This window comes from Lepus europaeus, chromosome 8, assembly GCF_033115175.1.
Source record: "Lepus europaeus isolate LE1 chromosome 8, mLepTim1.pri, whole genome shotgun sequence".
NCBI classification, from domain to species: Eukaryota; Metazoa; Chordata; class Mammalia; order Lagomorpha; family Leporidae; genus Lepus; species Lepus europaeus.
In genome coordinates this window covers 24483553-24555641 of record NC_084834.1, presented here as the reverse complement: position 1 = coordinate 24555641, position 72089 = coordinate 24483553, and the positions used below count along the sequence as shown (strand labels likewise).

The 72089-nt window shown below is 38.7% G+C and overlaps 1 protein-coding gene across 2 annotated transcripts; it reads right to left on the bottom strand.

Annotated features, from left to right (window-relative positions):
* Positions 1-14229: 14229 nt before the first annotated feature.
* On the bottom strand, positions 14230-51893 carry RBM46 (RNA binding motif protein 46). Of its 2 annotated transcripts, none has more exons than XM_062199054.1 (4): positions 51743-51893; positions 48989-49456; positions 47831-48613; positions 14230-14429 (listed from the first exon to the last, which is right to left on the bottom strand). In XM_062199054.1, the coding sequence occupies exons 1-4, from the start codon at positions 51891-51893 to the stop codon at positions 14230-14232; spliced, it is 1602 nt and encodes a 533-aa protein (XP_062055038.1). The 2 variants fall into 2 exon arrangements, with proteins under 2 accessions (XP_062055038.1, XP_062055039.1); XM_062199055.1 differs by lacking the exon at positions 14230-14429 and adding an exon at positions 22483-22544.
* Between the last annotated feature and the right edge of the window lie 20196 nt (positions 51894-72089).

Genomic DNA, 72089 nt, shown 5'->3' with positions numbered 1-72089 from the left:
CGCTAGCCTGATAAATCATTCTTAACATTGGTTTTATTCCCTTCACATTGTCCCATCATGTGGTGAGTAGGAATTGCAGAGATGGAAGCTCTGCTTGTTCTTGGTACAAAGATCACTTAGAGACTTCAAAGTCTGTGGAAAAAAATTGCACTAGGGTACAGTTGGGTGCCCAGTGTCCTTTGGTTTTTCTCTCTTTGAGTGCCCCAATTGCCTCCTGTCCCTATTCCTTTTTCCCTTAGCCACCTCTCTCCCTGCCCTCTGCATTTCTCAGAACAGGGGCACCTGAGCACCCACCCAGTGAGCTTCTCCTCTGCCAGAAACACTTCTCTGTTTGCAAGTCTGAATCTCCAGCTCCCAGTCTCTAATGCACTGTGACTTCTTCCAAAAGGGAAGGTAGATTCAGAGCTCAAATGCTGCAGAAAGTGGGACCAGAGGAAGCATGGAGACAAGGCCAATAATATCGTGGCTGAGCAGGTCATTGGCAGTGTGCAGAAAAGTATTTCTGTGAAGTGTGGGAAGAAGCCATATTAGGAAGCTGTATATTATCCATTCGGCCCAAAAGAAACAATGTGCATGGGGCCAGCACTGTGGTGCACTAATCCTCTGCCTGCGGCACCGGCATCCCATATGGATGCTGGTTCTAGTCCTGGTTGCTCCTCTTCCAGTCCACCTGTCTGCTATGGCCTGGGAAATCAGTAGAAGATGACCCAAGTGCTTGGGCCCCTGTACCCATGTGGGAGACCCGGAAGAAGTTCCTGGCTCCTGGCTTTGGATTGGTGCAACTCCGGCCATTGTGGCCATCTGGAGAGTGAACCTGTGGATAGAAGACCTTTCTCTCTGTCTCTCTCTCTCACTATCTGTGGCTCTACCTGTCAAATAAATAAATAAAAATCTTTTAAAAAGAAAAAGAAAGAAACAACGTGCTTAACTTCTAGCCTTTCCATATTTTGACATTAATCTTCTCATTTAACCTGTTTTATCCCCAATCATTAGCACAGAATCTCAGTCCAGTTTGCATTTTTCTTCTTGCTTTCCCTACTGTTACCACTGTGTTTCACCTGTCTTTGTACACTCAGCTCAAATTCACTCTCCCCTACTTCTCTCTCCTTACAACCTTCTGAATTGCTTGATACAGCAAATCCTACTGGAATCCTGCTCCATGGCATTCTCTAGTCTATTCCCTTCTTGTTCTGAACTGAATCTAATTCAAATTGACAGTTCTCAGGGTAGGCGATTTTTGTAGATAATCTTAGTCTCTAAAAACTGGTATGGTTGGATCTGGTGTTGTGGCAGCCATTTGGGTATGAACCAGAGTATGAAGGAGCTCTCTATCTCTACCACTCTCTCCATCACTCCAGCTCTCAAATAAAGAAATGAATAAATATTTCTCTTTAAAAATTGAGATGGGGATTACATCACGTCCGCGGCCTCGGAGCTTCCCAGGGCACCGCGCGGCTCTTGGCCGGGACTGCGGGTCCGGTGCTCACTGCGGCTGGACTTTGCTCCTCGTGGCTGACTCAATCCTTAAACAGCCCGCAGACAGGGCAGCAGGCGCCAGGTGATACGCACCTGCCCCTTGGGGAAGGGCATGAGAGCGCGCAGATTTGTGGGTCTCTTGCCATGGCGGGAGCTTCCAGGATCTCAGAATCTGACCTGAGCCGCCACGAAGTCACTGCCCAGTGATGGACAGTTTCCGTGGAAAAAAAAAATTGAGATGGGTCGTGCCCAAGAATGCAGGAGTCAGAGAAAAGGGGTGGAGGAGGACTGCTTTAGTCAAAAAGGGTTTGGAAGAAGTGGTACTCGAATCACCAGGTTCATAGTAATCAAATGACAACTTTTGTTGATAGATGGATTGAGCTTTCCAGGACTCTGACCCTCATACCCCTGGAGGACTCCTCAGATCAAGTAGGGATGCCCACCTACAGCTCCATGCAGCCCTTCCAGAGTATACTAGAGGTATCTGGACACAGAATTCTCTGTCCAAATAGGGCAGAGCCTTGCTTGAAAGGTCTCAGGGTATGCACCCCTAGGCTGAGGAGAGGCCAAGACTACTTGTTGTGTCCATGAAGATGTGTTCTGGACATTCAAGCTTGTAAGGTCTCTTATAGTGTAGGGGCAGCTGGATTAAAGAGTAGTTGGGCTGCTAGTTGCCAACCAGTTTTCCCTGCACTGCAATACTTTGATGTAGAATTCCAAGGAGTCCCATAATTATAATTGAAATCTAGCTTATATAGGCAAGCAGATAGGATTAAATTGATTCAATTTGTGAACTGGAGACCATGCCTTCATCCCCCCTCCTGTGTGATCTCATGCCCCTACCTGATCTCACCTGTACGCCCACCTGCCAATTAGACTACGTAACCACTCCCTTTGGAGGTGAATAAAAGGCCTGGAGCATGGTGGCCCCCTCCCTTGTTCCTGCAGCTTTCGGCACACAGCCTTTTGCGTGCTCTCTGCCTCTGCTTTCCTGCCCATACATTTTTCTCCACATGGCTCCCGGGCTGCTATCTGCCTGGGATGGACTCAACTTGTGTCTAGACTTCCTTCTACCTTAAATAAAGCCCTCACTTTCCTGTGCATTTCTTTCATTGAATAAATGCTAAAAACTTACAATATCACCTGGTTTATTTTGAGCCAATATTCAGAATTCTTATCTGAATGGATGGCAAGAGCCCACCAAATCATTAATATTTAAAATTATTAATAAGGCTGGCCAATATCATAGCCAGAAAGATCTATGTGACAAGATAGGAGGATAGAACATATCTTCCTTTGCAAAGGTCTGTTAGCCTGATTTATAGACATTCACTCTCTAAACATGGGCTGCTTTTTTTTTTTTTCCCCTCAAACCCTGCATATGTTAGCGGGAGCCTGTCTTTGTTCCCTTTGTCATTGACCAGTATTCACTGATGTGTTCTTATCTACCAGAACCCCCTACTGGGTTTTGTCTGAACCTGGGGTTGGGGATAGTTCTGTGACTGACAAATAGTAAATGCCTAACAATTATTCAGTCACCTGAACAGAACTGAGAGATGAAGCCCAAGACCCAGTTGGAACCACTGAGTCATGGTTGGGAGTGAGGAAGAAGCCAAGAAGGGGTTGGTAGGATGAAAGCTGGGTGCCTTCTGCCCAGAATTCTCTCAAGAATATTTGGGCCAAATAAAAGCAGGATAATAAGTGTTCAGAAAAAATAAACCTTAAAGGCTGACAGAAGATAGTGATAGTTTTTGTTTTCATCCGTACTTCAAAAGTTTTGCACTAAAATCACATGGTAAATAATAGTAAGATCATTTTATAGCAACTGCAGGAACTATACAAGTTAAATCTCTTTGTCTAAAAATAGTAATAAATTAAATACAAAGATAAGAATATGTTAACTAGCTTTCTATACAGGCAGGCACCTTGAAGCTAGAGAGATCTGCTCTCCTAAACTTTCGGTCAACGCTGAAGTCTACTGCAACCCAATCTCCTCGTGACACCAAAGATGGCCCAAAGTAGGGAGAAATGGCAGGAGGCCAAAGAGAGCTACAAGAACATCCCATTCTGGATTGAAAAGGATACCAGACTTTTTCCCTTTCCCCTACCTGCAATGCTAATCACACACATTCAGCTCAAAGTAATTATTTTGCACAAATATTTTAAAAAGCAGCCATAATAACTAAGGCTCTAATCTATGCTCTTAAGAGAATACATTTTAAAAACCAATACAATAGGGCCAGTACTGTGGCAGAGTGGACTAAGCTCCTGCCTGTGGTCCTGGAATCCCATATGGGCACCAGTTCTAGTTCCAGCTGCTCCACTTCTGATCCAGCTCTCAGCTGATGGCCTAGGAAAGCAGTAGAAGATGGCCCAAGTGCTGGGTCCCTACACCCATGTGGGAGACCCGGAAGACTCCTGGCTCCTGGCTTCAGATCAGCTCAGCTCTGGCCGTTGTGGCCATCTTGGGAGTGAACCGATGGATGGAAGACCTTTCTGCCCCTCCCTCTCTGTGTCTGCAATTCTACCTCTCAAGTAATAAATAAAATCTTAAAAAAAAAAAAAAAGCCTGCTTCATGGAGCCAACATGCTAATGGGTGATGATTCTTTGCCTTGGCTACATTATAAAATCACTTGGGAGAGCCTTAAAATGCTGAAATTCTGATACAATAGACTTTAGAGTATACACTGGGACTGAATTTTTTTAAGCCCTGGCAAGTCTTAAGTGCATCCAAGTTTGAGAATCACAATTCTAATCAAAGACACAGATTAGTCATTCGTTTTTTTCAACAATCACAATGGGAAGCAGAGTACTGAGGCGGTAACAAGATGAGCCACTGATTCAACAAATGGGCTTTTCAAAGATGGCTGCTGCCCAATGTGTTCAAACAAGGAAGAGTGTGATCAGAGAGAAAATTGATGGTATAGGAATGAACGGAGAAATTTACAGGTGAGAAATTTAAGAAGCTGAGAGGGGGTGGGATCCAGAACTAGGGGTGGAAGCAGCCTTAAATAAGAGCAGGGACATTTTCACTCATTGAGACAGGAAGGAAGGCAGAGCTAACAGGAAATGTGCAAGAGGGTTGGGAGGTTTGTTGAGTGCAGATCATGGAGCTGCTTTTCTGATGTCCCCTTTTCTAAATGAAATGAGAGGAAAAGCCATCAGCTAAGTATAAACAAGAGTCACATTCACATCTGCCTAGGTTTGGAATATCTGTCAGGTCAGGAATATCTGTCAGGTAGGAAATGATACGAAGGTGTTAAGATTTCTGTTTTGGGGTTGAGCATTTGTCATAGTGGGTGAGACAGCTGCATCCCACATTGGAATGCCTGGTTTGAGTCCCAGCTACGTTGCAACCAGCTTCCTGCTAATGTGCACATGGCAGGCAGCTGGTGATGGCTCAAGTATTTGGGTCCCTGTCACCCATGTGGAAGAAACAGATGGGAGTTTCTGGCTCCTGGCTTTAACCTAGTACAACCCTGGCTGTTGCAGGCATTTGGGGGAGTGAAAGAGTAGATGGAAGATCTATCTATCTATATATCTCCTTCTGTCTACCTTTCAAATAAAATGAAAATACTTTTTTTAAATGTTTCTTTTAATTTTCTCATCTCTAAAGGAGACTCAAAGTTGAATAATACTCAAAGATTTCAAGGTCACATTGACATGAATCTAATTAAAAGAAAAAAATCTCCACTGTGGATCACTAAGATTTGAAAAATAGGCTTGCCACAGAAAGCATTGCCTACAGTGTTTTGTTTTTTTGTTTTTGTTTTTTTTGGTTTTTTTTTTTTTGCTTGTTTGTTTTTTGACAGGCAGAATTAAACAGTGAGAGAGAGAGAGACAGAGAGAAAGGTCTTCCTTCCATTGGTTCACCCCCCAAATGGCCACTACGGCCAGCACGCTGTGCCAATCTGAAGCCAGGAGCCAGGTGCTTCCTCCTGGTCTCCCATGTGGGTGCAGGGCCCAAGCACTTGGGCCATCCTCCACTGCCTTCCTGGGCCACAGCAGAGAGCTGGACTGGAAGAGGAGCAACTGGGACAGAACCGGCACCCCAACCAGGACTAGAACCTGGGATGCCGGCACTGCAGGCATAGGATTAGCCAAGTGAGCCACAGCACTGGCCCCTACACAGATTCTTTTAAAGTCCCTCCCTTTTACTAAACAACTAGAATAGCATCTTTGCCCAAGAACAAAGGAATAGAAACCAAGCACACATGTACTGCAACTTTGACTTTCAAAGGCACTTGGAAATCTCCACCAAGCCAGAGCTGCATAAGGTGGAACATGTTTCCCCCTGCAGGCTGTCAGAAAGAGACCTCCAAAACATGCATCACTCTTGCTGCAGGGGGAAAAGGATTGATGCCACCTGTTTTCAGGGATGTGCGAGAGGGCAAGCTGGGAGGAAGAGGCCACTGAGATCCGTCCTTTTGCATAGTTTTGAGACATCCAGGTGAGGGCAGGATGGTGACTTTCTCCTTCCCCTACACCTCAAGCAGAAAGAAGCACGAAGCATTGACTTTCCCCCTTTTAGTTTGCCCTCGATAATCAGCCCTGGGTTATCTCATTGTATGTATGTGGACTCACAGCGTCTGAGTGTCAAGAAGATGGGTGAGAAGCTAGGCTGGCCTGCAACTGCTTCCAGTAATTCTGTGACACTTCGAGGCTCACTTTATGCCCAGGATTATTCTTCCATCTCAGAGTGAATGTGTTTCACTTGGATTGTCTGTTTTGATGGATCATGCAAGGTAAGAATCTAACAGTACTTATTTTCTAAAGTATTAAGCAATTTTTCTTAATATAACTGACATTTCACCTACATCAACCTCCACAGGTTTCAGTCTGTACTGCTTCACAAGGATTAAAATCTCATATGGCAAGTGAGTGATAAATAAGAAGCAACTTAGTAGAAATGGCTGCTCCATCCCCGAGACAGAAAGGGGTACACAGTCAGCTCTCAGTGCTCGTGGGGGACAAGGTCCTCGGAACCTCAGCAGACACCGAAATCTGTGCTCAGGGTCCTTATAGAAAGTGATGTAGTATTTGCATATCACCTACACAAATATTCTGATAGCTTTTTTTTATTTGCTAGAAAAAGAATCTGATTGCCTGGTTCACTCCCCCAAAAGGTTCACAATGGCTGGAGCTGAGCTGGGGGCCTGAACCAGAAGCTGGGGGTCAAATCCAGACTCTCTAATGTTGGTGCAGGTGTGCTAACTGGCATCTTTTTTTTTTTTTTGACAGGCAGAGTGGACAGTGAGAGAGAGACAGAGAGAAAGGTCTTCCTTTTGCCGTTGGTTCACCCTCCCACTGCACTCCCTGGCCACAGCAGAGAGCTGGCCTGGAAGAGGGGTAACCGGGACAGGATCGGTGCCCCGACCGGGACTAGAACCCGGTGTGCCGGCGCCGCAAGGCGGAGGATTAGCCTAGTGAGCCGCTGCGCCAGCCACTAACTGGCATCTTAAAAGCTATGCTAGAGGACCGGCGCTGTGGTGTAGCGGGTAAAGCCGCTGCCTGCAGTGCCGGCACCCCATATGGGCGCTGGTTTGAGTCCTGGCTGCTCCACTTCCAATCCAGCTCTCTGCTATGGTCTGGGAAAGCAGCAGAAGATGGCCCAAGGCCTTGGGCTCCTGTACCCCTGTGGGAGACCCAGATGAAGCTCCTGGCTCCTGGCTCCAGATGGGCCCAGTTCTGGCTGTTGGGGCCATTTGGGGAGTGAACCAGCAGATGGAAGACCTCTCTCTGCCTCTGCCTCTCTGTAACTCTTTCAAGAATAAATGTTAAAAAAAAAGAAAACCTAGGCCGGCACCGTGGCTTAACAGGCTAATTCTCTGCCTTGCGGCGCTGGCACACCGGGTTCTAGTCCCGGTTGAGGTGCCGGATTCTATCCTGGTTGCCCCTCTTCCAGGCCAGCTCTCTGCTATGGCCTGGGAAGGCAGTGGAGGATGGCCCAAGTCCTTGGGCCCTACACCCGCATGGGAGACCAGGAGAAGCACCTGGCTCCTGGCTTCGGATCAGCGAGATGCGCCGGCCGCAGTGGCCGTTGGAGGGTGAACCAATGGCAAAAAGGAAGACCTTTCTCTCTGTCTCTCTCTCTCACTGTCCACTCTGCCTGTCCAAAAAAAAAAAAAAAAAAAAAGCTAGGTTATATGCCTGCCCACTTCCTATATACTTTATATCAGTCTTACTTACAATATCCAATACAATGCAAATGCTATACAAATAGCTGTTTGTTTTGTTTTTTAGTTAAACAATGATTTTATGGCTTGAGAACATAGACAAATTTATGCCACCAGGGCAGTGGCTGTAGGTGACTCCTATTTCCAAGTGCGGTGGGAGGACTCGCTTGGTTTTGTGGTATGGAGCCAATCCTTGCATTCTGTTATCATAATCGGGCAGAATTTAACACCCGTATCCTCTCTGTTCCTCTCAAGGTGCTTTGAACAGCAGCAGCTTTTTTAATTAAATGATGGAGAACCTCAAGGAGAGCAGGAGCAAGACCTCTGGACTTCAGGATTCTGGAGATTTCCTGGCCTGTCACAATGGCCAGTTTGTGAGTCTGCTCCTTCACGTCGCCAGTGGGGGCGCTGCAGGGACAGCGCAGAGCCCACTGGGACCGGCCCTTCCCAGGAGCCTGCGTGCGGCCCCTGATGGCGGCAGAGCCAGAGGACAGCTGGCTGACTGTAAGTGCAGGGAATGTGCGTGCATGTTCAGCTCAGGCACGAATTTTTTGCAGGTGCTTTCAATCTGCAGTTGGTTGCATCCATGCATTGCAGAACCCAAGGGCGAACCCAGGGCCTGGCTTCAGTGCAGAAAACAGAAGCCATTCTAGACCCACCACACCACAAGAGGTTCTCTCTCACAGGCCATCTTGGATGTATTACTGTTCCACCTGGAACCAGGCCCCCTTCTTTGCTTAGAGAACTGTTTTTCCTAGCTTATACAGAATATTACCTAGAATTACTTACTGACATCCAAGAAAATGAATCCATCTGTACTACTTCAGGGATTGCATTGGAAAGTTAAAAAGCCAGGGAGCAGGTAGCACCATCAGCATAAGATAGAATAGGCACCTAGGTTAAGGATCAAAGATCCTAGTGGTTGACAGTTTGGTTGGCCTTCATCTCCCTAATGTTCTCCAAAAGCATTACCTAGTGTTGAAAAGCTTTCTCAAGACTCTTTCGTAATGGGTAGTTACACAATCAGAGCTGAGTTATTTTACCTTCACGTTTATGTTATACAGACTTTCATGCACTCTTCATGGGCACCTTATTTATTGTTGTGCACATTTATAGCTTTTAGTAATATCTGTAACCAAGGAATACAAGGATGCTTTGAAACATTTGTGGGAAATGGGAAGAAAAGATGATTTCATTTTAGCCAAAAAATCTTGAACTCCAAGCAATACTTTTTCAGAATATGCATTTTCCATGAACACTTTCAAATTCTTTTGTATTCATTGTTTCGAGCATTTTGGCACCAAAATAAACTTACCTTTTGATTTTATTTTTCATGAACCTTTTGAAGCACTCTTGAACAGAAGTTTTAATCTGGTGGGGGTTTTACACACTGACTGGTTAGGCCTGATCCCCAAGAGAAGAGGAGCAGTGTATGCCCACCACTGTATATCCAACACTCTCACCAGGCTGAGAGTAGGCATAATTCTATTTTAGGCATGAAAATATGCAAAATGCAGACTGAATCCATGCAATTTCCAAGGATGAAACTTTCCAAATTAGTGGTAAGTGGTGATCTTGCAGCCTGCTGTTCCTATCTTTTCTGATAATTTCTCCTATCACCCACTTTGGAATGTCAGTATCTTTATATTAAAGAAAATTGTGGGGCCGGTGTTGTAGCAAACTGGATTAAGCCACTGCCCACTGTGCCAGCATCCCATATCAGTGCAGGCTGCTCCACTTTCAATCCAGCTCCCTGCTAATGCGCCTGGGAAAGCAGCAACAGATGGCCCAAGTGTTTAAGTCCCTGCCAGCTATGTGAGACCCAGATGAAGTTCCTAGCTTTGGCCTGGCCCAGCCCTGGTTGTTGCAGCCATCTAGGGAGTGAACCAGTGGGTGGAAGATCTTTCTGTCATCTGCCTTTCAAATAAATAATAATAAAGTTAAAATATAATTAGGAATTACACTCCATCATGACTTTATTTGATGTTAAAATGCCCCAAATTGGCCAGAGAGTCCTTTGAGCTAGCTCTGGTATAATTTACACTTATCTCCATCATTTTTAAACATTTTGTGACTAGCATAAAAGATGTTCCGGTTCATGCTAATTTCCCTACTCCAGATCTAGAATCATCTAGAATCCCTGGCTTGTCTTATTCAGAAATGGTATTGAGAACCCAACATATGGGTAAAAGGGATGCATATTGCTACTATAGTATCATTGTCTCAATCTCTGGTCAGCAGACACAGCTGGGAAATCTCATGTTTTTAAAAGAAACATAGCTACATACCCATAACTAGATTTCTGTTAAGAAATGTAAGTTCAAACTGGTACTTACAAGGAAAATCAAACATCACAAAATTCTTTCTAGCCTTCCAACTCCCTTCTCCAGCATGAAAACCTGATTCCTCACATCCCATATCCTCAATATACTTACACATTCGATCACTCCTATAATACACAGAAACTCATAGCACTGTGTAAGACAAACCTAATAGTTCACTGTGTTTAGCCACTCTGGTATTTACACTCAAATTATACTGTCAAAGTACTGGATTCAAAAGTTTGTTGTGTTAGTTATTTTCCTTTCCTTTTCTTCCCTTCCCTTCTCTTTAGGGTGGCTAATTCTTTGGTACACAGTCAGATTCATTTTTTTGTGCTCCAGGATTTTTCTTTTTAAGTAGTTCCATAATTCAAAACCATACAGAAAAGATACTTAAAGATCTATTGCTGTCCTGCCCCAGTCCCTTTCCAACCTATTCCTGCCCACCTCCTGTAGGTAACCAATGTTGTCTGTTTCTGCCTCACCATTCCTATCTACCCCACCTCCTTTTTAAAATATAAAGTACATTTATGTCTTTCTTCATCTACAAAAGGTACTACATATTATCCTCTCCTCTTCTTTCATTCACACTATATCCTGAAAACCAGCTCACATGTCTCTCATTCTAGAGTGACACAGTACCCCAATTTCCCATGTATGAACATTTAGATTGGGATTTTCCTGCCAGAAGTGGAACATGCTTCACACCCACACCCACATGACAGGTATTTCAAGAGCCTTGGGCCCAGTCAAAAGCCGTGAGGTGCAACTGCTTTCAGTGCTGCTTATCCCCTGGAGAACTTGCAATATGAATTTCCACTCAAAACCCATCATCTTGTGATCAGTAAATAGATCAGCGCAGCTCCTCCCAGCCTGGCAACGTGTTTTTGTTCAGGTAACAGAGAGCCCCATTTCCTTCTGTGAACAATATATATAATCTTTTTGCTTAAATTACTGCGTTGTCACGTAAAACTGACTTCTATGGTGTGACTTAATCTGCTTCACTCATAACCACTTGTTTGTGTTTACTTCTAGAATTTCATGTGCAAATAGGAGTTGAAGTCCATGCAAGGGTTCTCTTTACCAAAACAAGTACACCGTATTGCACATACATTATTGAACTTTGCTTTCACTGAACATTCTCTTTGTATTAGAACTAAAGGTCTTCATTCTGCTTTGTACAGCTTCTTAGCATTCACGATAAAATGTATCATTTCATCAGTCTCTTGTGATGAGTAAGTAGCCTTATCCAGACATATCCCACAAGTGGGACTGCAGGATTACAACGTTTTAAGTGTACTGTTGGATGACATAAGCCAAGCTACTGGCCATTTGAATTATACCAATTTATAACCTCACCAGCAATGCAAAGACTATGTTTATCTACTTATGAATTTCTGTCAATCTGAACTTTTAATCCATTTTCATTTTACTTGGGAATCAGAGAGAGATCTTTCATCCACTACTAGTTCACACCTAAGTTCCTGCGAGAGAGAGAGATGGGACAAGCCAAAATCAGGAGCTGGGAACAACGCGGGTCTCTCACGTGAATGGCATTACACCTGCTGCTGCCTGGGGTGCAATTAGCAGGGAGGTAGATGAGAAGAGGAGCTGGGACGCCGTCCAGTCTCTCCCATGTGGGATGTGGGCATCCCAAGCAGTGTCTTCACCATCGCATCAAACTCCTACCCCCAATCTGAACTTCTAATTTGCACTTCTCTTATTATGAGAGTACTTTTCTATGTGCTCAGTGACTGTCATCTATTTCTACGTTTTACCCACTTAACAAAATTTGAATCATTCAGTCTATCATTTCTCCTTTGACATAACCTATGGCATTTTCTTACCATAAAGGCTTGTTAACATGGATTTATTAACCTTTCCTATAGATTCAGAATCACAGATAACTATTTCCCACTAACATTATAAAACAAACTAGAGGAAAGAGGTAAAATTAAATTTACTCTCATCCTTACGCTTACAGGGGATTTACAGCAAGATATATCCTGATCATAGCTCCCACATTACTTCTGTTTCTTTGAAAAAAGTTACAGTTGATGAAAGTTGTCTCGAACTGTTTCCCTTCCCAGTGGGCTTATCATGGCTAAGATCAGTATCTTGTCTTCAGATGACAAGGGAAACCCTCTTTTGGAGCAGAGGCCTTCCAGGGGCTACTACATAAGAATTCAAGCACCAAATCAGTACTATGTCCACAGTCAAATGAAACTATGCAGTAAGAACAGAAACTGCCCATCCATAACATTACAGAAAGGGACAGTGTTTGCCATGATTGTACTTCTTTCTGGTTGAAGTGAGAATGAATGAAAACTGTACAAAGAAGTACTACTATGCTCTTCCTATAATTATACTCAATATCAGCTACCACTTGAGTTAGCTGTTTTGGCTTTTAATTCTTTAAGAAATTTAACAACAACAACAAAAACAACTTGAAAAGCAGGGTTCAGAGAGGTAAGAACTATATACAAGGGAACAGCAGTGATGATGCAACGAAGTTCCTGCTGTCCATGTGACAGACCTAGATTGCATCCCTACCTGCTGGCTCTGACCCTGGGCAAGCTCCAGTAACTGCAGGCATTTGGGGAGTGAACCAGTGGGTGGGAATTCTCTCTCAAATAAATATAATAAATTTTAAAGGAAAATTGTGTCCAAGTTTAAATAGCTATTACCTGGCACTATTATAAAGCTTAGGCAATTCTTGTCATATTACCAAGATGGTCCAAATAAATTATGTGGCTGGTAAGCTATCTAGATTGTTTGAAATTTTTCAAAATAAAAAAGCTACATGATGATTTGGGTCATTCCACATATTTCCATAAAAAACTAAAAGGGTCTGTTTGTTTTTCTTCTGGCTTAGAGTCTGAGTCAACTCAGTATCCCATGGGTACTATCACATAGCTAACAAAACACACACTCATTGTGCGTTTGCTGAATGAGTGATATGCAACTGAGAGCCACTTGCCTAGCATGTCAGTTACATAATCCATGCACTTCAGTTACGTTAGGAGGAAAAAGGATGCCAGTCAGGTATTGAGTCTATGAAACCTAAAGCAGTGGGCTGGACAGGTAAGTATTAAGTTGTAAGAAAAATATCTGCAATCATTTCAAATCTGTACGCAAATCCTGTTACAAAAAAGGTACACACTGATTTGATCAATAAAGGTTAATTTCTGGTATGTCAAAGATTTTTGTCTCTGATACCAATTATGAAACTCATTATTAGACTTCATAACTGTTGAAATGACTTGGATTCATTAATTATTCATTAGTAAAACAGGGACTCTTCAGTGTGCCTATCAGAATATTTGATTTTTATTAACCATTTTACAAAACTAACAATTTTTGGTCTACAATTTCATTTGCTTTGGTCTCATGAAGACATTGAGCCTCTGACTGTATATCTAGTGAGAGAAACTTCTCAGAAAAGGTAAGTGACTGTGAGAGCCAAATTTTTGTGCATTCTATTAAAAAATGAAATGCGCATATTAGAAGCATCACATATTTAATGTCAGAATTTGAATTCAAGTACAAAAATTAACACATGATTTCAACATTTAAAAACTGTAACATTTCTTATTCAAACAATACAGTGAATATCAAAAACACAAATGAAGCACAACTATAAAAACCTTAAATACATTAACAGCAAAATTATAATTTATTCTTGTAACAAATAATTATTAACCAAAGTATTTATAGTTATTTACAAGGACCACAATGGCAGGCTGTATTTTCTTTAGTACTGCATAGAATTTGCATCTTATCTTTTGCCTCATTAATTCTTTCTACATAATAGTCAGATGCTTCCCATTAAATAACTGTTCTAATCTCCAATACAGATAGTGATCCTTGCTGATCAAATCTGGTATAATCATTTTCTTCCAGTGCTGTAGTATGTGTGAAATGCTACCTTGTGAAGTTATTATGCAAGAAATTAACATAAACCACTTTGGGCCCAACTTCCCACTCAGGAATTAGAAGCAAATCCCAAAAGTTTAAAAAGAACAGCAGTTTGCTGTAGCTTTATTAAGGGAAACCACTGAATAACTTTTTAAACTTTGCATTTTTATAAATGCTATAATTCTGTCATTGAGAGTTATAGCTGATGTTTAGTATGTTGGAATAAATATTACCTTTGTAAAACCAAATGTGCAAACCCGATTCTAAAGTAAAACAGTATTTTAATTTGCATGCTTTATACAGAGATATTTTCATACTAATGTTTACAATATTTTCTTCAGAAGAATGAGGCCTGATTGGAGATAAATAGTCGCTGTCCAACATGGCTGCCATTAGCAAGTGATACTGTTGGTGACAAGGGATAGCTTGGATAAGAATAAGGCCTTGAAGTATAAGGAAGCACGCTGGGAGTCCCAGAAGAGAGGGTAGCACTAACAGGGGAAAGACTATTTATTGAGCTGCGACGGAAATTGTAGTCTGTAAATAAATACATGAACAATTATGGTGCACATCTTCATGGACACAAATTTAATTCAAAGACACAAAGCATTAAAACTATAATCACATTTAACATAATGTTCAAACATTCAAAATACTGATATATACTGGTGGTAAGATTATTTCAGCATTCACTGCAAGGCAAATCCTGATAGTTTGGTCAGTATCATGTTTCCTTCACTCACACAATGCTTCAGAGATCATAGTAGAATGAATTCTGGGATATTATTATTTTGATCACAGAAAAGAAGCTTATTTTAAATTTGGTACTGACACTAAGGGGTAGTCCACGAAGGAATGATAAAAATCAGCGAATTCATGTTTGCTTCTTTTTTGTTTTGAAACTGTTAGGCATCAAACCAGCAAAAAACATTTATCCCTTTACTGCAGAAAACATCTGGTAAACCAACTGCCTAATATTTCATTATTTAAATACTAACATAGACATATATTTGTAACTCAACACATCAATTTAACATTAGATTCCTACTGGTACCACAAAACAGTAAAATGAATCATCTCCATAAAATAAACTTTAAGAAACCATTATCAACTTACAGTATAGAAAAATATCCAAAAATTAAACCAAATTTTTTAAAAATTATATCTCAAATATTACTGTTCCACAATAAACATTCATCTAATGCAATAATAATTTTCTGCTTCATTAATTAAGAATTTTATATGTGTTGGTATAAAGACCAAATCTTTAAGTCCTGTACTTCCAAAAACTCAACTATGTTCTTTAGTGTAGAATAAACCCAGGGTATAACAAGGACTATAAAATGATTATTTATAAAAGTTATGGTGTTTTGGGGAATAGAAGAAAAGAAATTAGGTCATCTAATATACAGGTGAAACGTTTCTTCTTCTGTAACACTGTCCTGGTACTATAAATGAGGCCTAAAACACAGAGCACTAACTTAATGTTGTCATGGGACTTAATGTTTAGCCAACAGGAATGAGATCAACTGCAGGAGAGTAAGCTCAAGCAACATCAGAAAGGACCTAGTTAAGAAAAACAAATGAAAAAAAATAAAAATCAGTTAAATATAGGTTTCATTTCTAGCATCGCAAAACTCTTCATTAAAATATTCACCTTTTTAATTTTTATCCATGACACCATAAAATCAATAAAGCAGTTTATTTTTAAAGTATCTGGTTCAAGTTATTTTCAGTATTTTAGAACTGGATGAGAACTTACTTTGATATTTGATACCATTTGCTTTTCTAACATACAATGCAGAATGCCTCCAAATATCACATATTTTTTTTCTTCTTTGAAAAGATGCACTTTGCTTAAAGGGTACAGTACTGAGAATACACTGAAACATTAGTGCTTCTTTGTATTCCCAAATAACTACTTTAAAGGAAGTTCTTTCCTTTTCAAGAGTATTATGCAAACATAGTCAATTCCATATTAGCCACATGTACTTACAGTAAATCTATGCTCTTTGAATTTTAATGTGATCATTGATAAGATGATTTAGAATAGAACATTTTGGCAGGCAGAGAAATACAGTTTTAAAAGAGAAATTATTTTTGCTTTGAGTTGATATCCATTCGAGAGGTAATAAGGTGATACAGCTTGTTCATAAAATGTACAGACAAGAAGTGTCTTCAGAAGATTTTTAAAAGTGAGCTAAACAATTTGAGTATTAGCACAGTATTTAGTAAACCTTCATTTCTCATAGGCCTCTGCTATAAACCTTTAAGTTTTTAATTTAAATATACATTAATGAAGTTTTGTCTTCCTATATCTTTAAGGGGACTAAATTACTCATAATAATTAAAAGCTGACTCTGATGACTTGGTTCATGTAGTATATTGACAAGACAAAAGAATTTCCTCCTAAAACTGCAAGATTAAAAACAAGCTGTATTTAGATGCTCACAAAATTTCATAACCATTTCAAAATAAATTTTAGCACAAAGACAATCTACATTCAGAAAATATTTAAGGGGTTAGAAACACAAAAATACCAAACTTAAGAGAGATAAACTGCAAATACTTAACTAATGGGCTAAACCTAAAAGCAGAATGTTTTCCTTAGATCTAACAGAATTTATATATGATAGAAAATGAAAAACAGAAATTCTCATTAATTTTTAGCAAATAATAAATTAATGAGTAAGTTACAACTCCTAGCATGCACTCACTTGCCTACCCCTGGTTTTGCTTCTCAATCTTCACTCCCGAGGTTTATGTCTCGGACTGGTTCTGAACTGCCCTGTTCCCTTCTTAAGGAATGACACAGAGCCAGGTTCAGAATTTAAGTTTTACAGTAGGTGTTAAATCAGCTGTCTTCATGGTTTAAAAACTGAAGTATAATTTACCTACCAAAAATGATTATTTCCTATTGTGTTCATCTCAATGAGTTTTGACAACTGTACAAATCCATGTAACCTGCACCTGAACAAAGTGTAAAACACATCCACCAATACAGAAGATTCTGCTGCTCTCTCCAGTCAACCTTTCTTTTGCAGGCAACTAGTATCTACTACTGCCAGAGGTTAGTTCTGCTCCCTCTCGGCATTCACAGAATGCATTTTTAAGTTATGTGTTATTTTTATGTCTGATTTCTCAATATAATTTCTAAATTTGTTATGTTTTTTGTTTCAGTAGTTGTTCCTTTTTTATTATTCTATTGTATGATTATGCCAAAATCTATCTACCTATCTAATAATGAATATTTGAGCTCCACAATTTTGACTATTATGAATTAGGAACATTCTTACATGAGTATTTTGTGGATTCATGCCTTCATTTATTTTAGGTCAAGATTTGGGAATGGGACTGCTGGGTTGTAGGGTAGATAGATACTGCTTAAGACTCCTCCACTGTGATCATTTTATAGTCCCACCAGTAAAATAAAAGAGATCAACAGTGTTCTACATCCTCACCAACATTTGATATTCCCAGTGTGATTTCAGTTTTGATCAATAACGTGTTTACCATCCACTAGAACATCTTTGGTAAAGTATTCAAGTGTCATGTTCATTTTTATTGGCTTTGTCTTTTTATAGTTGATACTAATGAAGTTTCTGAATAATTAAATTCTCTAGTTCAAACATGACACACCAGAAGTTGAGACTCTGGAAGTCTCTATTCAGAGGATCTATTTCAGTGATTAAGAGACTGATCTGAACTCCCACAGCTGAATGAGGAGAGTAAGTTAAAAAGTAGGCCTCCTGTTTCCTAGAAAAGCATTATTTCCACTTGACCAAGTGTTTTCACTTTGTCAATCTCCTTCTCAAACATAGCTGAGAAAAGGATCTCAAGCAGTTATGGGCAGGCAGACAGAAGTGAAGTAGATGGCGACGCTTTCAGCTACCTGGCCTTTGTGTGCACCTACCCAGCCCTGCACCTCCTATTTTGGTCCATGTAGCTCCGCACCCCCCTGTTTTACATGCTAAACTTTTATACAATACTTCCTAAATTTGAAGAAAAGGCCATTTATTGAAAGTAAAAAAGTGTGAGAATAACTGTTCTAATATAGGTAGTATTTTAAACAAATTATCTATAAATTTATATCCTAAATGATAATAAATATTTGTATAGAACAAAGTTGATTTACATAAAGAATGTCATATTGGCTTAACTCTAAGTGTCAATTCTAACCAAGAAGTAATGACCAACTAGGAACCCAGGACTCATGTGGATTCTGAAAATATATGGAAAGAGCAGATAAGTGGGTAATAACTGGAAACACATCAAACACAGTTAAGTGTACAGGCTGGCAGTACATGGGCGAGGTAACTACTTGTCCTGTCACATAGCCACTATGGTGTGGCCCACTACCTATCCCTGATCAACGCACAACCTGGTAGTGAATACCACCAGTAAGTTTCTTAGAGAAAACATAAACAATAGATACCCTGATATACCTAATTTCTTTCTCACTTTGTTTCTAATTCTATCTTACATATCTCGACCAAACATCACTAATTATCTAGCTGTATTCTGTCTTAAGTGAGACATCAATAAAGATGGGGAAAACCCTTAAGCAAAGAGTCAGCTCAGTGAAAGTATCTGCTTGGATGAATTCTGGCCAACTCTCTCTTTTTTTTTTTTTCAACTTTTATTTAATAAATATAAATTTCCAAAGTACAACTCTTGAATTATAGCAGCTTTTCCCCCCATAACATCCCTCCCACCCGCAACCATCCCATCTCCCACTCCCTCTCCCATCCCATTCTTCATCAAGATTCATTTTCAATTATCTTTATATACAGAAGATCAACTTAGTATATACTAAGTAAAGATTTCAACAGACTGCACCCACACAGACACACACAAAGTATAAAGTACTGTCTGAGTACTAGTAATACCATTAATTCACATAGTACAACACATTAAGGACAGAGTTCCTACATGGGGAGTAAGTACACAGTGACTCCTGTTGTTGATTTAACAATTGGTACTCTTTTATGTCGTCAGTAATCACCCGAGGCTCTTGTCATGAGCTGCCAAGGCTATGGAAGCCTCTTGAGTTCACAAACTCCAATTTTGTTTAGACAAGGCTATAGTCAAAGTGGAAGTTCTCTCCGCCCTTCAGAGAAAGGTACCTCCTTCTTTGATGGCCAGTTCTTTCTGCTGGGATCTCACTCACAGAGATCTTTTACTTAGGTCATTTTTTTTTGCCACAGTGTCTTGGCTTTCCATGCCTGAAATACTCTCATGGCTTTTTAGCCAGATCCGAATGCCTTAAGGGCTGATTCTGAGGCCAGAGTGCTGTTTAGGGCATTTGCCATTCTATGAGTCTGCTGTGTATCCTGCTTCCCATGTAGGATCATTCTTTCCTTTTTCATTCTATCAATTATTATTTGCAGACACTGGTCTTATTTATGTAATCCCTTTGACACTTAATCCTATCATTGTGATCAATTATGAACTTAAACTGATCACTTTAACAAATCTGACTTTTCTTTAATTTTCCATCCTCATAATTAGTTTATTTCTCCTTATTAGCTATTTAAGTTCTGCTACCATATTCACCCTCCTTTACTGTTATACCTTTAAAGCTGCAAAATTATACAACTCAAACCACCTCGTATTAATTCCAGAACACTTGCATCATTACCAGGAACTCTTTTCCCATTAGCAGTCATTTTTTATTCCCTCCTACCTCAGCCCCAGCAACCATTAATCTTCTGTTTCCATAGACTTGTTTATAGGTTTTTCATATATATGGAAGTATACAACTTACATGGTCTTTTTGAACTGGCTTCTTAATATGTTTTCAAGGTACAACCATGTTGTAATATGTATCAGAACTGGATGCTTCTTATGGCTGAATGATATTCCATTGTATGGATATACCATTTTTGTTCATCCGTTCCCTAGCTGATCCATATTTGAGTTGTTTCCCTCTTTTGGCTATCATGAATGATGCCACTAACAATGATGGTATGAGTCTCTGTATAGACATGTTTTCAATCCTCTTGATCTGCACAGAAATGGAACTGCTAAGTGACAGGATAACTCTGTTTAACTTTTTGAGGAAATGTCAAGCTATTTCTCAAGATAGCTATATGATTAATTACTCCCACCACACCAAGATGATGAAACATCTGTTCTTAGTCTATGAAATACCCTTTCCAAGGCTTTTAACAAATATTTTAAGCATTTCTTTAGACTTCTGAAGAATCTTCATAACAATTTTTTAAATGTCCTCCTCTCATCAATTTATTGTTTTAGTTTCTAAGATTAATAACCACTATTGAAATAATTCAGTGTTTCAGTGACTAAAAATTAAAAACTAAAACTAAAAATTAACTAAAATTTTCACTAAAACACTGAATTCCATCTACAAAAAAACTACTGTACTCTTAATGGGATTTTTTAAACTGTACTGTATACCTGCAGAACATAAAATATGGCTGGGTTCAAATAGAGATAAAAATATGTATTTTAATATAAATAATATTTACAATTTATTATTTTCTGTTGCATCCTAGTTCAGAAAATCAAAAGCTAACTATAAAGCAGAGGAAATATTCTCAGAATCATTAGTGATTAAGCAACTTGGCATCAATAAAATATTTAAAATCATTAATTAGTGATACTTATCAAGTGATACTTCTGCCTAGAACATACATATGAAATTTACTGAATTTTTACCTTACTTTCCCTATACAAATCAAATTTTGAAGAAAAAAAATGGGGAAGGTTGGGGTATTTTTACCTTCTAGTTAATTTTCCCTATTAAGCTACTGATAGCAAAAGGCAAGAATACTTGGAAATTTCAAGGGAAAAAAATGTTTTCTCTAACAGCAGGCCCACAATGTAGCTTACATCTATCTGTTTTTGACAATTTATTTACTCATTTATTTGAAAGGCAAGAGAGACTGAGAGAGAAAAATCTTCCATCTGCTGGTTCACTCCCCAAATGGCCCCAACTGCCAGGCCTGAGCTAAACCAAAGCTAGCAGCCAGGAGCTTCTCCCAAGTCCCCCACATCGGTGTAGGCACCCAAGGACTTGGGCTACCCTCCACTGCTTTCCCAGGGAGCTGGATCAGAAGTGGAGGAGCTGGGACACCAAGTGGCACCTAGAGGGGATGCTGGTGTCACAGGTGGTGACACAATGCCAATACCTATTTTAGACAATTTTCAAGGAGGCTTTGGATATGTTAATTTTAGTAGAGGATGGCTGAATAAGAAAGTTACTATAAAGCCTATGGCTTCTTCCAATTTTCACTAGAGTACTTAAATTTTGAGAGAGTTACAGACAGTGAGAGGGAGAGAGGGAGACAGAGGTCTTTCATCTGCTGGTTTACTCCCTAAATGGCTGCAACAGCCAGTGCTAAGCCAATCTGAAGCCAGGAGCCAGGAGCTTCCTCTGGGTCTACCATGCAGGTGCACGGGCCCAAGCACGTGGGCCATCTTCCACTGTCTTCTGAGGCCATAGAAGAGAGCTGGATTGGAAGAGGAGCAGCAGGGACTAGCACTAAAAAATAGTGCCCATGTGGGATACCAGCACCACAGACCAAGGATTAACCTACTGTACCACAGCACTAGCCCCACTTTTGATTCTAAACTCAATTAACTTTTCAATTTATAATATATTTTCTCTAAATAATTTTGATATTTAGATTTCAGTTGTAAATTCTTACTGTGACACTTTTGACAGTATAAAAGTACCATATACACACCATCAGACTTTGTACTTTATTTTCCAGAAACTACATTCTTTTATTTTCAAGAAATTATACTGTAAATTAAAGAATAAAATTTAAACCTTAAAAAACTAAAGAGTGAAATTCTAGAAGCTGCAAACTAGTCTAGAATGGATGCCTGGGTAAGAGGGTAGAAGGAAGAATGGATTAGGAAAGGACATGAGGTAATTTTTTGGAGTGACAGAAATGTTCATTTTTGTGACTGTGATATAATTTCAAAGTTGTAAATCAAATGATCCAAAGTATATACTTCAAATATATGGCAATATATTTAATCATACCTCAATAAAATTAGGAATATACAAACTAAACCCAAATGTTTCTTAGGTTATTTTAGTGTTTCCCAAACAATATCCCATAAAATTTAAGGGTAAGAATCCCTAAAATCACTAATATCTTACCTAAACAATCTTGGGGAAAGTTTAGGAAAGACAGGTTTGTTTCTTCCTCAATTATTTAGTATGCTAATATGCACTATAATTTTCCCAAAGAAGTAAATGGTCAAAAGTGTTTCCCAAAATTGTTAGACTTTAGAAACCATTATTTTAGTCAACAACCTTAAAAATAATTTGAGGAAGAACATTAACACACTCACTCCATCTGTATCTAATTTATAAAAGTATTTACAATCTTAGGGTCCAAGGTACACTTGCATGTTAAAAGTTTTGAGAAGACCTGAAGTACAGAAACTAAACTTTCATTTTTTTAAATTTTGCTGAGTCTATAATTAATAAAGTTACTATAATCAAGTAATTCTCAAAATTTCACTAGGTAATTTTAAACAATAGCCAGAAAAAGAATAACTTGTTTTTTTGAAACTTATATATCTTAAAATCCCTTAGAGGCTTTCTCTTACCTGCTTATTTTCGCCAAATTCTTCTACACAGGTCCAGGCTGAAGAGACTGTGTTCCCTGTCTGTAGGCAGTGAAGACAGAAAAGAATTGAGTCTTTAGACTGATGTTATCCCTACCATGAAAGTGCATGGAATCCTTGATAACTTCACTTAAAAACGTTTTGACCAGTAAACAGGAAAAAAGTTTAGAGGAAAAGAAACAAGTGATAAATGGTTATCATTTCTAAAGTTCTGCAAAGATGAATAAAGGAAAATATTTTGATATCTGAATGAGTATTATCAGCTAATATACCATCAGGAAAAAAAAATTATCTGCCTAAGCAAAGTTAGTTTTTTCAGTTGGTCTTTCTAACTATATGATAAGGAAAAGATTTTAAAAACAAATGACACTGCAATTTCTGACAAGCAGAGTCAAAGAGCCTAAGCAAATCTTGAAAACATACATGTTGTATAAGGTGCAGTTATTTTACACATGAAACATCATATCCTTCCTGTTTTGAGAGATATATACTCTAAAGTAATACTAAATTTAAGAAAACATGTTGTTTGCTGAAAAACTTTACCTAAAGTTAATTTAACCATACAGAGCACAACTAGACCATCCATCCACCTTAGGGGTTCTGTCCAGATCCCTTAAAAGTTTCTGTTAATGATGACTGTCCAAATCCTTCCTATAAAGAAAATGTGCATAAAAGTATGAACAAGTGAAAAATGTTTAATCTACAGAAAATTTTAAATGATCACCTAACAATTGTAACTCAGAAAAAAGTCACAGTATCTTGTTTTTTATATGATGAACTGAACTGAGTAATATTATCAAGACTTCTGATAAGAACAAGAAAATGTAAACAAAAATATAAAAAAATAAAACCATCTGTCTGAGATGTACTGAGAATAATCAAGACATGACAGCCTAAGGGCTGTGACCTCACACAAGAAGAAAACCAAGAGAGTTGCGTGCCTCTTTTAGGAGGTGCACACCATCTAAGGGTTTGCAAGTTCTCAATAAGTAGATGAGTGGCAAGGGAAGATGAGAAGAGACAGACAAGTTCTTCAGACAAGTAGGACAAGTACTAGAGCTGGGAGCCACTGATGCGACATGACTCAGACTGAATAAAACTGAATCAGAAGTAGATCAGCCTTACCAGGACTAAATTCAGCTTCAACCTTCATTGCTCCTGCCTGGATGAAAAACATTGCCAGTCCTTGCTGAAGTCAAAATAAATCCTTTTTGAATAAAGATAATATCATGCCCATCTTCATATTATCTTTGTAATTTTTTTCATATACTATATCTGCCATTTAATAAAAGTTATACAGAACAATATCACCTAAAACCAACAGAAACTACAGTCAACACAACAGATCTTAAGAGTATTTAGATAATGAAAGTTTCAGAACTAGGTATTAAAATTACTGTCTAAATTGATAAAAGAGATAAAAGTCAAAAGTTTTTGCAAGGAAATGAAAATCAAAAAGGTCAAGTGAAATCTCAGAAATAAATTCAGATGAATAGTTTTATCAACATATTAGACACAGACCAAATAAAGAATCTATGAATCAAAACACAGGTAAGAAGAAAATACACAGATGGAACCTACAAAATAATAGAAACTATGGAAGGAATATAGTTGATATATATGACATAGTTAAAAGTTCTAACATATGTAAGCACAGTATCAGAAAGAAAACAAAAAGAAATATGTTAAAAAGAAATATTTGAAAAGAGTAACTTAAAATTTTTTGAAACAAATAAAAGACATTGAAACAAAGATTTTACAAGTGGTGAAAGTCCCAGTCAAGATAAAAACTAGTAAGACTATATGAATCCATTATACAAAAATTCTGAAAATAAAAGAGAAAGCATTCAAAGTAGTTGATGGGGAAGGGAATATGACTCAATTTATGATCAAAGGAATAACAAGTTCACTGACAGTCAACTGCCTAACACAAGCAACAGAAGTCAGGGAGACAGGAAAGGGTTAAAGGAAAATAACGATCTAACAAGAACACCCTTTCAAATGGCAGGTGAATTAAAAACCCAAACAAAAAACTTAAATAATTTAGCACAAGCATACTCACACAAAAGGAAATGTAACTAAGCATCCCCTAGAAAGAATAATATAGATATGTATGATGAAATGATAAATATATAAATGAACAAATATAAACATATATATACTAAGTCTAAAAGCTATCATGGTGGGGCTAGCACTGTGGTATAGTGGGTAAAGCCTCCACCTGCAGTGCTGGCATCCCATATGGGTGCTGGTTCAAAATCCTGCTGCTCTACTTCCAATCCAGCTCTCTTCTATGGCCTGGGAAAGTAGAAGATGGCCCTCCCCTCACATGGGAGACCCAAAAGAAGCTCTTAGTTGCTGGTATCGGCCTGGCCCAGGCCCAGCCCCCGGCCATTGTGGCTATCTGGGGAGGGAGCCAATGGATGGAAGAAATCTTTCTCTCTATAACTCTGCCTTCCAAATAAATAAAATGAATCATATATAAATATATGTTTATATATCTATAAAATTTATAGATTTATGTTTATTAAAATATACATTAAAATTTATGTTTATATGTATCTATATAAAATTATATAAACAAGCATAAAAAATGGGAAGCAATAGCAAGATGAGAGACTCAATCCCAATTCTATCAGTACATGTATTAAATACAAGCTGGCCAAACACTTCAAAGACAAGAATTTGAACAAATACAAACTACAACAACAAACAACCTTGACTACAATACTGGGCTAATCTTAAGGCTAAGAAATGGCAAAACTAAAAGTAAAGATGGAAAAAATACATGAGTACAACATACAAACATTAGCCAAAACAAAGCTTGTAAGTTTATATTACTATCACGAAGCAGACTTTAAAGCCAAAGCGTGTTAAAAAGAATGAGGGGCAGGCATTAGGGCACAGTGGTTAAAGAGCTCTTAGGATGTATGTGCCTAGGTTTTGAGTCCTGGTGCTCCTCCAGATTCCGGCTTCGGGCTAACAATACCCTTTAAGGCAGCAGGCAATGGCTCGAGTCCCTGCCAATCACATGGGAGACTGAGATTCAGTGTCTGGCTTCTTGCTGCAGCCTGGCCCAGTCCCAGCTGTTATAGGCATTTGGGAAATGTACTAGCAGATGAGAGATAATCAGCTGGTCCCTGTCTGTTTCTTTTAAAAAAATAAATAAATAAAACACTCACACAGAATAATGGAAACAAGGTTAATCATTAGAAAAAATGTAATTCTAAATTCGAATGTACTTAATAACTAAAAATACAAGTATATCAAGCAAGAACTGACAACTAAAAGATAAATTTACAATCATAATATGTGATTTTCATAAACATCTTTAAGTAAATAGAACAAGCACACCAAAATCATAAGAGATCAATCTGAACAACGATAACTTTTTAAAAAAAAGATTTATTTATTTGAAGGCAGAATTAGAGAGGGGGGTGGGAGGGAGAGAGACAGAAATCTTCTATCTCCTCAAATGGCTGCAACGGTCACAGCTGTGCCAGTTAGAAGCCAGGAGCTTCTTCTGGGCCTTCCACATGGGTGCAGGGTCCTAAGTACTTGGGCCATCTTCCACTGGTTCCCTGCTTCCCAGATGCATCAGCAGGGATAGCGGAATGCTCTATAATCTTACTAAATGAGGCTCAAGTATCATTAGTAAAGAGTGATATAAAGGTTCTTCCAAAAAGTTCATGAAAAATGTGCATATTACGAACAAACCTATGCATACATTTCAAATTTTAAAAATATTTTAAATCCATTTTCCACAAACTTTTTGAAGTACCTGCATCCTAACCAGAATATCCAAAATTAAAAGTACTGACAACTAAGTGTTTGGAAGAAGGTGGAACAAGGTGAATTCCCATTTACTGCTAGTAAAGTATATACTGGCATAAGCACTGTGGAAAATTGTTTAGCTCTGTCTCCTAAAGTTTGAAAAGTACAACCCATAACTTTCAATCCTAGGTATTCAATGGAAGGGCACACAAATTACCACCAAATAATTTCTGTACAGGAATCTATAATATCATTATTCAGATACCTCCAAACTGCAAGCACCTCATATTTCCATCAACACCACAAACAGCCAGTAAGTGACAAATGAGGCTCAAGTTGGGAAACTCACATCAGTGAGAGAATCAACAGTCCAGCTACACTGAAGCAACATACATCATTCTCACAAACATGTTAAATAAAAGAAGCCAGATAACAGCATGTAAAAAGTGTAAATTTCAAAAATACATAGAATTAGTAAGTCCAAAGTGTGGTTTCTTCTAGGAGGGAGGCAAACGTGAGAAGGGAACGCAAGAGAGCCTTCCAGAGGACTATTATTTTATGCTTTCACCCAGGCAGAAGGTGATACAGATGTGGTTCTAGGCAATAAATCATTGAAGCTTATATATTTGTATAAAAGTTAGATAGCTTACAATGAAAAAGAAAGAGGAACAGAACACCTGCCAAAGACAGACATAAAGGAGAGGCTGAAATGCATAATTATGATAAAACATAAAAACACTAATTACAATACTGCTTCTATCAAAATACAACAATTATAAAATAAAAGTGATTCAGACTAATTGAGAAACTATAATAGTGATTTTTCAATACAAATGCTAACTGGAAATATCAAAATAGAATGACTTCTTTTCACAATGCCTTCACTACCTACCATTTGGAGTTTTACAGGTTTTTTGTTGTTGCTGTTAATTTTTGAGTGACATCAAGTTTAAAGGGAAAAATGCTGAGATTCAAATAATTTACAACAATTAAATTTTTGTTAACATATAGCATGCAGTAATTCTCAGAATAAAGGCAAAAATTATCATCAGAATTTGAATTTGGTGTAAAACACAAGGTTAATTATTACTCAGGCATTAATACAATTTGTCTTTTTGTTGGTGTCATTCTTTAAAAAAAAAAAAAAGAATATCAACCGTCACAAATATATGCTCAGAAGTTATTTAAAAAGGGATTATTCGCTGGCGCTACAGCTCACTAGGCTAATCCTCCGCCTGTGGCACCAGCATCCTGGGTTCTAGTCCCGGTTGGGGCCTAGGCTGGTTCTGTCCTCGTTGCTCCTCTTCCAGTCCAGCTCTCTCCTGTGGCCCAAGTGCTTGGGCCCTACACCTGCGTGGGAGACCAGGAAGAAGCACCTGGCTTCAGATCAGTGCAGTGCGCTGGCCGTAGCGGCCATTTGGGGGGTGAATCAATGGAAGAAAGACCTTTCTCTCTGTCTCTTTCTCTCACTGTCTACTCTGCCTGTCCAAAAAAACAAAGGGATTTCAATAATCAAGACAATAATAAAGAGACTAAGGAAGAGAAAAGCCATGCTGAGAAGTCATGAATGAGAACAGAGTAAGTTAAAATTTAATGAGCAGGCTCAGGACCCTTACCTGCTTTCTGTAAAATGGGAACCATTGTCTATGTTATTTTTGTTTTCTGTTATATAGGAATAAGAGTCAAATGAAAGACAAACTAGGTAAAAATTCTACTAATCAGTATATTAACTTTCATTAATTTCAGTAAGACTCACATCAGAGATATACAAACTGCTCTATATAAGATGGGATGAGGGGCCGGCACCGTGGCTCACTTGGTTAATCCTCCGCCTACGGCACCGGCATCCCATATGGGCACTGGGTTCTAGTTCTGGTTGCTCCTCTTCCAGTCCAGCTCTCTGCTGTGGCCCGGGAGTGCAGTGGAGGATGGCCCAAGTGCTTGGGCCCTGCACTCGCATGGGAGACCAGGAGGAAGCTCCTGGCTCCTGGCTTCAGATCAGTGCAGTGCACCGGCTGCAGCAGCCATTTGGGGGGTAAACCAACAAAAGGAAGACCTTTCTCTCTGTCTCTCTCTCTCACTGTCTAACTCTACCTGTCAAATAAATTTAAAAAAAAAAAAAAGACGTGATGAAAAGTATAATCTGTCTTTGAAGAAGACTTTCCAAGGGAAGATTCTGTATAAATTTTAATATAATATGAAAAGTGAAGAACTGTTTTTCAGATACTGCAATTCAGATTCTGTTCTTTCTTTTGAAGACAGAAAATAACTGAATTCACAGAACTGAATTTTAGTATCCTTAATTACCAGTGGTCTTTTCTGCCTTTAGGAGACTAAACTGAATGGAACACCACCATCTTTTCAGTCTTTACCTGTGTAGAAGAATGAAGAAGCAATGCAACACTAACATAAACTAAGTTTAGTAATAACATGTAAGAGGTAGTGTCAATTACTTCGTGTTTGTGGACCCTTAAATGTTATAAATGACACTAGCTATAACTATGTATTATGTAACAAATGTAAAACTAGAAAACTATATAACATGATTATTTTCTACACATTTTAATACCAATAAGAAACATACGTTTTATCAGTTGACTTAAAAGAAAACTACTGTAATCTTAATCTCCTATCCCCCATTATACAAATTACACACATAATATATGCATATCCAACATAAAATAATCCATAGGCTTCAATGCATATTTCAAGGGTTTCTGTTGTTTTGAAACTCTGATTTCATGAAAATTATATATTCATTAATTTCTATTTCAATGAAATAAATACACATGTACCACTCACCCTGGTAAATCATAATTTGTTAGTGTCTACACCTGCCAACTCTGTAAGTCAGATATTTTTCCAATCCTTCCTTCTTTTTGCTCAAGGCACACCAAAATTTTTCCCTCTCTTTTCTTGGACTCTCTTAATCTTTAAGATAGGGCAGAATTTGGCTCCCAAACTCACACTGATGTGTAAACTCTGGAGTCTTTTGTTAAGGGTTCATGGATTAATAAGGTGGACACGTGATATAATTAAGGTGTCTGAGAGGTAGGTCTTGAGGAAGGTCTGTGTAGCTCGCAAGGCTTGTCCTCTGGAGGTCATGAGGGTTGGTTATTTAAGTTTGGCCCAGCCTTTCTCTCTGCTTCTTGGCTCTCCATGTGATCACTCCTCCACTCCAGCTCCAGCCTCCATCAGATGGCTAGACTGATAGGTCTGCCTGATCCTGAACTGCGAACCTCCAAACTGTAGGCCAAAATCAATGCTTTTCTTCCTTAGAAAATCCTCTCAGATATTTCAACAAAAGAAAAGAAAAACTAATACAACCTTACAGCACATGGATCACTTTATCTGAAAAGCACACATGCAGAGTGCCAAAGGAGACAGTGAATATCTATGTAACACAGGGTTTAACAATTAACAGTCATTTATACATGTACAAAGACCTTTAGCTTTATAAATCCTGATGGATCAAAAATTGTATTACAGAAAATTGAGTGATTTAAAACCATTAAGCTACTGAATATCATAAAGAATAAGTCATTGGGGTTACTATGTCCAATAAAAGCTTAGCAAAAGACACAGATGAGGGTAAAGAGAATATTCTAAGCAGAGTGGGCAGCACTTAGGAAGAGCCTACCACCAGTGAGCATGACAAGTTCAGATGATCAAAACAGGAGGTATTCATTCACAGCCAAATGACCCAGCATTCTGAACTGGAAAATGTACTTTCAATAATTTCTTGGTTCTAATTCTAGGTTCCTGAGCATGGAAATAACAATGAGAAAGCACCTAGTCTGATATATATATATGTGTGTGGCTGAACTATGTATTGAGATGTTCTGAATATAATCAGAGTAAAGTGGGAGCAGTAATAGGATCAAGTAATAGACATAGGTTGAATAATACGTGAAATGTCTGGGGCCAGAAGTGGTTCAGATTTTGCAAAGTTGTATGTAAGATTCTACCAGTTAGACATCGCTAACTGAAAATTCAAAACCCAAAATTCTCAGTGTCAGGTCAGCACTCAAGAAGTTTTGGATTTTGGAGCAACCTGGATTTTAGGGTAAGGGATGTTGAACCTTTATAAACAAACCTTGCCTGTCTAAAATTGTCTAGCTTCTTCTGGATGCACAGAAAAACACATCTCACTACCTCCTTCACATATTATGCCTTCTGTTGGTAATATTTATACTAGAGTAGACTTAAAAATTCCAAAGCTACCTTATAAAAAATGATATGTTCTCAAGTTCTTTCTTAGAATAATCTCATTAAGATTCAGCCAGATGTTCCACACCCATACCACACTGGAGTGACAGGTCTGATGTATGGCCAAGTAGGATTCAGAGACAAAACTGACTCTGAAAAGGAGGGAAAGCATGTGCCACAAGCCCATTTCATCATAATTTATTTTTTAGCAGAGTAACTTGCCAGTAATATTCCATATGGCCATAGCCTGTTACCAAATGTTCAACAAAGGTCAGTCTTTTATTGGAATCTTTTGAAGTTACCAAGAACAGCAGTTCAGACCACAGACTCTTAGCTAACTGGGAACTCAAGCAAATTACTTAACCTCCTGAAGCATCAGTTTCCTCAGTGGTATTAAAAAATGTATGACATTGTCAGCATGAAAACAGTACCTACCTGAAAGAATTGTAAGATCAACGTGTTACATAAAATCATTTAGCACAATACCTAACATATAGTAAGTGCTCAGAGGACCACATGATTATTACTAATAATTACTACATATGATTGGAAACTCTAGTATCTTACATTTGTTTTGTGAATAATTATCATCCTTCAAAACTTAACATACAAAAGACACTCTTCTGAGCCCTTTACAACTTTAACTCATTCAATACTCTGGGAGATAAATATTTTATCATAATTTGCATTTTACAGAGGAGGAAACTGAAGTCCAAGTAATGAACCTCAATTGTGAGACCAGGAAATATGGCAATAGAAGCCATGCTCTTCTATTCTACAGTGCCTATATGCTATCCTAACTTCAAGGTATTATATTTCCTCTTACTGAAATCCCTTCTAAAACACAATGTCCAATTTTCCTGCTCTCTCACCTCAAATTAGGGCAGATCATCCAATCTTATGTTCTCATAATACTCTCTACTCTCCAGAGCATTTATCAGAACTATTAACTGGATAGCAGCCTCCTTCAACAGGAGTAAGCTGTTCAAAGGTAGCAAGAGTGTCTAATTCACTTTAGTGATCATTGGGACTTTATAAAAAGCATATTGGTTCAGTATTTGTTGAATGAATGTATTTTTAACAAGATTAACAACCAATTAACTGCCAATCAATAAACAGAAAATGAGAATGGAAAGCGCTTAGGAACAGATGATAATAAAAGAATCGGACTTGTCCAAATCAAACTTTCATATATCACAGTTTGCAACAGGCAAATTTTTCAGAGGGCTTCAAAGATGGCAAGGAAAGTTAAAGGAAGGTAATTCCCCTTAGAACATTCCAGTAAAGCCTCTTTCCTTCTCCCATACATTTATTTAACAAATATAAACAAGCTTAAAATAAATATTAGAACAGCAAAGGTACATTTGACTTTTTTTTTAGAACTGAGATATAGAGTTATTAGTATTTCAAAGGTTTAGATAGCTCTGGCTTATTTATATTGAGTCATAATCTACCTTCCTAAAACTTTCTAATGATTTAATTCCATTTTCTAAATCATCAAAGTCTTTCATGTGAGAGCTTTTCAAACAGCTTAAGACAGCAGTCACTTTCCCCGTATAGGTAGTAATTACATGTGTCACAGCTCCTAGCATTTCAGTTGCTCCTTCCCCCTCTTCACATTTTGAATTCCCAGGCCCTCCCAAGTTGCCAAGGTTTAACTGAACTGTGGTACCCAAAAGCAAACGAAATTATTTAGCCTGAATACTAAAGAACTTTCCTATTTTGACTTGAATTATATTAATTTGTGAAATCTCTAGAGTAGAATGACATTTACAAATTCTTCCTCTTGGCTGGCTTCTTTCTCAGTTTACTTTTAATAAAAATATACAAACAGGTGTACAGATTACACAATTTAAAAATTAAAAACATGGAATCACCATCCAGGTTTAGAAACAGAAACTTATCGAAACCTTAGAAATCCCTTTGCATTCTTTCAAATTTCTCTTTCTAACCCTCAAGGTAAATACAATCCTAATTTTTAATTATTCCCTTGCTTTTGTTTATGGTTTTAGTACATATTTATATATTGCTAAACAATATACTGTTCTGATGTGCTTGGAGTTATTTTCATAATGATAATTTTCCATTGCTTGAATTCCTTCAACTTAAAAACTGCATCCATTTTGGTTCCTTGTTTTTAATAAGCCACCTCAAAACTTGTGTGGAATGAGGCAGGGGTGAAAGTGGAAAACCTATCCATCATCACGTAAAAGAAGAGAGACAGAAGACAGGTTCACATTCTGTTTTGGTCAGTGCACTACATCAGTATCAGACCATGCATGCCTTATCTCCTCAATAATAAACTGGGCTGAGGGGAAACTGAACATCTTTCCGTCATTTCCTAAGTTAAGATTTATAACAGGAATTAGGAACTTATGTAAATTTCCTGTACATATTTAAGTGACAAATATTTATCTCAGTAAGTACACATAAGTAAATATAATTAAATAAGCCAATTATATTTTGATTACTTAGTGTCAATGTATTCATGTAACATATATAAATATAAATATTGACTATAGAAATTTTTCTTGTCATAGAAAATTCATAACATAGAATTTCAAATTAAAAGAACTGGAAATACAAAAATAAACCTTACATAAAAATTCAGATAAAGGGGAAGGCACTGTGGCACAGAGAGTTAAGCTGCAGCCTGTAATGCCAGTATACCACACCAGAACATCAGTCTGAGTTCCCGCTTCCAATCCAGCTCATTGCTAATGCACCTGGGAAAGCAGCAGAATATGGCCCACGTGCTTGATACACTACCAGCCATGTGGAGACCTGGATAGAGTTCCTGGCTTCAGCCTGGACCAGCCCTGCCCATTGTGGCCATTTGCGAAGTGAACCAAGGGATGAAAACTTTCTCTCTCTCCCCCTTCCCCTCTCCCTCCTCTGTCATTCTGCCTTTCAAATAAACAAACACTATACCTGATATCTAAATTTCATACTAACAAATCTCTTAAAGGATTTACCTTTCAATGTAACACATGTAGACATAAAACATAGGTGAGAGACTCCCTTAAATTAATAAACATTGTTTGCTTAATTTTTTTTGCCTTTGTTGAAAACTATACCCTTATGGTGCAGAATGCGTTTTTAAACCTGCCTTCCAAAGATTCATAATGGTTCACCTGGAACTTATAAATTCTTTGCCCTAAACAAGTCAATATTTTCATAAATCCGTATCTACAGATTCTGTCACTCTTTAACCAAAAACTGACAGAGCAGTAGAAGGCGAAAAAAGCCATCTGCATATATATGGCACACATGCTGCAAAGTTTATAGATACTCATTTACCCTGTTATCTGGCCAGTTAATAAGCAGACTGGAACACAGATTGCTGAAACAAAGTTAACAAGAAAAAAAATTAAGTTAATGGCTTGCAGTCTTAAATAAAATCCACACACAAAATAGGATTTAAAAACAAAAGGCAACAAGAAAAGTATTTCTATCAATAATATCCTTAGAAAACAAAACTGAAGGAAAACCAAAATAAACAACAGGAAACGTGAAATAAAGATCACCATAGGTATCTATTTTATAAAAGAAGCTAAAGTTCTATATCATAATTTACATTTTTTATTTATTCAAGTGTCAATCTCTTGAATTAATTTGTGTACAGAATTCATGTGATACAGTTTAAACCACACAACCAAAAAATGACCCCAGGATACATTCAGCATATTAGCAGATAGTACAATTACAATAGATTAATGTTTCTAATAATGAGTATACTCCATATGCTTCTTAAGGTGATAGAATTATAGCAGAAATCATACTAACAGTATAGTGAAAAGACTATTTACTGAATCAAAGAAATGCAGCAATGAACTAAACTTATTTAGTTACCCAATCATATTGTTTTCTTAAAACATTAACTACTGTGTATATAAAAGTCCATAAACAGGTCATGTTATAGTTCAAATGTCACTTGCAATCAGAAACTCATGACCCACAAATAATTAATACAGTATTAATAAAATGTTATCACTTTAAGGAATAAGAAAATCCAGAAATTTATTAATATTCTGGTGATTTAAAACTTCTAATCCATCAGGGAGACCAAGGATTTTAATGTTTTCTGTTTTAAATCCCCACAGGGGCATGTAACATTCTTGTAGCTATTGTACTGCCAGTTCTTGAACACAGGATGCACTGCTCTGGGGGAGGACAAATTGATCTAGGACTGATGCCGTAGGAGATATTAACCAGGAAGGGCAAATACTACATTTAAAAGTCTAGAGGCAACTGATGAATAATTTTAAAGTAATTAAAAGAACAAATTATCATAATGAACCACTATTCTAAAACATCTGTCTTCATTCATTAGAACTTTCACTAATTTACACTGCTACTACATAAACAATTACTATCTACTATTAGAGAAGAGACAGAGGTATGACAAACTGAAGAAGACTAAGCATAGCTCCTCACGCATATTTTCCTGATTCTAAAAGAAAACAGTAATATTAAGTAAGCTCTAAAGGAGGTAAAAATCAATGGAACACTGAAATTCCTTTTGAAGTTCATTTTAACAATATATTTAGGCGACACCATGTGGCATACTTATGAACTGCTGTAGACATTAAAGAATGGAACACACCCAGAAATTTTTTCATGGTATTTGATATGTGGAAAATTTTTTAAATACTTCAGAAAATTATAATAAATTTAAAACTTTAGATATTAAATTGCTTAACACAGCAGTAACTACTGCTAAAACTAATGTATATTCTAATCCTATATTTCAGGATTATATTAATCAAAGATACTAAGAACTTAAAAGGTAAAGAATCATCAAGGTTAAATAGATGAATAAAGTCATAGATAAAAAAGATGAATAAAGTCATAGATAAAAAAGTCATAATAATCACTTTAACAATAAATATATAGAGAGAATACTAACCTCATAATGTATTAACACACATTATTTTCCCAATCCTCTTATTTTTTTAAAAAACTAGTTTCTAACCTTTTAATTACTTTTTATAACACTTTGGGTTTTTTACTTACTATAATCACTTGACAAATTCACATAATAACCAAAAACTAGCTACTTGTCAAATAAAATTGATTTTTTAAATCCAGTTGTTTTGCTATTAAGTAGACAGACATAAGTTTTGACTTCTACAAAGGAAGGGATATTAAAATTAAGGGTTGATTCTGGTTTTAAGCTGTTTTAAGTCATTTACTCAAAATATAGTGGTACACATAAAATATTTTAATTATTGATCCTGTGTAAGATTTCTGACCATACAGGGGTTGAGAACCTTTTTTCTTCCAAGGGCCATTTGGGAATGCATAGCATCATTCATAGGCCAATACAAAATTATGAACTTAAAAAGCAGCCTGCTACAGATAAGAATTTCAGGTCCCGCCTATGGCTACCTTGGCAGAACCAGGCCAAATGATTTTGCAGGCCTTGTACAGCCTGTGGGCCAGACATTCATCACACCTTCTAAGAGTCCTCAGAATTCGCCAAATAAAATCTTTATATTTTAGAGGTGAAAACACAGAGGGTCCACTAGGATTACATAATTCATTTGCTATTACAAGGTCACACAGTTTGTTGGAGGCTAAGACTACATGATTCTTTTATTTTTATTCTAGCACTCATTAAACTATTAAAGTTGTTTCACAATTCTTTAATAATATTTAGGGACCATTTACACAAAGATACTTATGAATTATACTAGATGATATTTTAAAGGGCTTTCAGGAAAAAATAGTAAATTTCAAGAATATAAATACATTTTCAGGAGACTGTGCCCTCTCTGAGGGTCAAAGACACATAGTTGAGTTAATGGAATTTTGTTCGCACCACTGGTCATATGAAGAAAAATAAATGTCTGATACACTGATACAGGTGCCGATCTCTTACTCCTCTAGGTAATTTTAAAGCAAATTCAATTATTTCTGTTCTTTAAAATTACCAGTTTGAAATAGCATCACCAAAGTTAATCTGTAATTAAAAGTGGAAAGAACACCACTTAAATAGCATTTTTCTTCTGTAACAGGATGAGTATCCTTTATCCAAAATATGGGAGATCAGTGTTTTAGGTTACAGATTTGGGAATTTCAAAATATTCACATACTCATAATGAGGTATCTTGGGGACAGTACACAAATCTAAACACAATTTCATTTATGTTTCATATATACCTTATATACAAAGGCTGAAGGTAATTTCATTCAAAACTTTTAGTGTACCTGTTTTGACTATAACCTGTCACATGAGGTCAGGTCAATTTTCCACTTGTGGCATCATGATGGTACCCAAAAAGTTTCGGTTTTGGATCATTTTGGGTTTCAGATTTTTGGATTAGGATGCTCAACTTGTATTTATAATAAAAACTTCTCTGTGATATGACATAACCATTATTTTATTTCTTAATTTTAAAAAACTGGCAAAAGTTTGTCTCAAAGCAACTTATTGGCATATTTTTGAAATCTTAAATTCTATTTTTTTAAATTTTTGCATTGCTGCCCATCAATCTGGAAATCACTCATAAGAAAAAAAGCACCAACTATTTTTCAGATCAAAGCTTCTCACAACAATTTATCTTCACCTGCTTTCTCATTTGTACCTTCTGGTCTTTTTTGCCTTTCTTATTTTTATTTTAAAATAGTTCAAATATAAAAAAGTATAAAGAAGGGTTCAATCAGCACACAATTTAACATTTTTTAATCTCTTTATAACTTTCAAAAACATTACACATGGTAACACAAAACAAAACCTAGTTTAAATTATATTAATGGGGCATCAAACATAATATCATTTTTAAAATATATAAGTACTTTACCATTCAACTAGAAAAAATTTAAAAATGAAGTAATTTATGTCACTTCAGAGCCAAACATGAATATAAAAAGCAACAAACAAATTGGCCACAAAATGAGTACTTGAAAAATAAAGTACAGGAGATTTTAAAAAGATAAATATTAAGTCATAAAACAGTCCACACAAATTAGGATGTATTCATCTATTTAAAAAAAAAAAAAACACCACTGGCTCAGAAGAAAATCAAGTTCAGTTAACCTAACTGTAATAAAAACTACGAATTTTTATTGACTATGACCCTGTCAGAATAAGATTGAAGTCGGCGAACCCTAAAGGCTTCCAGAGCCTTGGCAACTCATGACTAGAGCCTAGGGAGATTACTGACGCCATAAACAAGAATGTCAAATTGTTAAGTCAACAACAGGAGTCACTGTGTACTTACATCTCATGTGGGATCTGTCCTTAATGTGTTGTCTAATGTGAAGTAATGCTATAACTAGTACTGAAACAGTATTTTTATACTTTGTGTTTCTGTGCGGGTGCAAACTGATGAAATCTTTACTTAGTATATACTGAATCGATCTTCTGTATATAAAGATAATTGAAAATGAAAAAAAAAAAACCTGGTGTTAAATTGGAAATTGCATAGAAAATTAATCAATTTTTAAAAAATATCATGTAGGATCTCGGTCTTTAATGTGCTGTACACTGTTATTTAATGCTATAACTAGTACTCCAACAGTATTTTTTCACTTTGTGTTGCTATGTGGGTGCAAGCTGTTGAAATCTTTACTTAATATACACTAAACTGATCTTCTGTATATAAAGAGAATTGAAAATGAATCTTGATGTAAATGGAAGGGGAGAGGGAGCGGGAAAGGGGAGGGTTGCGGGTGGGAGGGAAGTTATGGGTGGGGGGGGAAGCCACTGTAATCCATAAGCTGTACTTTGGAAATTTATATTCATTAAATAAAAGTTAAAAAAAAAGTAGTATTAATGAAATTTTGATGAATCTGATAAAATCACCAAACACGACACAGACCTGCTTGCCACTAGCCCACCGTCATGCTTTTTCTACAATTTGTTCAGATTGGCCCCTCTCTGCCCACAAACTCTCCTCAAGGTTTGCAATTTAGATCAGGTGGGATGTATACGTTCCCTACTCATACAATAGCATTTGTGTATCTGCCTTCTTCACTACTTTGTGACTCCTTAAAGGAAAGAAAAATAAAAATAAAAAACAATGTTTTATTCATCTTTGTCTTCCAAACAATTAGGAAGTATACTTAGCACAAATAGGAATTCAGAAACAGATCTGCTCTTTAAACTTTATCAGTGGAGGTTAGAACAGTATACAAAAATCAGAGGAAATTAAAACACCACCACAAGTTACTTTGTAACAGTTCACTTCTATCTTTAAAAGCTTTAAGCAATCACACCAGTAGGAAAAAACTACTACTTGTATCAGCATTTACATAAATACAGAAACAAGAACAGAGATGGCTTGCCTACAATTATCTGTTAAGAAATTATTTAACAATGTGAATTATCCACACTACATCCCCAAAACTACATCTCTCCTTCCACTAAGTATTCTCCAGGATTTTCTTCACAAGGACTTCATCTCCCTGACTTTGCTTATTCCACTGCTATGTGACAAAGGATCCTAGACAAATACAGTGCCAATAACAGAAGGCCCAGATTCAAAACAGTGTCATAGCAGAGGAAAAGTAGGGTTATTCATGTTGATAGTCTGCTCCATTACTAAACAAATATAAAATTATAAAATAGAAAATGCTTATTTAAAAGAGTAATACCAAATGACCCAAGATGTCTCCATGTTCTGTGTAACACCAATGTAACCCCCCAGTCTAAGTATCCTATCCAGATTACACTGCTTATCACAAGTTTCTAAAGATAACCAGGTAAATATATGAATTTTTATCCTGAGTGATCAGTCAATGAGATAAGGGAGACTATTCTCTTAAGATTATGAAGATGGAAATAGTTTTTAATTTTCAAATAAAAATAATTTAAAAATAGGGTTCAATTTTGGCATTGACCCCCACCTTTCAGCTTTTCTTCTATCACAGTAATTTGCTTAGAAAAGAAATAACTTTACAAGGACCAAATGGACCAAAATTCTGCTAAGAGTACTAAATAGCACCAGAAGTAAATTCTCTGAATTCAGTACTCGTTTAAGTGTCTCATTCAAAATAAATAAATAAATAAATAAATAACACTCATTTAAAGGAAACTCTAATGTTTTTTCTCTTTTTGCTTGGGAAATGGGACAGTAAGACCAAAACTATATGGATATTAAAAAGACAGTCTTAACGATATCTGAAATAAAAATGTAACTGCAGATCAAAACAGCATCAAATTGAAAATAAGGGTATCAAGGCAAAAATATTTAATTATTACACCCAAAGAAAGTATTTTAAAAATAGTTAAATACACTATATATGAAATTAGGTTTCTCAAATCCTTTAAGGAACTAGAGGATGATTTTAAACATGCAGAACTTGATTTGAAGAACTCTAAGAACCTGTAACAACCTTATGTTTATGAGTGTTCAATCCTTACAACACGAACATGTTTGGAACATTCAGCAGACCATCCGGAACACTCCACTGCTGTCCCTGAGAACATGACTTTCAGATTTTATCAACCTTGCATTAGAGCTGCTTTTTAATAAAAAAAGTTTGAACACTTGTAGTTTAAGACTAAAGGGGGGGAAGGGCATGTTTCTCTCTGATCACCCTGCAACAGCATCCTGTAACAGGCTAATAGAGAGCAGGCACCATTTTGGACATACGTAACAGCTGTGCCAGCTTGTGTCACGCCCAGCAATCAGCCCCAAGTGGAGATTCCTGAGTCTGGTGGGGAGGACAGGGGGCTGGGTGCTTGTGACTGTGGGAGGCCTGTGTGCCAGGACTGAGAAAACACTGAGGTTGCATGGGAGGACTCAGGACGTGGCTGGGACATTGGGCAGCCCCTGTGGGAAGCTCCACATGATCAGGATTCCCAGGTTACCAGGAGAGGGACATTGCTGGGGAATCTGAGCTTACACTGGGGACCTCACAGATCCTTTGTGTGGTCCTTGTGGAAGTGAGGATGAATAACATACTCACTGGGGCTAGCACCCAGGCACTGGGCTCCTCTGAGGAGAGGAGCTCAGCTGAGTGTACACCAACAGACAAGAACAAACCTCCCCACTGATTTTTAAAAAAAAGGACATTTACCATGCCAAACCTGGGTGTGTCACCTCAGCCCACACACTTCACCCTGGAGAACTGAACAGAACTCCCTGGCCACACCCAACAGACACCTCTAGGTATTCCCTGAAAGCAGACACTCTACTAATCTGCAAAGGCATAGTACAAAGATAAAAGCCAACACAGCAAAAAAAACAAAACAAAACAAAACAAAACAAAACAAAACAAAAAAAAAAAAACAATGAGGATCTCCACAAATTCTGATTAATAAATACACCATTCAAGAAACAAGAATAAGGAAAACAACATGAAAAAAAGCACAAACTTCAATACTACATTGTGAAGATGATGAGATTGATGAAATGACAGAAATAGAATTTCAAAAAATTGGTCATAGGAACACTCAGAAGTAATCAAAAGTAAATGCACAAACTAATGAAATCCGTACATGACATGAAAGAAAATTTCTCCCACGAAATTGGGATCTTAAAGAGAAATCAAAAGGAAATCTTGGAAATGATGACTTCAACAGAATAAACAATGCAATGGAAAGCCTTAACCTTAACAACAGAATTGGTGAAGCAGAGGAAAGAATATCTGACTTAGAAGACAAAGCACAGGAAATTATACAGTCAGACCAAACACAAGAAGAAGAAATTAGAAAACTAAAAAACACTGTAGGGAACCTATAAGATATTATAGAAAGACCCAACATACAGGGTCTAGGAGTTCCTGAAAGCATGGAAAGAGAGAATTGGAAGGACTTTTGGACTTTTAAGTGAGTCAATAACAGAAAATTTCCCCAATTTGGGAAAGGAACATACAAGTACAAGCAGCACATAGAACTCCTAAAAGACAGGACCAAAAAAAAATCTTCACCATGACACACTGTAGTCAAACTCTCCACATTAAAACTTAAAGATTCTAAAATGTGCATGAGAGAAATGCCAGATTACTTTAAGAAGATCTCAAAATTAAACACACAGTGGACTTCTCATCAGAAATCCTACAGGCTAGGAGAGAAAGGCAAGATATATTCCAAGTCTTAAGAGAAAAGAACTGTGAACCTAGAAATAATATACCCTGCAAAGCTCTCATTTATGAATGAAGGTGAAATAAAGACCTTCCATGACAAACAGAAATTGAAATAATTTGTCACCACCTGACCACCCTTCCAAAAGCTGCTTAGCGATGTGCTACACACAGAAACACAGAAACTTCGAAAACAAAACTGTTAGAAGAGAAAAAGAAGGGCACTATGTTATGATTAAGGGATCAATTCAATAGGAAGACAGAACTATTAGAAATGTATATGTACCTAATGACAGGGAACCTGGCTATTTAGAAGAAATGCTAAGGGACCTAAAGGGAGAATAGACTCAAATACAATAGTAATGAAGGACTTCAATATCCCACTTTCAGCAATGGACAGATCAACCAGACAGAAAATCAGCAAGGAAACAGAAGAACTAATCGACACTGTAGGCCAAATGGACCTAACAGGTATCTACCAAGGATGTCAAGGATTGCTGTTGTGGATTTGTTCCTGAGAGGAAGAGTGGTGGGGGCAAGAGGCGCAGAGTCACCACACAGACCTTGGGAGTCAGGTGAAAGTGGGCCAGAGGCGAGCAGCCTGCAGACTCATTTATTTCATTTGCTATAGCAGTTTATATAGCCAAGGCAGCCAATCCGGTCAAGGGGCGGTCTATGCCCTAACCAATCACACCAAGCAGTTTCCGAAGCCATCCAATCACAGCCTGTTGTCAGGCAGTTTCTGTTGCCACCGGCCATCTTGGCATGGCCTTCTCATTCCATGTTTCCCCCTTTTCGTTTATTTTTGAGCAACAGGAGGCATGATCCTTGGCCACACTATTGTTGACCCCATTTCCAGGTGGTCTCTGTACGCAGCTGTGCCTGTCTTAGGTTGTCCCCCAGGGGATCTTACCCGTCATTGACTAACCAGTGCTCAAAATGGGAGACCACAGGAGTGCTTGCTCAGATAGGGGTAAGAATGAAGAACAATGGTAATCAGGAATGGCATGACCACACACAGGCTGTGGGCCATTTGAGTGGCTGACCAGAGCTAGTGGGGTATAAAACAGTTACAGATGTGGCTATGGGCAGTTTCTCAGGGCAGGATGATAGGGCAGGTACATCCGCTAACAAGGTGGACTCTCAGTCTTGTTCAGCTGGTTCTGGCTGGCTGTCAGCTGTAGGCTTGATGTTTCTGGCTGGTACCCAAATGGGCTGTCTTGCATTCTATGGAAAGACACAAGCATATCCTCGACCATTGGTTAGCAGAGGGTGTGGTCCCTTCCATTCTCCTGTTAGGGGGTCTTTCCACCTAACCATAGGGGCTGGGGTCTGGGATGGAAAGGATCCCTAGTGTTTATAAGCTGGGCTGATCCCTTGGGAATCAAAAGTAAGAAAACTGATAGTGAAAAGGACCTCAGTCAAAGGACCTCTATGATGAGAATTACAAAACATTAAAGAAAGAAATAGAAGATACAAAGAAGTGGAAAACCTTCCATGTTCATGGATTAGAGGAATAAATATCAAAATGTCCATTCTTCCAAAAGCAATTTACAGATTCAATGCAATACCAATCAAAATAGCAAAGACATTCTTCTCAGATCTAGAAAAAATGATGCTGAAATTCGTATGGAAACACAGGAGCCCTCCAACAGCTAAAACAATCTTGCACAACAAAAACAAAGCTTGAGGCATCACAGTACCAGATTTCAAGACATACTGCAATGCAGTTATAATCAAGCAGCCTGGCACTGGTACAAAAAGAGATGGAAAGACCAATGGAACAGAATAGAAATGTCAAAAACCACTCCAAGTATCTACAACCAACTTATATTTGACCAAGGAGCTAAAAACAATTCCTGGAGGAAGGACAGTCCCTTCTACAAATGGTGCTGGAAAAACAGGATGTCCACGTGCAGAAGTATGAAGCAAGACCAAAAATCCACTCAGAATGGATGAAAGGCCTAAATCTATGACCTGATACCATAAAATTAATTGAGAACATTGGAGAAACCCTGCAAAACACTGGCACAGGCAAAGAGTTCTTGGAAAAGACCCTAGAGGCACAGGCAATCAAAGCTGAAATTAACAACTGGGATTACATCAAATTGAGAAGCTTCTGTACTGTAAAGAAACACTCATGAAAATGAAGAGGCAACCAACAGAATGAGAGAAATTATTTGCAAACTATGCAACTGTTAAAGGATTAATAACTAAAATATATAAAGAGAGAAAGAAATTCCACAACAATGAAACAAACAACCCAGTTAAGAAATGAACAGAAGACTTAAACAGACATTTTTCAAAAGAGGAAATCCAAATGGCCAACAGACACATGAAAAAATGCTCAGAATCACTAGCCATCACGGAACTGTAAATCAAAATCACAATGAGATTTCACCTTACCCAAGTCAGAATGGCTTTCATACAGAAATCAACAAACAACAAATGCTGGTGAGGATGTGAAGCAATAGGTACCCTAAGCCACTGTTGATGGGAATGTAAACTGGTAAAACCACTATGGAAGGCAGTATGGAGATACCTCAAAAATCTGAATATAGACCCATCACATGACCCAGCCATCCCACTTCTGGGAATTTACCCAAGGGAAATAAAATCAACAAATAATAGAGTTATCTCACCTACATGTTTATTGCAGCTCAATGAACAATAGCTGAGACATGGAATCAACCTAAATGTCAACCGAAGATTGGATAAAGAAACTATGGGACATGTACACTATGGAATACTGCATAGCAGTTAAAAAAAATGAAATCTGGTCATTTGCAACAAAATGGATGAATCTGGAAAAATATCATACTTAGTAAAAATAAGCCAATCCCAAATGGACAAATACCATATGGTCTCCCTGATCTGTGATAACTAATAGAGCACCTAAAAGAAAATCTGTAAAAGTAAAATTGACACTTTGAGAAGCAATGACTTAAACAGTCCTTGTCTCAACTGTCAAGGAACAGTTTTTGTTTTTTTTTTCCTTAACACTATTTGTTGAACTCTTTACTTAACAAAGAGTTAATCATATGTGTATGAAGTCAACTGGAGTTGATCTCAGTAAAAAATAAGAGTGGGAATGAGAGAGGGAATAGGAGATTTGTAACTGTAAAGCTGTATAGTTCTACATACATTCCTATGGACTTACTTCTAAGGGTACAGATTAAAAACTTGCCATGAGACCCTAAATCCCATTAAGCTGCGTGGTAAAAATGCCATCTTAAGTATCTACGGTATCATATCAAGTGTTAAAGCGATCATATAGATAGAATTAAGTATTAAAGGGATCATATAAATAGGATCAAGTATCTGACAATAATAATAGAGAGAATTTAAAAGAAGAGAATGTTCCAACATGGGAAGAAGTCCACACAGCAGACTCATAGAATGACAATTGCTTTAAATAGCATTCTGACCTCAGAATCAACCCTAAGGCATTCTAGTCTGGCTGAAAAGCCCATGAGAGCATTTCAGGCATGGAAAGCCAAGACACTGTGGCAAAAAATGTCCTACATGAAGAATCTCTGCAAGAACCCCAGTGGAAAGAAGGGGTTATCAAAGAAGGATATACTTTTCTGATGGAGGAACGAACTTCCACTTCACTTATAGCACTGTCTAAATACTGACAGAGATTGTGGATTCAAAAGGCCTCCACAGCCTTATCAAGAGCCTTGTGTGATCACTGACGTCACACATAAGACTGTTAATTGGTTTTTTTTAAAAGATTTATTTATTTATTTGAAAGTCAGAGTTACATAGAGAGAAGGAGAGGCAGAGAGAGAGGGGGGTCTTCCACCCACTGGTTTACTCCCCAACTGTCCACTGCACCAATCTGAAGCCAGGAGCCAGGAGCTTCCGCTTCCTCTGGGTCTCCCATGTGGGTGCAGGGGCCCAAGGATTTGGATCATCTTCTACTGCTTTCCTGGGCCATAGCACAGAGCTGGATCGGAAGTGGAGCAGCAGGTACTTGAACCAACACCCACATAGGATGCCAGAACTGTAGGCGTCGGCTTTACCCGCTATGCCACAGCACCGGCCCCAAGAGTGTTAATTGTTAAATTAACAACAGGAGTCACTGTGCACTTACTTCCCATGCAGGACCTCTGTTCAATGAATTGTATTATAAGAAATAACTGTAAAACTTGTTCTCAGTTTTGTGTGTTCATGTGTGTATGTGTGCAAATTGATGAAATCTTTAATTAGTTACAGAGCTGGCTTTCTATGTATAAAGTTAATTGAAAATGAATCTTAAGGGAGAATAGAATGGGAATTGGGAGAGGGAGGAGGAGATGGGGTGGGAGTCAGGGTGGGAAGGTGGGTATTGAGGGAAGAATCACTAACTTCCTAAAGTTGTACTTATGAAATTTGTACTCCTTAAATAAAAGGTTTTGTTGGGGGAAAAAAAGAAGTTTAAGTTACATTTATAAGGAAATGAATAGGTATAGAAACAAAAAAATGTTTCAGTAATACCACAGTAGATCAGACACAAGCATCTGGGGAAAACTCTGCTCAGCAACTAATACTTATATCCATTCCAAAAGAATATTCTAATCTATTTTTCTCTGAGAACTCTAATTTAAATTACTTCCTATCCCCCTAGTTTAAATTTTAACTTAGATGGTCTTAGAAGAAAAATGGAGCTTCTATTTTGTTCACTGACAGAAAACAAACCTTAGAATTTCTTTATTTAGATGATTAAATTCCCAAATGCCACCAACAAAGAATTGAAGAACACAGTGAAAAGTTTCTTTGAAAGGGCCCTACCTTCATTCCTAAAATTTTGATGAGGTCTCCAAATTACAATCTCCTAAGAATATTCATGTTAACATATGAGTAGCTATGATATATAGGAAGTCTATACAATGCATACAGATTATCCTCCATTTTGATAACATCTTTTTTGACTGCCATCTCTTAAACAAAGGTGAGAATATCAATTTTAAATAGATTTTACAGTACCATGGTTCTACAACCACAGAAAAAATAAATTGCATGTTAGAAGTTTGACAATTAATATCAAGAAACAATATATTTCTTAGTATAAGACAATTTCCCCTTTGTTGTCAAGTCTTAAGAAACCACTGCTCTTCTAATAAGTTCATTTGACACAAGCTAGGGCAAGTATTTGGCCTAGTAGTTGAAATGCTAGTTAAGACACCTGCATCTCATGTCAGAGTATCTGGGTTCAATGTCTGCCTCCTGCTAATGCAGACCCCTGGATAGGCAGTGGTGATAGCTCAAGTGGTTGAGCTCCTGTCACAAACATGGGACACCTGGCTTCAGCCTCAGTAAACCCAGGCTGTTTGGTAAAAGCAGCAGCAGATGAAACATGATCACTCTCTCTTGTTCTCTCAAATTAGAGGAGTGGGGCAGAGGGAGAAAGTGACAGAGGGAAGGGAAAGGCTAACATACTCATAAAAAAGAGGAAGAAAATACCAGAGTGATGTAATTTATTTTCCTTTAAAATGTCTAATATCAGGGCAGGCATTTGCCCTATCAGCTAAGGTGCTCTTCAGGACCTATCGGAGCAGCTGGTTGGGTCCCTGCCTCCTAGCTTTGGCCCCAGTTGAGCCACTGTAGGCATTTGGGAGTGAATCAGCAACTGGGAGCCACTCATGCTCTCTCGCATGTGCTTTCTGCCTCTCAAATAAACAAACTTATCTTTTTAAAAAGAGAAAAAAGTAAAATGTCTAGTATTTAGTTAATATATTTTGATATGCCCAAAGCCTTTCTTAATTATTCAAATGTTTCAGAAAAAACTTTTTTTAAATGATGAAATTAGAGAAAGGTCACAAACATCTCCTAATGATGCTTTTTGTCTTTCAAGAGTAATAATGATAAATTTCCAGATTAGTGAGCATAAGGCTATGTCTACACATGACCCACCTGAAATGTCTCTGATTTCATCAACTCCCTATTTCTGCTTTTAAAAAAACATTGTGTAGACTTCACCAAAGATGCAGAGACACTCTTCACTGGTTTAAGTAACAAAACCAGTGATTTACACAGAAAATTTTATTTCCAATCAAAGTCACTATAAAAACTATAAAATAGAATCACGTATTCTATAGTAAATCAAAACCAAATTAACCCTAGGTAAGTTATGCTTAAAAAAGCTAAATGTGTAAGATTATGTAACAGGCAAGTTTCAAAAAAGTTTAACACGAATTCATAAAATTGAAATAAAAATTTGATACTTACCATTAACATTGGATTAAAGATAAATGAATGCATAAATAATCTCTAATAGTTTTTAATTTAATATTTTACAAGAATATTTAAAGTATTTTTGAACTTACCCAAATGAAGCAGTGTAAACTGGGCTGCCAGTTCCTTTGCATCTTCTAATGTAGTACACAGTTTGTCTGGCATGAAGTAACTCTGGGATCCATTTGCAATAGCAGGAATAACTATTTTATACACCAAGAGTACTTTTCCATCCTGACTTGTTGTTGAATACAAATAATATTCTGGTGGTGCCCAATTATTTTTGTTGCAGTAATAATCCAAATGCATTACTGCAGAATTAAAATGATTGGATTTTAAAGAATACATACTAATTGGAGTAAGCTTTGTTCCAGGAAAAAAAGGGTAAGTGCATCTTTCAATTTCAGGTGGGCTTGGGCTATGCTGACCATTAAGACGAGCAGGAAGAGTCGGTGGCTTGCCTAGAGTTTTAGGGTGGCTTTCTTCTTTGTTAGCAAACACAATCAAGTTTTCAGAATTGGGGCTAATCTGACCATTAAGATGTTGTCTCCAAGTGTTTTCCTTATTTACTGGTTTTGCCAGTGTTACCTCAATGCTTGCTCCATCAATGCATTTGCCATTCATAACAGACATAGCAGCCACTGCATCTTCTCGGTTGAAAAAGTGAACAAAAGCATAATCTCTAAGTTTCTTTACTCGCTCAACAGCACCAGGCTTGAATTTATTGAATTCTGCTTTAATTGTTTCCTCTGTAGTTGAGATCATTAAATTTCTTACATAGAGAACTTTAACTCTCTGCATGGTTTCCTCATCAACCTCTTTCTCTGGATCAGCCCAGTCCACCTGAATGGTGTGGCCCCACAGTTGGAATGTTCCTGTGAAAGAGAATACATTAATTTGAAAAGAAGTCAAACAGAGAATGAAAAGTAAAAATATCAAGTACAAAGAAGAAAGTTCTTATTAATAAGCAAATCTAACTAGAATTTGTGGTGGACTTTAAAAGTCAACAGATTCTTGTTAGAAGAATTAAGCTTTGCACTTTGGATTTTTATTAAATTAACGGCCAAGTTAAAGTATATACATTCAGTAAATGATCATAAATATAATTCATTTTATAGAATCAATTTGTTGTTTTAGAATTATGTGATTTACTTCCTTAAACCGTACTTCTTTAGGAACATACCATAATAATATTGATTATAAAGTGTCATTTTTCCTTGGAAAAATACTTTTTAAAACAGTAAGTTTACCTGGAATTAGTTTTCTCCTAGCCATAGCAGCAGCTCTGTGAGATTCATATTCAACAAATGCAAAACCACGATTTTTGGTCTTATCAGTTGCACTTGGATATACAATGACATCTACAACTCCTTCTGTAACTTTCTTCATTTCATCCAAAATTTCTTCTTTCTTCTTTTCCTTGGGAATAGCTCCGATAAATAATCTGCAATTATCCAAACTTACACATACACCAATAAACTTCCCTGGTCTAATTTCATAATTATTAAGAATTCTAATGGCTAACTGGGCTTCTTCTTTTGTAGTGTACATCACAAAAGCATAACCTCGATTTTCACCACTAAATTCCATCATAAGTCGAAATTCATATATCTTTCCAGCTCTTTCAAATACAGGAACTAACTCATCTTCATACATATCACGAGGTATTTTTCCCACAAAAACTTCACAGCCCCTAGGTGGAGGAGGACCTTCCCAACCTGAAAGACAAAAAGAACATGCATAAACCTAAGATTTTTATATTCACTATTCAATCACTTATTCATTCAACAAATTTTCTGTGAGTTTCCTAAATGCCATGCAGTATATTCTATGTGTTGGGGACATAACAGTGAACAAAATAAAGCTTTCTTTCATGAAGCTTATAATCAATAGAGAAGGGAGACAAGATGTGAGTGGTAAGTACCAAGAAGAAAAATAAAACTATACAGGGTTATTATCTTAAACAGGTAAAGCTTTGATCTCAAGCTCAAGCAGAGGAGGCCGGCCCCCTGGCTCACTTGGTTAATCCTCCGCCTGAGGCGCCAGCATCCCATATGGGCACCGGGTTCTAGTCCCAGCTGCTCCTCTTCCAGTCCAGCTCTCTGCTGTGGCTCAGGAGGGCAGTGGAGGATGGCCCAAGTGCTTGGGCTCCTGCACCTGCATGGGAGACCAGGAGGAAGCACCTGGCCCCTGGCTTCAGATCAGCAACAGCACCAGCCATAGTGGCCATTTGGGGAGTGAACCAACGGAAGGAAGACCTTTCTCTCTGTCTCTTTGTCTATAACTCTACCTGTCAAATAAATTAAAAAAAAAAAAAAAAGGCGGAAGCAGAGACCTGAATTATGAGGGAATGAGCATTGAGGGTTATTAGAAAATGCATTCAAAGAAGAAAAAGCAAAGGCTGTGTAAGTTAGATCAACATGGAGTATGAGTATATGGTGGGAGGATGTATTTGAGGATGAAAGTGATATAGCCACCAGGTAACTAGAACCAAGAGCTGTATTTTAATAATTATAAAGGTAATTGGAGGGTTTTGCTCAAAATTTTACTGGCTACTGGCAAAAAGGTAAAATACAATATGTATATGCTTACCTGTTTGGATCTGGCTTATTAGTATAAACACTACTTTTTGATTCACCATTCTTTCAAATTCCTCCCCAAATGACCTTCTCTTTAATATCTAGAGTATCCTTTTCCCCCAACTACCCCAATTTTGATTTCTTTCCCAACCCAACCCAATTTCTTTCTCAACTGCTTCTTAAATCAAAAGTGAAGCTGGGGCCGGCACTGTGGAGCAGTAGGTTAATTTTCTGTGGTGCTAGCATCCCATATGGGCGCTGGTTCTAGTTCCGGCTGCTCCACTTCCAATCTAGCTCTCTGCTGTGGCCTGGGAAAGCAGTAGAAGATGGCCCAAGTCCTTGGGCTCTTGCACCCATGTGGGAGACCAGGAAGACCAGGCTCCTGGCTTTGGACAGGCACAGCTTTGGTCGTTAAGGCCACTAGGGAGTGAGCCAACAGAAGACAAGACTTTTCTCTCTCTCTCTGCCTCTCACTGTCTGTAACTTCTACCTCTCAAATGAATAAATAAAATCTTTAAAAAAAAAATAAATGTGAAGCTGGGGAGGCAGTACTGGAGTGCAACAGGTTAACCACCACCTGTGACACCAGCATCTTGTATGAGCACTGGTTCAGATCGCGGCTGCTCCACTTCTGATCAGGTTCCCCATTAATGTGCCTGGGAAAACAGCAGAAAATGGTCCAAGCATTTGGACTCCTGCTATCCACGTGAAAGACCTAGATGGAGTTCTTGGCTCCTAGCTTCAGCCTAGCCCAGCCTGGCCCAGCCCCACCATTGCAAACATTTGAGGAGTGAACCAGTAAATAGAAGATTGTTCTCTCTCTCTCCCTCTCCCCCTAACTCTGCTTCTCAAATAAGTAAATATTGTTTTAAAAAGAGAGCAGGGTTGAGGGGCCGGAGCCATGGCGCACTAGGTTAATCCTCTGCCTGAGGCGCCGGCATCCCATATGGGCACCGGGTTCTAGTCCCGGTTGCTCCTCTTCCAGTCCAGCTCTCTGCTGTGGGAGGGCAGTGGAGGATGGCCCAAGTGCTTGGGCTCCTCCTGCACCTGCATGGGAGACCAGGATGAAGCACCTGGCTCCTGGCTTCGGATTGGCACAGCACCAGCCATAACGGCCATTTGAGGAGTGAACCAATGGAAGAAAGACCTTTCTCTCTCTCTCTCTCACTGTCTGTAACTCTACCTGTCAAATAAATAAATAAAATTTAAAAAAAAAAAAAGAGCAGGGTTGAAAAAAATTTAAGGGTAACACATGTATAATATTTACAATCTACCTCATGCCCTTCAAAACAGTAAAAATAATTGCAGAGATCTTAAAGCAGATAAAAGGAAAAAGCTATTGTTTGGGATACTTTTGGGGAGATGCAACCAATCTAAATCACTGCATTAAAAACTGAATTTAAAAGAGCATAGACAAATTCACACCTGGAGGAGGACCACCAAATTTCCTTTGCCCATTTTCTTGAACCATGTTGTAACCAGTCTTTTCCATCAAGGCAAGTAATGCTGCTTCATTCTGAGTACCAGTTCGAACTTTACTACATCCATTTGTTCCATCTGTATTTTCTTCATTCATGGTTGTAGTTCCTAAAACAAGGTTAACAGTGTTTGAAAGTTACAACCTGGAGCACTAGGAGTCTATGAAGCATTTCTCTTGAGTTGCAAGAAATCAAGAACAGTTGTGGCTGCCATGTTTGATTACCCTTCATGTCCTCCCCAAAATTTTTCCCCAAAGCACAAATTGGACCTAGTGTCACTGATCAAATAAGCAGGAGCTTTAGAAGACCTGGGCTACAATAAATGAAGGCAAAAGTGAAAAAGAGAAAAGAACGAAGAATGGGAAAACAGAAGTAAATGAAGGAGAAGACAAAAGAAAGCACAGAGAGAATATATATATATGTTATATATAGTGTATATATATATATATATACACACTACCATCAATGAATACAAGATCACTGCCAATCTCTAGAACCCAAGGATTAAATCATTTTCTTTTTTTTTTTCGAAGTTTTTTTTTTCATCTTTTATTTAATGAATATAAATTTCCAAAGTACAGCTTATGGATTACAATGGCTTCCCCTCCCAAAATTTCCCTCCCACCCGCAACCCTCCCCCCTCCCACTCCCTCTCCCCTTCCATTCACACCAAGATTCACCCTCAACTCTCCCTATATACAGAAAATCAGTTTAGCATACATAAAGATTTCAACAGTTTGCCCCCACACAGCAACACAAAGTGAAAAAATACTGTTGGAGTACTAGCTACAGCATCAAATCACAGTGCACAGCACATCAATGACAGAGATCCCACATGACATCCTCAAAAAATTGATCAATTTTCCATGCAATTTCGAACCCAACACCAAGGTTCTTTTTCATTTTCAATTATCTTTTTTTTTAACTTTTATTTAATGAATATAAATTTCCAGTGTACAGCTTATGGATTACAATGGCTTCCCCCTCCCATAACTTCCCTCCCACCCACAACCCTCCCCTCTCCCACTCCCTCTCCCCTTCCATTCACATCAAGATTCATTTGCAATTCTCTTTATATACAGAAGATCAATTTAGTATAAAGATTTCAACAGTTTGCACCCACACAGAAACACAAAGCGAAACACACTGTTTGAGTACTAGTTATAGCATCAAATCAAAATGTACAGTACATTAAGGACAGAGATCCCACATGAGGAGCAAGCGCACAGTGGCTCCTGTTGTTGACCCAACAAATTGACATTCTAGTCTATGGCGCCAGCAACCACCCCAGGCTGTCGTCATGAGTTGCCAAGGCTATGGAAGCCTTCCAAGCTTGCCGACTCTGATCATATTTAGACAAGGCCATAAAAGACAGAGTGAGGATAGTAACCAATGATCCTAAGAGTGGCATTTACCAGGTTTGAACAATTATACAGCATTAAGTGGGGAAGAGGACCATCAGTACACATAGGTTGGGAGTAGAGCCATTGGTGGTAGAGTAGAGGTTATGATTACAAAGGAATGAGGCCCAAGTGTGCTAGACAGGGTCTAGAAAAAAGGACAGAGTCATTATTAGATGTGCTAAGAAAGGTGCTGTCTAAGCTACAATTAAGTTTTCTGATTGAGAGGCAAATAGAACCTGATAGAAAGGGCTTGATAATAATCTGGTGGGCTTTAGGCCTTGTAAGTTAAGAGGCCCAGACCTATCTATCTCTTCACATGGGGTATATCCTAAGGGAGGTGTGAACCTCCTAGGGGAAGGCACTCTGTTGACTTTCATTACTTGGCTGGCCTGGGAGGAGAGCTGGCCAGGTAAAGGCAGGGGGCATCTCTAACAAGAAATTTACAGTTCTGCCTGCAATGTTGCTGACCCTACTTGACCATCCCCTCAGCTGCAGTGGTCACTTTGGAAGTTGGGCTGAGTGAAGGGCTTTTCAGCTTAGAGCCAAAAAGATCTGTGGCTCTGACCTGGGCATCCTTCGACTCCAGGGCAGGTCCATTTCCAGTGATCCAACTCTTGGCAGAGCTGCCAGGGCTCTTCACAAGCTGACTTCTGCTGAAGCCCAGGCTTACCACATTGAAAGCCACTGCAGTGGACTGGCCTGTTGGGTCTCCTTGAGGGCAGATCACTGTACAGATCAGCCATTAATAGGCCTGCCACCCATTGCTTCTGATGCCTAGCTTTCTTTTCCTCCTGGTTTGTGTTAAAGCAGACCAGAGGATGCAAGTCAAGGGAGTGCCCGTATCCCATCTCTAATCTTCGGTGGCCTGAACTACAAGTCTATAGTCACAGGCATGTTCTGTAGTAGTTTTTCTAAGGTAGACAATGCCCATGAGGAAAATTATATTCTCACTTTAAAACTTTCTTTCCCTTTGGTCTGAAAGGGAGGTTTTTTCTACTTACTGTATACTTCGCTGATGGCGAAGTGAATCTAGCTATGAGATTATTATTTAAGTTCTTATTTTGGCTATGCTATTACAGAAAAATGTTAGCCATCTCTTTTCTAAGGTCTAAAGATTAAATTGTGCATCCTACAGATTCCTTCATAATAGAATTAGTTTCCTACCTTGAAGAGAATAGAGAAATGAAAGAATAAGTTGGGCTTAGAATAGAGAAATGAGGGAGCAAGTCCTAGATCGCTTGCTGACAATAGCAATATTACATGAATACTTAGCAAACCGTTTCAACCATTAGATAACAACTTAAGAAAACATTTACCATAAGGTCCAATGCCTTCTATAAATTTTAAGAATCATGTATTTGAAAACACCTCTGAAATATCTAACATGGTGTAGTTTGTTTAACCAGTAAACTTAAGCACAACCATATAAAATGTTTTTAGTTTCTTTCTACCAACAAGTTTAAAACATGATACACAGATTCAGGTCACACAAATTAAAATGTATCTTTGATTGATTTTAGCAGCTTAAATTTATGGACAATCTTATCTATAAGCCATTTAAAATAAAACTCTTAATAAAATTTCCTATGTGGACATACAATATGTACACACATATAACATAGCATAATAGACCAATATAGCAATTTTAATAATAGCTTTTAAAATCTTTAACTCTTTTTGTAGATTGCCAATTGATTTGAATTGCTTTTTGTTTTTAGATTACTTTAACACATTGCTTTAACAGAGCATCAGAGTTTAATTCTATGTCAAAGAGAAATTGAGCTTCCTGTGATCTTTTGCTGTGAGGTTTCCTTCCTTTACCTTCTTTCATATTGGTGACCATGTTTCTGTGTTTCTGTGTGTAACACATCTTTAAGCATCTTTTGCAGGGCAGGATGAGTGGCAACAAATTCTTTCAGTTTCTGTTTGCTATGAAAAGTCTTAATTTCACCTTCATTCACAAATGAGAGCTTTGCAGGATATAATATTCTGGGCTGGCAGTTTTTCTCTTAGTACCTGGGCTATATCTCACCATTCCCTTCTAGCTTGTAGGGTTTCTGATGAGAAGTCTGCTGTGAGTCTAATTGGAGATCCTCTGAGAGTAATCTGACGTTTCTCTCTTGCACATTTTAGAATCTTTTCTTTATGTTTCACTGTGGTGAGTTTGATTACAATGTGTCGTGGTGAGGATCTCTTTTGGTCATGTTTATTAGGGGTTCTATAAGCTTCCTGTACTAAGATGCCTCTGTCCTTCTCCAAACCTGGGAAATTTTCTGCTAGTATCTCACTGAAAAGGCCTTCTAATCCTTTCTCCCTCTCCATGCCTTCAGGAACTCCTAGAACCCGAATGTTGGTTTTTTTAATAGTATCCTGTAGATTCCCGACAATATTTTTTAGATTTCTAATTTCTTCTTCTTTTCTTTGGTTTGCCTGTTTCCTTTCCTGTTCTCTGTCTTCTAAGTCTGATATTCTCTCTTCTGCTTTGCCCATTCTGTTTTTAAGGCTCTCTAATGTGTTTGTCATTTGATCTATTGAGTTCTTCATTTCATTGTGGTTTTTTGTCACTATGACAGTTTCATGTTCTACTAGTTGTTTCATTTCATTTTGATTCCTCCTTAATATTTCATTTTCACGAGAGAGATTTTCTATCTTGTCCACGAAGGATTTCTGTAGTTCAAGAATTTGTTTTTGAGAACTTCTTAATGTTCTTATCAATTTTTTGAGATCCGCTTCTTGCATTTCTTCTATCTCATCATCTTCATAATCTTGAATTGGGGTGTCTTTTTCATTTGGGGGCGTCATAGTGTCTTCCTTGTTCTTGTTACCTCGGTTTTTGCGTTTGTTGAATGGCATGTTGGAGATATTTGGTTTCTTCACTGTGGTGTTTTTTCTTGTTACGCTATGGCTCTATATTAAGTGGACTGTCTGCTTTCGGTGGAGCCTTAGAGGCTTGAGATAAGTGTGGACTGAGAGCTTGGTTTGGTTCCTCAGGGTTGAGGGTGTGTCAAAGATGACACTCCCAGGTTAGGTGTGGTAAATCTCTCTTTTTTTTTGATTCAAAAGGGAAGTAATTCCGCACAGCTGAATGTAATTGGTAGTTAGCAGGCAAATGATATACCCACAGGAGCCAGAGATCAGAAGCTCTTTCCCAAGGACCACACAGGGAATCTCTGCTGCCCTCGGTGTGGGCTCCAATTCTCCTGCAGTCTCCCACTGGGTTGCCAAGTTAGATGCTAATCTCCTGTTATTTCACCCCTCCCCCCAGAGTCAGGTTTTTCTGCTAGGCTCAGGGCCGGTGCAGACCTGAGGTCGCCCTGCTTATGACGTATGTCCAAAATGGCGCCTGCTCTTTGTCTTGCTCGCCTTTGAGGGGTGAGTGGAGGGAGAGAAACTCGTGTCCGTATCAGTCACTTTTTTTCTTTTTTTTTTTTCCTCTCTCTCTTCTAGTTAGCCTGGTGAACTTTTCCCCACGGAGTTTCAAGCCTCGTTCCCTCTAGTCTCCTCTTTCTGCTTGCCCGCTGGTGTCTCGGGCTATGGAGGTTCAGCTCACCTCGCGTTCCAGCGCTGGTGCGTTGAGTCTGCTGCTGGTGTCCCGAACTTGGGCTCCCACGCTCTCCACGCAGGTCCACTGTGAATCACTAGTTCCAGAAGAGTTTCTGCTGCTGTTTCTTCCCCTACTCTTCCTTGACCCTGCAGTACCTCCACTTTTATTAACTTGTGTGTCTTGCTGAACTATCAATGTGCTCCCTTCCTATTCCGCCATCTTGCCGCTCTCTCGGATTAAATCATTTTCCATACAGACAAATTGGATTTTTCTGTGACTTGTCAGATACATTTAGGCTATTGGTAGTACCACTCATAACCTAAGCAATCCTCAACAGTTTCACCAGTTATCAGATATCAAGCAGATGCTTGGAATAAGTAGACAGAAATTCAAATCAGTCTGTTTCCATCTACTGAAAGAAGTTACCAAAGAGAGCAAGGAACATCTTCATCCTAGCAGAAAACAGGAGCTACTGTTCCATCAGTAGATGAGCAGGAGCTCAGGGTGAGGAGCTGAGATCTCCTGTGACCATCATATGCAAGTATAAATACGTAGTTTACGGGCCAGTGTTATGTATGGTACAGGAGGGTTAAAATGCCACTTGTGATGCCGGCATCCCGTATCTGAATGCTAGCTGCAAGTCTTGTCCGTGTTTCCAGTTCAGCTCCCTGCTAATGTGCCTAGGAAGGCAAAAGATGTTTGGACCCCTGCCACTAATGTGGCAGACCAGGACAGAATTCCTGCCGTCTGGCTTCAGCCTGGCTCAGACCTGGCTGTTGTGGTCTTTTGGGAAATGAAACAATAAATGAAAGATCTCCACCTTCATCTCTCTCTGCTTTTCAAATAAATAAATAAATGAATTAACTTTTTTAAAAACTGTAGTTTAATTTTTTAAATGACCTTAATTACCATATCTTTCAGGGTTTTTTCTCCTAAAGAGCAATGCAGTGATTCATCGCTTCCTCTATATCTCTCATTTAGTATTATCATGAATGAATATAAAAATTAAAATTCACAGTACAGAGAAAATACTCGGAAAGCTATTTGCCTTTCAATAGTCTTCTTATATTGTAAATAAAAACCAAGTCACTGTAGCCACTATTTTTAAAGGTATGATAATTTGAGCCACAATACTTCAATTTTAGACTTCCTGGCTATGCAACCTTTCAAGACATAATCAATTTCTTTATAAAGTAGCCTCTTCATTTGAAAATGGGTGTACCAATAGAATTTTATCACAGGATGCTGTCAAGATTAAATGAAAAGTGTGTGTGTGTAAAAGACTTGTTGACATTCCATAAGGATTAAATAAAGGCCAGTTTTGATAAATACCAGACACCAACACACACTCATTTTTTTCTGCAGCTACATTTGCCACGGGCAGCATGTTCTTTTCAGAAACATCTTTTTTTTTTAACTTTTATTTAATGAATATAAATTTCCAAAGTACAGCTTATGGATTACAATGGCTTCCCACCCACCCATAACTTCCCTCCCATCCGCAACCCTCCCCTTTCCCGCTCCCTCTCCCCTTCCATTTACATCAAGATTCATTTTCAATTCTCTTTATATACAGAAGATCAGTTTAGTATATATTAAGTAAAGATTTCAACAGTTTGCACCCACATAGCAACACAAAGTGAAAATACTGTTGGAGTACTAGTTATAGCATTAAATCACAATGTACAGCACATTAAGGACAGAGATCCTACATGATATTTTTTAAAAATTAATTTTCTATGCAATTTCCAATTTAACACCAGGTTTTTTTTTTCATTTTCAATTATCTTTATATACAGAAGATCGATTCAGTATATACTAAGTAAAGATTTCATCAGTTTGCACCCACACAGAAACACAAAGTGTAAAAATACTGTTTCAATACTAGTTATAGCATTACTTCACATTGGACAACACATTAAGGACAGATCCCACATGAGATGTAAGTACACAGTGACTCCTGTTGCTGACTTAACAATTTGACACTCTTGTTTATGGCATCAGTAATCTCCCTAGGCTCTAGTCATGAGTTGCCAAGGCTCTGGAAGCCTTTAGGGTTCGCCGACTTCAATCTTATTCTGACAGGGTCATAGTCAAAGTGGAAGTTCTCTCCTCCCTTCAGAGAAAGGTACCTCCTTCTTTGATGGCCCCGTTCTTTCCACTGGGATCTCACTTGCAGAGATCTTTCATTTAGGTCGTCTTTTTTTTTTTTTTTTCCCCAGAGTGTCTTGGCTTTCCATGCCTAAAATACTCTCATGGGCTCTTCAGCCAGATCCGAATGCCTTAAAGGCTGATTCTGAGGCCAGAGTGCTTTTTAGGACATCTGCCATTCTATGAGTCTGTTGTGTATCCCGCTTCCCATGTTGGATAACTGAGCACCAAAGGGGAAACCTGTTGAAGTGAATTGGACACTATGAGAAACAATGAACTGATCAGCTCTTGTCCTGACTGTTGATGTACAATGCAATACTTTATCCATTATAGTATTTTTTTTGTTCTAGTACTATTGTTTGAACTCTGTAATTAACACACAATTATTCTTAGGTGTTTAAACTTTAACTGAAAAGTGATCCCTGTTAAATGTAAGAGTGGGAAAAAGAGAGGGAGGAGATGTACAATTTGGGACATGCTCAATCGGACTTGCCCCAAATGGTGGAGTTAGAAACGTGCCAGGGGATTCCAATACAATCCCATCAAGGTAGCATGTACCAATGCCATCTCACTAGTCCAAGTGATCAACTTCATTTCACAATTGATCACACTGATAGGTCTAAGAGTCAAAGGGATCACACAAACAAGACTAGTGTCTGCTAATACTAACTGATAGAAACATCTTGATACTCTCAAAGGTGGTAGGATAGACACACACCCATGGAAGAGTATCAGCGTCTCTACAGGGGGTTCTCTGTGGGAGTGGCAGCAGAAAGAATCACTGCTCTCGGCAAGTGAAAGGGCACTGCAGTACCCGCCTGAGTTCTGAGTACAACATGGTGGCTCTGGAGCCAACTGCCTGGATTTAAATCCTTTCCTTTTACCTACCGACTTTGTAAATATGAGCAAATTACATAGCTAACCTGTACCTCCAACTCCTCATCTATGATTTGCGCATAGTAACAAAGTCTATCTCAAAGAGATTTTATGAATCATAAATCAGTTAACGGATAATAAAAATCTGTAAGATTCACTTTTTGGGCCTTCATATGGAATTTTTAGTCACATACACCAGTTTTTAGGCATACATTGTGACTTTTAGAATCATTAAACACCTACAAGTATCTAACTGGAGCTCTGAATCCAGTTATTTAAATTTGTAAGAGAAATGGACTTTAAAAGAAAACTAACACCATGAAGAATAATGATCATAAGAAGTTCACTTGCTTTACAGGTCTATTATAAATGGCAGGACAATTTTACCTATTATGTCTAAGTTCTATAACTACTGGAATACAGTATCAATCTTGCTTAAAAATATTATTCCCATTTTAGTGACCTAAAGAAACTTAATTTTATGGAGAGAAACTATGCCACCCAACATCACAGAGCCAGGAAGTAGCACAGACAGAACTGCTTGATCACAAGCATCCCCTCCTGCCAAGAAATTTGCTTTGGCACATGTCTTCCGCCACCGTGTTATATGAAAGTCCCTAGAAAAGTAGGAATCTCCCAAGTTGACTTTCACATGAAGAAATTTTCAGAAAATATAAATTGATGCAGCAAAATGAAGGCACTTCTAAGTCCTTCTTGGTTTTGAAGATTTTGAATGTTTCTGAGATATAAATACCTATATTATCATATACCACACATAAACACACACTTTCAGTCTTTAAAGTGGCATCTGAGCCATATTATATTGAATACAATTGAGTAATAATGAAACAATCTTAGCAGAAAAGTAACTCATGCACCCTGAGTTCCTACCTCCATCTACCTCACTTCCCTAAAACCTAGCATCCCCTAGTTTTCTTTCTTACACCAAGATTCATTTACCAAACTTTCTAAGTGCTGGAAACAGAATGTTTGTTAGGCATCTTGAATTCAGCATATCAGAAATTCAGTCATTACCTTATCTCAATTCATCCATTCAACCCATAGATGGCACCCTAACAAACCTACTCCTTTTCTTCCAAAGTTGCAAACCAGAAACCTAGGGAAGTATCCTGAGTCCTTGGACTCAGAGCTAGTCAGCCACAAAGTCCTACAAATTTTATCTAAATGTTTCTTGAAATCAGTCTTTTCCTGCCCACCCTCCACCCCTAGCCTGTGTCCCATGTCTTTCTTGACTCAGTCTAGGTTAGTAAATGTTGTACCTGCCTTTTTTTTTTGGCAGCTTTTTTTTTTTTTTTTTTTTGGACAGGCAGAGTGAACAGTGAGAGAGAGAGACAGAGAGAGAAAGGTCTTTCTTTTGCCATTGGTTCACCCTCCAATGGCCGACGCAGCTGGCGCATCGCGCTGATCAGAAGCCAGGAGCTTCTCCTGGTCTCCCATGCGGGGGCAGGGCCCAAGCACTTGGGCCATCCTCCACTGTACTCCTGGGCCACAGCAGAGAGCTGGCCTGGAAGAGGGGCAACCGGGACTGAATCCGGCGCCCTGACCTGGACTAGAACCCGGTGTGCCGGTGCCGCAGGCGGAGGATTAGCCTATTCAGCCGTGGCGCCAGCCTGTGCCTGCTTTTAATCTTGTCCCCTATAAAGAAAATCTCCATGATGCTATACAATATATACATCTTCTTACCTCAAAACTTCTACTTCCAATAAAATCTAAAGGAAACTGAGTACAGTTCTAAAATCTTAGAATCAAGACGGCTCTTCTAAAACATACACCCCCCAAAAAACCTCCAAGAAAAATATTAAAATATTCCATACAAATACCTTAGAAGGCAAAAAATACTGTAAAACTCAAAAAAAAATGATAAAGAAGGAAAACTGACCCACAATACATATGATAAAAACAAATTTTCCTTAAAATAAAAAAGAAAAAGGCAAGCACAGTGCTGTTTTTAAGAACAGATTCAGGCATCAGATTGTCTAAATCCGAACCTTTCTTCTTACCTTTCCTAAGGTGTGACATTAGGTAAGCTATTTAACCTCTAAATGCCACCATTTGCTTGTCTATAGTAAGTGTTAAATAATACTTTATGTCTCACAGGGTAGAATGACTGAGGGAATTAAGGTTAAGGTGCTAAAAATAGTCCTTTGAATATCAGCACTATAAATATATTTATCAGTGCTATTATCTGGTAAAACTGTAAAAAAAAAAAAAAAATCAAACTGAAGACCAGTGACAGCAAATTCAAATTCATTCGGAAGTTATTTATTGAGTACCAACTGTCTGGGAGACATGAGTAAGAAAAAAATATATATAAAATTTATCTCTGGCATTGCATATACTCAATGAAGGAAATAATATATTTTAAAATCAAGTAAATAAGCCAATACATAAGAAGGTAGAGTTACATGGCAGGGGGAGGAATAGCAATAGGGCACATAGGGAGGTGGGAGGTTGGCAGGAGACCATACTGTGCGATTTTAAATGGGACTGCCAGCTATCTCTCCATTGAAAAAGGAATCGAGAATTAAGTAATCTACCCTTGTAGCCATCTGGGATGAACATTCCACATAAATGAAAACACCAGGAAGAAGTCCTTTAGACAGAAGTGTGCCTGGCATATACCAGGCACCAGCAAAGGAGCCAGCGGGGTCAATCCATGGGAAACTACAACAGTAGGAGATTCAGTCAGCAAGGTAACAAGCAGTCGTATCCTGTATGTCCTATTAAATCAGATAGCTTATGGACTTTTGCTGTTACTCTGAGTTACAAAAGAGTTACTGTAGATGCTAAACACAAGACTAATATAATTATTATAAAAAGGACCATCTGGGGCTGTGTGGAGACGTTAGTAGTAGTGGTGCAAAGGTGGATGCAGGGAGGAGCTGGTGTTGTGGGATAGCAGGTTAAGCAATAATGTATGTCGCCAGCATCCCATTATGAGCACTGGTTGGAGTCCCAGCTGCTCCACTTCGATCCTGCTCCCTGCTAATACAACTAGGAAAGCAGCAAAGATGGCCCAAATTCTTAGGCCCCTGCACCCACGTGGGAGACCTCGATGAAGCTCCTGGCTTTGGCTTGGCCCAGCCCTGGCTGCTGTGGCTATTTGGGGAGTGAACCAGCAGATGGAAGATCTCTCCCTCTATCTCACTGTTAACTATGACTTATCAAATAAATAAATAAATCTTTAAAAAAAGAAAAAAAAGTGCCAAGCAAGGAGACCACCTGGAAGACTACTACTAAAATCGCAGTGAGGGCCTGGTGTTGTGATATAGCAGGTTGAGACACTGCTCGCAACACCAACATCCCATTTTGGTACTACAGTTTCAAATTTCAGCTGCTCCAATTCAGATCAAGCTTCCTGCTAGTGCACATGAAAAGGCAACAGAAGATGGCCCAAGACCCAAGTTACTGGGTTCCCTGCAACCCACGTGGGAGACCAAGGTGAGTTCCCAGCTCCTAACACTGGTGGAACCCGGCTACTGCAGAGTGAACTTGTGGATGGAAAGTGGATCTCTCTCTTTCTACCCACCTCTCTGCTATCTGTCTGCCTTTCAAATTAGTAAATAAATCTTTTTAAAACAAATAAATAAAATCCAGGTGAGAGATGATAGTGGCATGTACCAGAAAAGCAGAGATGGAGGCATAGGAAGTGGTCTGATTTGAAACATGTTTTTTAAGGTATAGCTACCAAAATTTTCTGACATACTGAAAATGGATCGTGAGATAAACAGAAATGAAGGGTGACACCAAAGTTTTGGTTATGCAATAAGACGGGGTAAACTGAGTAGAACCAACTTTAAGGGTAAGATCAAAATTTCATTTTGGACATGATAAATTTTAAAATCTACTAAAAAACCAACTTATACACTTTGCAAGGCCTGGCAATAAATGGTTAGAGGCCAAGTATAAGACCATAAAAGTGATATGAGTGGTACAAACTGTAGTTAACTAGAAATGCCACATACCATCTGAAAAGGGCAGTTGGCTACTCACCTTTAGCAAATGGTTACCATAAGGAAACCTAGCCTGCCCAGTTATGTCATTTGTTCCCATTTTTCAAGATTAGTCAGAAATCTAGATATTTTTATGTAAATCTCTCAATATTGATAATCTAGAAATTCAACTATAAAAAAAGTCTCAAAATTGTACAGACCAAACAAAGCACCTGGAGATTTCCTACAGTGCAAACTCTGCAGACACCACTTCTGCTTTGAATAGCATCCCTACTAGTCACTACAGTGCCTGGCACACAGTAGGTACTCAATAATTGAGGAAACCACAACAATTTTGAAAAAAAAAAAATTCATCCACTGTTTTTATTTATTTATTTTTGACAGGCAGAGTGAACAGTGAGAGTCTTCCTTTTGCCGTTGGTTCACCCTCCAACGGCCGCTGTGGCCAGCGCGCTGTGGCCGGCGCACCACGCTGATCCGATGGCAGGAGCCAGGTACTTATCCTGGTCTCCCATGGGGTGCAGGGCCCAAGCACTTGGGCCATCCTCCACTGCACTCCCAGGCCACAGCAGAGAGCTGGCCTGGAAGAGGGGCAACTGGGTCAGAATCCAGCGCCCCGACCGGGACTAGAACCCGGTGTGCCAGCGCCGCAAGGCAGAGGATTAGCCTGTTGACCCACGGCGCCGGCCCATCCACTGTTTTCAGACATTCATTAAATTGGGTTATCTCTTTAAATGAAAACTTGAGAATATTTATAAAAATCTAAAATATACATCCACTGATTAATTACTAAGAATTTAACCTTTAGATATAGTTGCACAAGTACACAAAGATAGATGTACAAGTACTTTCACTAAGTTACTGTATATAAGAGCAACAATCTCGAAAATAACTAGTTACCCATCAACAGAGGACTAATCAGAAAGTCATTATATAGGGGCCAGCATTGGGCATAACGTGTTAAGCCATCACCTGCAATGCCGGCATCCCATATGGGAGCCAGTTCGAGTCCCAGCTGCTCCATGTCCAATCCAATTCCCTGCTAATGTGGCTGGGAAAGCAGCAGAAGGTGGTCCAAGTACTTGGGCCCCTCCACCTATGAGGGAGATCTGGCTGAAGCTCCTGGCTCCTGGCTTCAGCCTGGCCCAGCCCTGGCCATTGCAGCCATTTGGGGAGTGAAGCAGTGAATGGAAGGTCACTCTATCTCTTCCTCTAACTCACTCTGCCTTTCAAATAAATCTTTAAAAAAGAAAATTATTACATAATTATACAACGGAATATTTTACAACTATTAACATCATAGATTTATGTGTACTGATAGGGAAAATATTCAAGAAATAAGAACAAGTTGGAACACAATATATTTACTATCATACCAATAGTGTGTGTGCATTTTTAAAAGATAATACGCATGCATATTCATAGAGGCTTACATAGGAATACAAAAATTAGGAAATTTACCAGTAATTATTACTAATGAGTAGGAGTAAGAAGTCAAAGGATCCTTTACTTCTTACTTTTCTGTGAATTGCAAAAATATGTGCTACTTGTATTAAATATAGAAAAGCCCTTTACCTTTCAGAGGTCTCCCACTGTTCCTTAAATATGAATTCAGACTCTACAAAGCTTCTCTCTCCAATTCACTTCTTATCATATGCCAACAACAATACCTTCCTGTCTGCAAATTGTCAAACGTGCCATTTTCTTGTAGACCAGCCTTTACACGGACTGTTCTCACAGTCCCTCCCTACTTTCTTGATCTTTCCCACAAATATTCTCCTGGAAAACTGCACTATACTCCACCTACAGAGGCATTCCTCTGTAAGGACCACTATCACAGAAGCCCCCTCAGAGTGCTGTGACTGTCCAACACCTCCATCTCCATCTCATCCTCAAGTCCCACAAGAAGGATCCAGTCTTTGATTTCCCTGGCACCAGGTAGACAACTTGACATGAATGCTGCATGAAACAGACACACATCATGACTTAACTAAAAATAATGGGTCTGGCTGAGAGAAGACCTGAATTTCAGTTCTCAATCCAAAGATCTTTGACAAATCACTTACAACTCTGATATTTACTTTCCTAATGCTAGCCACTCAATTTTATGTTTACTTCTGCACTTATTAAATACATTAAACACCATGCATGATAAGCATTTTATACAAAAAATATCACTTAGCCTTTACAACAACCCTACAAGTATTATTATTTTCCATTTTAAAAACAAAGACTAAGACAGACAAAGTCATAACACTAATAAATTGTTATGGCAGATAAATCAGAGATCTGTCAGCCCAAATGCGGGGTTCCTAACCCCTACTTTATATTACCCTTCTTTTGTATATTTTGAAAATTGAGATCTCTAAAAGTAAAGCAAGTTGCTGGAGGTCATACAACTTTAAATAGCAACAACAGTACCTGAATCCAGATTTTTTCATTAAAACAGCTTTTGTTTTAAGCTTGTAACACCTAATCAATTATTCATGCCTTTGGAAAATTATGCCATTATTTAAAACAAACCAAAAATTCTATTACATTGGAAAAGCCTAACAACTTCTGGGAAAACTTGCACTAAAATGACTTCAGATTTGAGACCTTGAAAATCATCTGATTCACCCCCTACCAGGTATCTGCATCAGCTTTATGACTGCAGAGCAGACCTCCATCTTATATTCTTCAAGAAACTATTATCTAGAATTTAACTTTAGATAAACCTTAAAATTTCTCCTTAGAATGGACTACATTCTGGCTCCCTCTAACTTTCACATATTGGCCCTGACTTTATCCGTCTGGCTAAAATAAATCTGCCTCTCATACAACTGCATTAAAAAGATAGCTCTCCTCTTCGCCAGGTAAACAAGACCAGTTCTTAACCTAACATTTCCTAAACTGCTATCCCTTAGAACATTGTTCCAGGAGCTATTAACAAATAGGTCTCAAAAATGTGTTTCATGTCTAATGCACCGAAAAAAAATCATTATACTTCCCTCTTAAAAGCATCACATTGATAATCACATTTTGATCATCTCAACATCCCACAGACCATCAAACTGACTCTCTACACAAAAGATCAAATATGACAAACAAAGAGTGTGAGATTCATATTTTTCAAATGTGCTGCATCAAGAGAAATGAAGACTCTATTATGCTACCTTATAAATGCTAGCTCCTGACCACAAAAGCAGTAAATAAGTATGGCAACTGCCCCCATTTCATGGAGAATGCAGAATTCAATGAATAAGACTTTTCAAACTATAACTTATAGCTATCTCCAAATACATAATTTTTGCAACTCAACTTATCCTCACAATTACCTTACACGTATTTTGTGTTAATTATTTTCTCTGGGGTTGTATTTTTAAAGATTCCATAATATAGAATGTTGAAATAATGGGCCATGCTGCACAGTAAAGACTCTTCATACTACAGGACAGAAGCAGATGCTAGGCTTTGTACATTTCAAGAAAACCCAAACCAAATTACTATAAAAACTGGAAATTAAGAGGACAGTGCTGTGGTGTGGTGGCTAAAGCTGCCCCTGCAGTGCCAGCATCCTACATGGGCACCAGTGCAAGTCTGAGCTGCACCATTTCCAATACAGCTCCTTGCTAACGTGCCTGGGAAAGTAGCAGAAGACAGTTCAAGTGTTTGAGCCCCTGCCCCCACATGGATGCAGCTCCAGGCTCCTGGTTAAGGCCTGGCCCAGCCCCAGCCATTGAAGTCATTTGGGGAGTGAACCAGCAGATGTAAGATAGCTCGCTCTCTCTCTCTCACACACACACTCCCCCTCTGCCTCTCCCTCTCTATAACTCTGCCTTTCAAATAAATAAATCTCTATAAAACAAAAACCTGGAAATTAAAGAAGTATAATACACTCTGGAGAGTCACCAATCCCATCCTGTCTTTAGAAAAGAATGTTTCTTAAAGGCTCCAAAACAAAGCTAAAGCATATACACGTTTAATTCACAGTGAAAAGCTTCAAAATACCTTTTTTTAATACCATATTAATTTAACCAATGTATAACTGTAAAAGAACAATTCAAAAATTTGAGCCAGAGAGTTATAATCAAATCTAATACAAGCTTACAGTATCTTTTTCTACATTCTGAAATCTGAGTAGTCCAGAGTCAATCTGAATTACCTAAATGTGCAAGGAAGCACCGCAGTTCTGCAAGCCTCAACTGAGGCTTCCAGGCTCAATCAGTCTATACCACTCTCATTGGGGGATTTACATTCCCAAGTGTCCTTCAAGTGTTTTTTCTTCCCTGCTGAGGAAGAGAAGGAGAGGTCTTGAGGTGGAGAATGATATAAATTGCTTATGTTGGGGCCAGCACTGTGGCATAGCAGGTAAAGCTGCTTCCTGCAATGCCAGCATTATATGGGCACCTATTTGAGTCCAAGCTGCTCCACTTTTGGTCCAGCTCTCTGCTGTGACCTGGGAAGGCAGCGGAGGATGGCCCAAGTCCTTGGGCCCCTGCACCCTCGTGGGAGACCTAGAAGGAACTCCTGGCTCCTGGCTTCAGAACTGCGCAGCTCCAGCCCTTGCAGCCATCTGGGTAGTGAACCAGTGGATGGAAGACCTCTCTCTCTCTCTCTCTCTCTCTCTCTCTGCCTCAACCTCTCTGTAACTCTGACTTTGAAATAAATAAATAAATCTTAAATAAAATTGCTTATGTTAAAAAACAAAGAAACTAAGAATGATTAATTAAAAATTGCACCATATTTAACTTAAGCTTTCATGGATAAATCTTTAATTCTAATTTGAGACTTTCACTGATTCCTCCCTAGCTCAGTTGTCGAAAATAATAATAATAAAATAAAGTAAAAGAAGGGTAGACACATGGCCTGGCAGTTACAAGTGTGTTTAGGACGTGCAAGCCCCACATCAGAATGCCTGGGTTCAATTCCAGGGTCCAAGTCCTGCCAATGCAGACCCTGGGAAGCAGCAGTGATGACCCTGCCACCCAAGGGAGAAACCTGTTTCCTGCTCCTGGCTGTGGCTCCAGCCCAGCCCCAACAAACACTGCAAGCATTTGGGAAGTAAACTAGCAGATGGGAGCTCTCTTTCTCTGTCTATATGTTTTTCTCTCTTCTTCCCCTCCCACCCTCCCTCTCAAATAAATACGTTTTAAGAGAATGAGGGAAAAAAGCCCCACTGAGCTATGAAGTGAACAACAGCAAGTCAGCATAGCCAATCACAAGATAGACATTCAAGTATCAATTTCAACATATTTTTAGCTTTAAATGCTAACTATATCTTCATTAATTTTAAGCATCTTAATAGTTAACAAAAATAGAAATTTTCAGATTTGTACTTTTTTCAAAATTTATTTAAGGTATCCAAGTTTCATGCATTTCATATATACAGATTTGGAACACAGCAGTACTTCCCACCCTACCCTTCCTCCCACCCACCCTCCAACCCTCCTTCCTCTTCTTTCTCCCATTCCTACTCTTAATTTTTACAAGATATATTTTCAGCTTACTTAATACTCATAAGGTTAACCCCACACTAAATGTTCAACAAATATTATGAAGAGAAAACACTGATCCTCAACAATAGAGACAAGGGCTATAAATAATCATTGAATCTCAAACTGTCCATTTCAAACAGAAATCAGCATGTGAAAGAGCTGTCTGTATCCCTACGTACAATGCAGCTCAATTCACAATAGCCAAGATATGGAATCAACCCAGATGCCCCTCAACTGATAACTGGATAAAGAAATTATGGTAAATGTACAGACTTTCAAAAATAGAAACACATATTGATGAAAAAATTAGCATGCTACTAGCAAAAGTAAATAAAAATAAATCACTGATCTACACTAATTTGCTTCAGTTGTACTCAAACCACTTAAATGAAAACTTCATCTTCCAAATTATGAAAATTTGTAAAATTATGAAAGCACATATTATATAAAATTTTACTATGGTTTTTAAAAACAAATTTAATACTGGAAATAATTTTAAGATACCAAAAGAATTTTATAAAGGCACATTAGATCTTTATGGCATCTCTTAAATTACCTGTAGGAAATTTCTGATTTATTAGTTCAGTCCTTACTGAGAATGGTACAATATGCCCATGCTTGCCAGGTCAATTTAGGATTCTTCAGCAGCAATTCATTTTAGGTACTGTGCTATATTAATGTTTGAAAAATGAGGATTAATCAAAAATGTGTAGATATGGAAGTCGAAAATTATCTCAAAATAAAAATGGATTAGTTTTTCATATTTTAAATCATTTCTAGTAAATAAAAGCATTTTATTACTAGAGATATTTAATATATAAAAAGTTTAAGTACTAGACGTTTCATATAGTTAAGGGGCAAGTTTTAATTTAGAACAACTCAAAACTTAAACAACTTAAAATATAATTTGTGGAGGCCAGTGCTGTGGCACAGCAGATACAGCCGATGCCTTGGTTTTAGTCCCAGCAGCTCCACTTCAAATCCAGCTCCCTGCTAATGCACCTGGGAAAACTGAAAATGGCCAAGTGATTAGGCTCTGCACCCCTGTGAGAGACTCGAATAAAGCTCTTGGCTGTTGGGCTTCTGCCCCTTGCTCCTGGCTTTGGCCACGTTTGCGGCCATTTGGGGAGTGAACCAGCAGATGGAAGACCTCTCTCTCTTGCTCTTGCTCTGCCTCTCCCTCTCTAACTCTGCCTTGCAAATAAATAAATCTTCCAAAAAATAATTTGCAATAAATTTTAAATATTGCTTTGAACACGAAAGCATATACACTCTTTGAATTTAGGATACAGACTTCCACATTTTCTTTTCCAAATGACACATTCATTCCTTACACCCATCTTCTCTTACTTGAAATGGTATCATTTTGAACACAGGGATCACATTTTCTCCCCTCATTCTCTGGCCTACACAATCATCAGGGGCTAAAATGGAAAGCAATATTCAGCATTAACACGCAAACCTGGACAACTCTTACCTCAATTATTTGACCTCTATTCACAAACTCCCCTTAAGCTGACCTACCAACAAAAATGACACCAGTGTAAACATGAGGCTTAATTCCAGTCCATAAATTGGCTATATTCTCACTCTTGGTAATTCTTAGCTCATGATATATCCCGTAAAAATATCTTTTTAAGTGTTGACATGTATTCCAATCCTTGGCAAGTAACATTAAGTCCCACCCTCCACCTCCTAGGTGAAAACCAGCAACCAAAGCAGTGCCACAAGCAGGAAACAACCCCTTGTTCGTGTTTAGCAACTGCAGCGCCAGTAGTCATCCTTGTGACTACAATGGCGTACAACTGCAAGCAAATTTTAAAACAGAATATTTTAAAAGCAGCCTGCACGGGAGGCAAGGCTGTTATTAGAGCCCGCAAGGGATTTAATTCCAAAATGCTGCCGCCTCACATGGATGTCTGTCAAACTACCCAACGGCGATTCCTGACATGAAAAATAACAGAATGGCACCGTCGTTTGGACTTGCGTCCACTTACAGCGGCCACAGACGCAGCCTTGGATTCCCCAACACAAAGTGGGGAAGCCAGGGCCTACGGAAGCTCCTGTTCAGGTGCTCCCTCCTGGATCCCGGCCCACGGGAGGGCTCCCACAGGACACAGTGGAGCCCCGGGAACTCAGCGCGAGCTTCAGCGACCAACGCACGTCCACACAGCGCCAAACCCGGCCGCACAACTCTCCGGGAGCAGCCATGCCACGGGTCGGCTCGGAGCACGCGGCTGGCTTCGCAGCGGCCCAAATCCCCCACTCGGACCTCCAGGGCCCAGCGGAGCCGGCGCGCGCCCCCCGCAGCCCGCACCGCTACCGGGCGCAGGCCCGCACCACCACAACCCGACACCCCAACCGGGCCCGGCGGGACACGGGGCGACCCGGCAACCCGCACCACCCACAACCCGACAGGCCAACCGGGCCCGGCAGCCCGCACCGCTACCCGCGCAGCCCCGCACCGCCACAACCCGACACCCCAACCGGGCCCGGCGGGACACGCGGCGACCCGGCAACCCGCACCCCCCACAACCCGACAAGCCAGCCGAGCCCGGCAGCCCGCACCGCTACCCGCGCAGCCCCGCACCGCCCACAACCCGACAGGCCAACCGAGCCCGGCAGCCCGCACCGCTACCCGCGCAGCCCCGCACCGCCCACAACCCGACAGGCCAGCCGGGCCCGGCGGGACACGGGGCGACCCGGGCGACCCGCACCACCCACAACCCGACAGGCCAACCGAGCCCGGCAGCCCGCACCGCTACCCGCGCAGCCCCGCACCGCCCACAACCCGACAGGCCAGCCGGGCCCGGCGGGACACGGGGCGACCCGGGCGACCCGCACCACCCACAACCCGACAGGCCAACCG

Bases quoted from the DNA above. Each gene is read 5' to 3' on its own strand.
- RBM46 (XM_062199054.1), bottom strand. From the start codon at position 51,893: ATGAATGAAGAAAATACAGATGGAACAAATGGATGTAGTAAAGTTCGA. The intron at 48,614-48,988 runs GTAAACTTACTG...TCTCTTTCACAG, and splicing joins TAGGAGAAAACTAATTCCAG to GAACATTCCAACTGTGGGGC. The intron at 14,430-47,830 runs GTAAGTTCAAAA...ATTTATTTACAG, and splicing joins GTTTACACTGCTTCATTTGG to ACTACAATTTCCGTCGCAGC.